Source organism: Asterias rubens, chromosome 4 (genome assembly GCF_902459465.1).
Source record: "Asterias rubens chromosome 4, eAstRub1.3, whole genome shotgun sequence".
Taxonomy (NCBI): Eukaryota; Metazoa; Echinodermata; class Asteroidea; order Forcipulatida; family Asteriidae; genus Asterias; species Asterias rubens.
Genome location: NC_047065.1, coordinates 2,529,571 through 2,594,222, shown reverse-complemented (window position 1 = coordinate 2,594,222; position 64,652 = coordinate 2,529,571). Strand labels below are relative to the sequence as shown.

Below are 64,652 nucleotides of genomic sequence, written 5' to 3'. Positions count from 1 at the left end.
CCTTAGCCTTAGCTGTAGTAGCCAAATCGGATTCTGTCTTAGTTGTTTGTTTTGTGTGTGTGGGGGGGGGGGGGGGGGGGTAAGGGGTTAGGGGCCATCTATCTAAATGCAATGTATATTAAGGCACTTCGTTACTTGACACTTTTTTTATGAGTAACCATGTATGACTTTAGTAAAAATGAGATTTATATATTTACTTTAAATTCACGATGACTTAAGTTTAAAAAAAAAGAAAAGAAACTAACAGTATTTCAAATATTTTAACTCTATTTTGGCATAATGGAATCTTCTGTTGCAGGAAAGAAAGATCCGTTTAAAATAAGTTTATGAAAAGTGTAATTATTATAGTATTGTGATAAGTTAAAGTGGAAACAAGTGGGCCAGGCAATCCTCGAGATAAATTGTTCACCTCTAATTACAGTTTCTTTTTTTTTCCTGGTGTTTCCCAAACAAGACCAGTGAGACACCTGTCTTATAGGGAAGGTACATGTTTGGTAATTGTCAAAGACCAGTCTTCTCACTTGGTGTATCTCATCATAAGCATAAAACAACAAACCTGTGAAAATATGAGCCCAATTGGTCATCGGAGTTGCGAGAAAATGATGAAAGAAAAAACACCCTTGTTGGACGAATTTGTGTGCTTTCGGATAGGAATAAAAGACTTCTAGCTAGAAGTCTTTTATTATTTTAGTGAGAAATTACCTCTCTCAAAAACTACGTTTCATCAGAGGGAGTCGTTCCCCGCAATGTTTTATACTACCAACAGCTCCACAATGCTCGTTACCAAGTCAGTCTTTAAGTTAATACTTGTTTTGAGTAATTATCAAACGTGTACCTTCCCTTTAAAGGTTTTTAGTAGTTGTTGTCATCATTTAACTGGTACACTTAAAAAAATATAATACATTACTGCATTGCGTGGAAATTAGCATAAAAAATGTTGCTCTCAATACATTTCAGAGACTCTATTTAATTTTTCAGAGCTAAAACAATATTGCATTACCCCATACACTATCTGTATTCTTAACAATGGAAGGGATTGCTTACCGATGTCAAAGGTTAAAATTATCTTTAATTTCCTTTGGAGTATTTTGACATGGATTTGAAGAGTAGATTGACCCCTTATTTACATAATTAAGTTTAAGGTGCCACTCGTGATGTAATATTAGATTTAAGTTGATTTAGGAACCTATAATCGTGTTTTTTTTTAAGGAGCATTAATGTGTTCTTACCATACATGGCCACCTGTTTGATTCATTTTTAAGTGCTGCATTTTCATGAAGCAAATAAGAAAGAAAGAATGATGGTGTAACGTGAATGAGCAGGATACCAGCCACTAATGTACATTGCACAGCATTCTGGCAGGTCACCAGTGTAGGCCTACAAGCTTTTACACAAAAGCATCAATATCTACCATAGAGTAGAAAACCCAACGATTTTGACGAAAGTATGGTGTTCCTTCAAAAATAATGACATCTGAAAGAAATATCGTTTTGGTAATGTTGAATTCCCACTGCTTATTAGTGATGTATGGGTAAAATGTTTTATTATCATAATTATAATGTGATTATGCAGATTTTGTTGTTTTTTCTGACTGTGAATAAACGATTGTAAATGTTTTAAACATTCTGTGTCCATATTGAGTTATCATTTGTAAATCTGTTTTAAATATTACATTTTCTGACCTTTAAGACCGAATTACACAAACGATTAATTATGTCATGATTGTATGGGCTTTTAATGTGGGCAGACCCACCGTCCATGGGCCCTGAAGTTCACACTGGCCTTTTCAAATTGCATATTATTTTACACTTTATTTAAAGAAAATAAATATACAAAAAATAAACTCTTCAGCTAAAGTGAAATGGAGGGTAATGGGAAGTTATTTAACACCAGTGTTTATGTTTGGTTCAAAGGGTTGGACTGTCTTGAGTTGGTGAATCCTATGCTTGCGGTGTGTGTCATCACCCTTGCGAAGCTTATGTGTAATTGTGTGGTTTAAAACTTAATATTTGTAAATAAAGGTAAAACAATGGATGAATAATGAATTACGTGTTGTATGATTAATTTTTTTGTAAATATTGCTTTAAATAAAAAAAACTACTGTTGGCGCCCCATAGAGTCGCGACCCCAAAACTATGGTTACGACGTCACTTGGAAAAGTTTGTGCGTATAAGCCACTCATGAATGTCAGCTGCGCATGTCTGTTACTGCTGACAATGGGGTTCGTCTATCTCCCATAACCTTTTGACAATACCCGCTGGGAGAATGACAAAATCCATTGTTAGCAGTAACAGACATGCGCAGCTGACATTCCGAAGTGCTCTGCATTCATTCCAAAACCTGTTCTCGTTAGCACATTTTGACGGCGAGCGCGCACTGTACTGTGTATGCTACGTGTTGTTTTAGTGGGTGCGTTCGTTTAGCTTCCCTGGGTCGGCCCCGGTCTGCCCCGGTACGTTCGAATAGCTTTGAGGGGGCTCACCTGGGTCAGCCCCCAGTGCCCTGCTTGTGGAGTGGGTCACTTGGGGGTGACCTGAGATGCATGCCGTCACCACGAGAGAGCGAGTGTGATCGTTCGATTAGCTCTTGTCCGGGGCTCACCCGAGTGCGCACTGCGGGGGTCGACCCAGGGAAGCTATTAACGAACGCACCCATAGTAAGTTTGAGCATATGCTTCGGGACCTCTCACACGAGAATGGGACTTGAATCAAGTCTACAGTGCAACTCAGGCAACTTTTATTCAGGCGACTTGTTGAACTCGTCGACTGCTGTGCAAAAGGTCGAGAGGTCATAACTTTAGCTGCTCGGGCAAACATTAGGCTGGTAAGATAAAACGGTAGCGTGTAACTCCCTAATGCATCTTTGACGGTTCCTGAAAAAAAGTCAGATGTCACAATTACATAAAATAATGATCGTAGTAATCTCTGGTGACTTTATGTCAAGTGAAAGTTTGGGTTTCGGTCAATGAACTATCATGCGGATTTTTATCTTTGAAAAAAGGATAATAACCCATTGCGGGATTTTCTTTTAAAGGGAAGGTACACGTTTGGTAATTCGGTAATTGCAAATTAACTTCAAAACTGATTTGGTAACGAGCATTTGGAGAGCTGTTAATGGTATAAAACATTCTGAAGTATCATCGATTTTGAGAAAGAGGTGATTTCTCACTAAAATAATAAAAGTCTTGTATTCCTATCTGAAAGCACACAATGACAAGTGTGTTTTTTCTGTCATAGTTTTCTCGCAACTCCGATGACCAATTGAGCTCAAATTTTCACAGGTTTGTTATTTTATGCTTATGGTGGGATACAGCAAGTAAGAAAACTGGTCTTTGACAAGTACCAAAGGTGTACCTTCCCTTTAAAGGGTTTGGGTACATTTCGTACGTCACAAAGCTCAAAAGTCGTCCTCGACACCTTTATTCAGCCGAGACTCAGGACCCAACCCATAGCCAAGCGCTATACTACATTGTCCATAGTGAAAGCTGCAAAAACCATCAATCTCTTGTTAAGCCATCTTTCCATGTTATGTTCAGACTGAGTTGTACTTCCTTGTTCGTTGTCAACACGTCATTATAACAACTTTGGGTCTGGTCCAAGTCCAAAACCAATCCTCGAGTCTGGTTGAAAATTGTTCACACGACACTCTCTGATCTCTGACCTACCTACATAGTTCCCGAGTCAGTCTCTCTTAAAGGCAGTGGACACTATTGGTAATTACTAAAAATAATTAATAGCACAAAACCTTACTTGGTAACAAGTAATGGAGAGCTGTTGATAGTATAAAACATGGTGAGTAAAGGCTCCCTCTGAAGTAACGTAGTTTCCGAGAAAAAAAGTCAATTTTCACGAGTTTGATTTCGAGACCTCAGAATTAGATTTTGAGGCCCTCGAAATCAAGCAACTGAAAGCACACAACTTCGTGTGACAAGTGTATTTTTTCTTCCATATTATCTCGTAACTTCGACGACCAGTAATGAACTCAAATTTTCACAGGTTTGTTATTTTATGCATATGTTGAGATGTGAGAAGACTGGTCTTTGACAATAACCAACAGTGTCCAGTGTCTTTAACGTTCAGCGGTTATTTACCCTAAGAATCCAGGTCGCTCTAACAGCGTATCAGGAAGAAAAACAAACTTTAATGCGGGTACCATCTGTTCAATATAAAATGATCTACAGATAGGCTGTTGCTCACTCATCTATACATTTCTACTCTATTCAGCAACGAAAGGAGTCGTGTTTTGTAGTTGCAGTTATAATTGAGCAAAATGGGGTTGTTAATCCGTTCGCTCTTGGTCGTTCTGATTGTGAAGTCTCAAGTTGAACTACAAGTTGAAGCTTCCAGCAACCAGAGAACGGTTTCATGTGATGTAGATACAAGTAGTAAGGTAGCCGAGTTAAGGCTTATTGTAGAAAACTACCTAGTCATTCTTGAAGATGAACTCAGAAACACACAAGACCAGGTGAAAGAGCTCAAAGTACTAATGACTGAAACTGTTTCATCGGAGCTGGAGGACACAAGACGTACGATGGCTGCAATATCAACCATACAAGAAACAGCCACCTCTGAGCACGAGGAAACACGACGAATGGTTAGTGAGTTACAGGTCGCAGTATCGACCAACCAAGAAACAGCCACCTCTGAGCAAGAGGAAACACGTCGAATGGTTAGTGAGTTGCAGGTTGCAGTATCGACCAACCAAGAAACAGCCACCTCTGAGCAAGAGGAAACACGTCGAATGGTTAGTGAGTTGCAGGCTGCAGTATCGACCAACCAAGAAACAGCCACCTCTGAGCAAGAGGAAACACGTCGAATGGTTAGTGAGTTGCAGGTTGCAGTATCGACCAACCAAGAAACAGCCACGCGACGTATGGTTAGTGAGTTGCAGACTGCGGCAAGACGTACAATGGCTGCAATATCAACCAACCAAGAAACAGCCACCTCTGAGCAAGAGGAAACACGTCGAATGGTTAGTGAGTTGCAGACTGCAGTTTCGACCAACCAACAAAAGGTAACTGTCGCACTAAGAAACACAACACTTCAGTTAAAAGACACAAGACGTGAAATGGGAGTCATTGGGCGTCAGGTGGAAGAGCTCCAGGAGTCAGTATCTAGGTTGACGAAGATCCATGGTAGGTTTTGTTTGCTCACAATCGTGGTTAAACCATGGAGGTAGAAATAGACACAAGCAGACAACACTACCTCTAAAATATCCAAGACTTTGTTGAGGGGAGACTGTTGTACACAAAAGACCCCTAGCATTGGCGGCCACCTCTAATGTCAATCTATCAACGCGCGGTGACGCGCTGCGCATTGCTCTCCGCCAAAGATGGCCCTTTATGGACCTCAGTGGCGACATTTATGCAAGGGGTCTATTTAATCACCATTCGAAACGTACTCGACCCCCCCCCCCACACCTGATCGTAAGCATTACACCTTAAACTGTCCATTATAAACATGCGTTCAAATTTACTCGTACACAAAAGTGCGACGACAAGGGTGTTTTCACTCCGAGTGGTATCACTTTCGCTCTTTTGAGAGTGAAAGTTAATCTGTGTTACTCTTTTTGAGTGAAATTGGAACAAACTTCACTCTAAATTTAGTTGAAAGTACCCGTCTTTCACTCTAAAAAGAGTTTTTCGTCATATGGCTCTTTGCAAGAGTGGTATGGCGGACAAAAGGAGTGTTTTTTTCACTCTTTTACATTAAGAGAGTTCGTATGTTTAAAGGCACTGGACGCCTTCAGTAATTGTCAAAGACCAGTGTTTTCACTTGGTATAACTCGACAGTAAAAAAATAATGCATAAAATAACAAACCTGTGAAATTAGGGAGTCAAATAGTCGTAGAAGTTGCAAGAGAATAAAGAAAGAAAAACGCCCTTGTCGCACAAGTTGTGTGCTTTCAGACGCTTGATTTCGAGACCTCAGCTGAAGTCTCAAATTCAATTCAAGTATTAGCCTTGCTCAAGAAAGTCGAATTATTCACTCCGAAAAAAGACCGCCGCTATATAAAAACCCACCCGTATTCACTGTGCGTATCGCACGACACGATGCCCCCGTACACTATCCGCATGTGGAGGCCGCCTCCGCATGCGGTTAGTGGTACGAGTGCGGATGACTTGTGTGCACAGTAGTCGTACGATGTGACAGTGTGTATACGGGTGGGTCATGCGGTGTGATCGCACGCACCACGCACAGGGTATACGGATGGGTTTACAGCGGCGTCTTTTGGAGCGAATAATGCGACTGCCTTGAGCAAGGCTATTCAAGTATTTAAGTTGGAAAATACTTCTTTCTCGAAAACTACGTTACTTCAGAGGGAGCCGTTTCAATTCTTACACTGTTTTATACCATCAACAGCTCTCCATTGCTCATTACCAAGTAAGTTTTATGCTAACGATTATTTTGAGTAGTTACCAATAGTATTCAGTGACTTTAAAGAGAGGGATATAGTAGATGATTCTCATTTCAATCTTGTCCTGGTATTCTGTTTTCCATCTATACTAAAAATCATTATCTTGTTTTTTATATAAGGAGTCAGAGATTGTTCCGACGTGCTCGCACGAGGTGAGGCACGCAGTGGCGTTTATGCCGCGAAGCCGGACTCCGGTAGGCCATTCAAGGTGTACTGTGATATGGAGACAGACGGCGGAGGCTGGACGGTAAGACAATGGAGGACTTTCCATCCAAAATACACATTTTTTAGAAGTGTAAAGTCTAAAATGTTATGTGAACACAAAGCCATTCAAAATGATGTGCGTTAATTTGTCTTCGATAGGTTTTCCAGCGGCGTCAGGACGGCAGTGTAGATTTCTATTTGGACTTTGCCAACTACAGCCGGGGCTTTGGGAATCTAGAGGGAGAGTTTTGGCTCGGTAACGACAACTTGCACCGTCTGACTGCTCAGGGCGAGTACGAACTCCGCGTAGATCTCACAAGCTTCGACGACGATACCGGCTTTGCCTTGTATGAATCGTTCGGCATCGCCGATGTGAGCGATAACTACCGGCTGACTGTAGGAAGTTACAATGGAACCGCAGGTAAGATGCTATAAGTGGATACTTCGTAGTTATACAGAAATATTGCAGGGTAGTCTGTGTTTATCGCTGTGACCGATTGTTTTTGGTAGGTCTCAATGAAAGACAGAAAAGCAACATCGTGATTCAAATAGTTGAATAAGAAATCACCTCTTTCTCAAAAAACTACGCTCCTTCAGAGGGAGCCGTTTCTCACGATGTTCACATCTCTCCAATGCTATTTCAAGTAGGTTTCTAATAATCATTTTGAGTAATAACCGATAGTGTCTGGAGTGCCTTTAAAATTGGAGGGGGAATTGTCTATGTTTTGTTCCTCAATTCCAGACGGAAAAAGGAGGGGTAAAATTTTGCATTCCTCGCTGCTCAAACCAAGCCGAAATTGGAGGGGTGTATCCTTTGCTGCCCAACACCAAGTAAAAAAGAGGAAGATGATGTTAATCCCTTGAAACTAAAAAATGACAAAATGTACGACAAATAACTTGAATTCAGCCATTTTAAACTCGCTAGAAACATTTTAACAGAATCGTAAAACCACAATTTGGAGGAGAACAAATATAACGTATAAACGTTGCTTTTAAATCCCATTTCGATAGCAATTTTCTAACTATCTTATTAAACTGTCATCGGTAAACAGTATTGTCCAAAGGGCACTTCGTGTATCACAACGTATAATAATATAAAACAACAAACCTGTGAAAAGTTAGGCTCAATCGGTCATCGGAGTCAGGAGAAAATAACGGGAAAACCCACTCTTGTTTCCGCACGTTTCGCCATGTCATGACATGTGTTTATAATAAATCCGTTATTGTTGATATCGAAAATTGATAGGTGTTTTAATGTTTTCTCAAAAAGTAAAGCGTTTCATGGAATAATATTTCAAGGGAAGTCTTTCACCAGTACCTTCTGTAAACTTTGTAAGTTATTTGTAAATCTGTGAACTTTTAACTTTTGGTTCTGTTCAGAATGTGTCCAATGGCTTTAAAAAGAAAACAAAATGCAGCTTCTCCCAATATCCCAGTTCCATTAATTGATAAATTTGTTTCTAATCCCACCTTATCGGCCTAGGTTATGTTCGAAACAAATTAATGTTTAAAGTTACCTCCTGTCAACAGTCGCCTTTATTTACACGTGACTATAATGGCTACGTGTGTTATCTTTCAGGAGACTGGTTAGCATACCACAATAACCAGGCCTTTACGACCAAAGACCGAGACAACGATTTATGGAGTAGTGGTAACTGTGCCCAGGACCGCCACGGAGCCTGGTGGTACTATTCCTGCGCCGCCTCCAATTTGAACGGGAGATACTTCAATTGGGCCACTACGAACAACGAAGGAATTAGGTGGAATGGCTTTTCGGCTTCCCGCTCACTCAAAACAACTGAGATGAAGATTAGAAGGAAAGTTTAGTCCTTAATTAAGATGGATACCATTATAAAAAGGTACACAGTAATAAACATCTCCTCATAAATCACCTATTCGCTTCACCTTATTAAGTTTCTCGTAAATTTTTAAACAAAAATAATTAAACCTGTACTTTGAAACCTAAAAATGGAAAACATGGAAAACAATTTAATGTGAATTAACTTTTAATGCAATGGATTAAATGAGACATGTATAAAAATCGTGACATCGGGTAGCTAAAATAGTTGCAGAAAGTAACTAATAAGGAATGTCACTTTAAACCCAATACGACCAGTATAGTATGTAAGACTTCCAAGTACAAACGCATTGCTTATAAAACTCTCAAGATACCCTTCTAATATAACCCGTTCTAAATCCGACTCGTATAATGAGAGTGGATGCTAGTGTTTTTATAAACAATGCGGTGGCTTGTTGAATCGAATACAATATTTTATTTTGTAAGTTTTGTCATGAAAGTTGTTCCTATAGAATTTAGATATATACGAACATTAAAAAGGGCTTAATACGGTTCCATACTAGATCGACGCCTTTTTAAAGGCAGTGGACACTATTGGTAATTGCTCCAAATAGTTATTAGCATAAAATCTTGGTAACGAGTAATGGGGAGAGGTTGATAGTATACAACATTGTGAGTAACGGCTCTCTCTGAAGTGACGCGCTTTCGAGAAAGAAGTAAGTGTCCACGAACTTGATTATGAGACATCAGAACTGGATTTTGAGGTCTCGCAAAGCATCTGAAAGCACACAACTTCGTGTGACAAGGTTGTTTTTTCTTTCATAGCTACTGGCAACTTCGACGACCAATTGAGCTCAAATTTTCACAGGTTTGTTATTTTATGCATATTATATACTCCAAGTAAGAAGACTGGTCCTTGACAATTACCAATAGTGTCCAGTGTCTTAAACCACAACTGTCTCCTTTCCCAATAATTGTTCTGTTTGGGTCCCCCCCCCCTGCAAATGCTTTGAAACAAGCAAATGGCGGTATGGTGGAAAATCGATTATTCTCTTAGTAGGCCTAATAAGACTAATATTAACTGCAATGGATATGTCCTGGTTAATTAATGCTCAGATATAATCTATGACAGAAGTATAATCTATGAATGGAATCTAAAATAAACAACTGTGTAACAGGTAATGATCCAACTTGGGTAGGTTTCTAATTTCCTGTACTCAACATCTTTCAGATTGGATTCACTGGCTATCCCAATGTGATGAAACTTTCACAGATTGGTTATTTTGCTAAATGGATTTTGAACTTGAGGTTGTGATTGATTGTATCTTTAAATAACAATCAGATAGCAGCCTGGCAGCGCAAGGAGCACTTCTGTTTTATCTCTCTGCTTAAGTTTTAATTTCTACATAATTTTGCCTGCTTCAAGTGTATTTCCTGCTAATAATTATGGAATCAGTTTCAAAAGCCATTTTGATTTTAATTTGATTTTTGTTTAGTTTTTTTGTTAGCTTTGGTCAAGGTTTCTTATAGTTTATTTTGGTTTAGGTTTAACTTGGTTTTCTTTGTTTGAAGTTCCGAACAGAATCATTTTTAAGGTTTGCATTGTTTTATACTGCTTTTGTTAAATTGTCTTATAATCAATAAAGTCATTTTTTATTTTTGTTTGAGAAACCTATACTTTGTGTCATCTGTTCCTATTTTTTTTGTGCATTTCCTCGCGTCTTTTCCCCACCCGATCTTGAGTGTGTTTTATTAGTTATATTCAATATAGTTTTCATAGTGTACCCTTTTTCCAGGTAACATTTCATCACACGGCGATTGTTATAATTTATGCAACTTCTTCAATTAAACGAGAAGTACCCTCCTTCGGCCACAACTGATTTTGAGGTAAAACATCGATTTTGTTAAGCATGATAAGTTAGTCAGTTCCAAGTGTAGTTTAAAAAAAATAATAATAATAACAACAAAATAAAATCAGCCCAGACAGTGCAATGAATTTTGCTACCTACCGCTGTATACAAAGTGTAGTGCAGTGTACATGTATATGTACTTCATACTTTCTGGAATATTAACCCGTGTAGGTTAATGGATAGATCGAAAAACAACGTTGTTGGTGTACGTTTTGGTCCAATGATTGACAAAAAATACCCAATATTTTTGTGCGCAAAGCAAATAAGCCAGTGTTTTCACTGTGGACCAAACATTTTTGTTAGTGCATAAATAAGTCGTCTCGTCTAAACTGAATTTCCCATCTGGGACAATAAAGTGAATTGAATTGAAATGAATGTTGCAATTAGAATTAAAGGCACTGCAGCCGATTTCACGAAATGCTAGGATAAATCCTATCTCGAGTTAGGACGAGTAACTCAGGGTGTCGTGGCCAAGCGGATAGATGCTCTGGTGCTTCTGTTCAGCAGAGTGTGGGTTCGAATCCCGGTCGTGACACTTGTGTCCCTGAGCAAGACACTTCACTATAATTGCTTCTCTCCACCCAGGGGTAAATGGGTACCTGTGAGGGCAGAGATGGTTCTTGTGATTGATTTAGCCGAGTAGCGCAAATTAATGTTGCACAGGCTGCATACTCCCTACCAGGGAGCTGAGATGGTTTCAGGAGTGATTTAAGGCCCAGTGACCAGGGGTAATAACGATGAAGCGCTTTGGGATGCCTTTCTGGTGTAAAGCGCTATATAAAAACGGGTTATTATTATTATTAACTCGTCCTATAGGAGATGGGTTCAATGCGTCGTAACATCATAGGCCCATGGTTACGGAACTGAACTCGTCCTAAGCCCTAAAATTGATTCTAAAGTTAGGCAGAGTTTGGTGAAAATGACGGCTGGACACGTTTAGTATTAAGTGACGTAGTTTTCGAGAAAGAAGTAATTTTCCACGATCTTGATTTCGAGACCTCAGAGAATTTGAGGTCTAGAAATCAAGCATCAGAAAGCACACAACTTCGTCACCGTGTGACAAGGGTGTTTTTTTCTTTCATTATTATCTTGCAACTTGTTTGTGTATTATAACATTATGCACATCTGTGCTCGGGAGTTTATTTACTAGTGGTGCTATGCACCCACAGACCTTTTCGCAAATACCATTGCGCAGGCGCAAACTGCCGAATGAGGTGCATGCTGGTCTAGCTAGTACCCAAATTTGATAGCTATAGCTAGACCACCATGCATCTCATTCCACGTCTATTGTGCACGTACAGAGTATTTGCGATAAGGTTAAAAATTACGACCTTGCCACCAATTTCTGGCGTTTTTTATTGTTTTGCTACAGCAATCTTTTCTTGCCTCAGTCTTTGTTTGACTCATTAAATATACACAAAAACAAAACAACTCAACAGCTTTCTTCTGAATACAACATTCTGGACCTTTTAAGTTTGGTTTAATAATTTCAAACACCTCAATTGGCATACATACATGTACATGTATACATCATTCAATAAATGAAAACACATCGTTTTAGAAGACAAAGTTTCCTGGGGGAAAATAACTACTTTCAATGTGGAAACTCACAGATTTAAATGGTTCACTAGTACCAATCCTCCAGAGAAGTACTTCCATCTAACACACCATCAAAGCTTGAGTAAAATAGATTTTATAACCTTGCAAACAAAACTGCTGATTATTTCAATTGTTGCAATCAAAATGAGCCTAAAATAATACAAACTCCTTATAGCAATAAGAAAGCCCTTTTGTTTGTGGTCACTGAATTTGATGAATATTTCACGTATGTTGATTTGGTGTGACAATGGGAGACTTTCTGGGACGATAGAGGGCAGCAGACTTACCGGGTAAATCCATTGTTCTCAGAATTATGCGCATGTTCAGAACTACGTAAACAATGGAAATTTACCCGGTATGTCTGCTGCCACCTAGCGTTTGAAAGTCTCCTATTGAAAGCTAAAAGATGAACTTAATCTAATCTTCTGCACAATGGCCACAATGTACACCTTTAAAACATATAAAGATGTACAACTAGATAAAATGTCATCCAATGAAACACTGTAAACAAATAAATATCACCTCAGCAAAGATTTGTCCTATTAATACAGTTCTAACAATAATATCTAAATTTCACAAGATTGAATATCCTCATGATTAGTTTTTTTTTTTTAAATTATCCAGTTCATATGGGCTCAATTTCATGGCTTTGCTTACTGCTGAAGTCTGCACTTACGATCCCCATTATTCGCTTACTGTGAAAGCCAAGCACAGGTTTTCTGTGCTAGCTGTGTAAGCAAAGAATGCCTAGTATATTGGAGTATGCAGCAGCAAAAGTTCCCAGCTAACCATGAAATACGCTTAACATCAGCATGGAACTCCCTGATTCCGCAAGCGCTGATTCTTTGCTTACGGTAAGCAGAGCCATGAAATAAGGCCCCTGTCTGTCACAGATGTCTATGATGGTTCAGGAATTAAAAGGACATATACAAAGATTTGTCTAAAATATTTGTTCATTTAGTTCATAACAATGATTGAATTTGACAGTGTGTGATCGGAATCCGTAAAAAAACATTGATTATGTTAATTATTTTTGATATTTCGTTTCAGAAAAATGACTCCTATCCTAAGATAAGAAGTGCATTGATTGTGTAAAAAGAACAGATGTCAATACTACGACCAGGTCAGTATTAATCCAGGTCGATATTAGTCCAGGTCAATACTGCACCCAACTAGATAGATACTTTCCAATTAGGAAGTTGGGCAATCTCTAAGCCAAGAAATTACAAAGACATCTATTCTAATGTTTCACTTGTTCCTTTGTAAAACCTTTTTGTTTTTCATTGGAGAGTGGACAAGTTATGGCCACAGGTTTGCCCTTTACTATTTTAGTGACTGGCCAGCAGGACCTGGGCCAAAATTTTATGGCTCTGCTTACTGTAAGCAAATAATCTGCGCTCGCGGAAGCACGGAATTCTGCACTTATGTCAAGCTTATTTCACTGGTTAGCAGGGAATTTTGGCTTGTGCAAAGCGTATTCCATGTTACTTAGGAATTCTACGCTTACAGAGCTGGCGCAGAAATTCGGCACTTGCTTGTAAGCGGAGAATGGTGATCGAAGTGCAGTAGCAGTAGAGTTGAAATAGTTGGCTGTTGTTGCTGTTTCAAAGTGACCGTCTCTCCCCGATGTGACACTGACCACCTCCTGGTCAGGGGTCACCATGATCGTTATCATCCGTGAGCTTCCGGCCATCAGATCCCCATCTTGTTGATGCTGTGCGGATTCCTGGTTGGCTTTCTGTCTCTCCATCTCCTGTCGTTGCTGCTCCTCCAAGCCACTCCTGATAGCCTCTAAGTCTCTCTCAATATCCTCCGTCGATCAATTCTGAATTTTTCTCTTCTGAGTGACACGTCTTGGCCTGCCTCTTGCTCCGCCACGCCATCGTCTACTCCTCGGAGCCTCCCTCGTGACCGTGTCGTCAAGCATATGAACCTTCTATAGAGAAACCAGAGTGCCTGAGTCTGACTTGCCTTGTCTTAGTTAAGAGAACTGGATGTACTTCTTCGGGTTTCTCATTATGTTTGGAGATATTGTGAGATGGAGACTTGGCATCGACGATTGATTCAGTTTGTTTCAAAGCTTCGTTTGACAAATCACCAAGGACAGATTCATTCATGTCACATTCTATATTGGATTTCAGTGCTTCCCTTGTTTGTGCCCATCTCGGACAATTATGAGCATTCTTATATTTCTCACGGGCGAATCCTTTATTACATACTTTACAGCGAATGGTATAGTCATCGGTATGAATTCGCATATGCTCCGCCAAATTGGGGCGTCGGCTGAAACACTTGAAACACTGCGGACACTTAAAGGGCTTGATGCCGCTATGTGATATGATATGTGCTTTGAGTTTATCAGGACGGTTTGAACATCTTCTCGCATCCAGTCAAGGAGCGGAACGGACATTTGAGTTTCTGGACAGGATCGTGAGTGATATTTATGTCTCTTTAGCTTATCTGGGCGGTTGAACGTCTTCTCACAAGCATCACACTTGTACGGTTTATCCCCACTGTGTATCAGCAAATGAGACTTAAGATATAGTGATCAGTCTTGAAGGATTTCTGACAGACGTGGCATGTGAACTGCCCATGAGCGCTGTGGGTTGGGAGATGGCGGCGGAGGTACCGTTCACATGGGAAGACCTTCTTACAGTGTGGGCAGCCGTAGTGATGGGTCGTTGTTGCTAAGTGGTGTTCTAAGGCCTCCGGGGTTGAATAACGGTTCATGCATTTATTACATCGATACTCCCATGAGAATAAAGGTAAAACTCATTAGTATACGGTTACCAAACCCTACTAAAGGCAATGGACACTATTGGTAATCACTCAACATTTTGTTTTTGCACAAAACCTTATTTTGTAACGAGTAATGAAGAGAGGTTAATAATATAAAACATTATGAGAAACGGCTCCCTCTGAAGTGGCAAAGTTTTCGAGGAAGTAATTTTCCGCGAGTTTGATTTCGAGACCTCAGATTTAGAATTTGAGGTCGCGAAATCAACCATCTAAAAGCGCAAAAACTTCGTGTGACAAGGGTGTTTTTTCTTTCGTTATTATCTCGCAACTTCGACGACCGATTGAGCTCAAATTTTCACAGGTTGTTATTTTATGCATATTATGTTGAGATACACCAACTGTGAAGACTAGTCTTGACAATTACCAATAGTGTCCAGTGTCTTTAAATATCCTTTGAACATTTCCTACTTGGGGTTTTGTTTTCCCAACTGTAACCAATAACTGTTGCAGTCTTGGCCAATAATTGACTTAAGGACAATTCAACTGAAACAGGTTTTGGTTATAACCATAATATAAAGCTTTGAAATGTTGACTTGTATGGCATATCGCACGTTTCGCCATGTCATGACATTGTTTTAAATAAATCCGTTATTCTCGATAACGAGAATGATATACTGTTTTAATGTTTTCCTCAAAAAGTAAAGCATTTCATTGAATACTATTTCAAGGGAAGTCTTTCACCATATTACCTTCTGTAACCCTGTAAGTTATTTGTAAATCTGTGAACTTTTAATTTTTGTTTTAATCAGAAAGTGTCCAATGGCTTTAAGAGCACTGGAGAGCTGTTGATGTTATCAAATGTTGTTAGAAATGACACCCTTTTGATTAATGCAGTTTTAGAGAAGAGGTTACTTTTCACACACAAAATTGAACCTGAGAAAGGCTTTAGCATGAAGCCTGTCTCAGGCATCTGAAAACACACAATTCTGTGCAACTATTTTCTTGCATTTATGTTTTTCTTGCAGCTTTAAAGACCAACAGTATGTGTTGGGGCACATCGGGGGATACTTGTCACTAGGCAATTGCTATAATTTATGCAGCTTCTCCAATTAAACATGACGTATCCTCCTTCGGCCACAACTGTTTTTGAGGTAAAACGTAGATTTTTGTTTAAGCTTGTTCCAAGGCTAGTTTAAAAAAAGAAGACAAGTACCAAATAAAATCATTCCAGATGGGTACCGGACACTTCGGCACCTTGCAAACTCGGCACCAGCAAACTCGGCACTTCGCAAACTCGGCACCTCGCAAACTCGGCACCTCGCAAACTCGGCACCCACTCGGCACCAATAAACTCGGCACCAAACAAACTCGGCACCGGCCTATTTTGGTCCACCAAACCAAACTCGGCACCAAACAAACTCCCAGACAGTGCACAGATTAATTTTGCGCTACCTACCACTGTATACAAGTGTAATGCAGTGTACATGTATGTACTTCCTCATACTTGGTGGAATAGTGCTCCAAAGTCAATGGATACATCGAAACACAACCTTTGTTGGTGTAGGTTTTGGTCCAATGGTTGACAAAGAAACAATATTTCTGTGCGCAAAGCAAATAAACCAATGTTTTCACTGTTGACCAAACATTTTTGTTAGTGCGTCACAGCAAAAGTTCAACCATAATAAGTCGTCTTGTCTGAACTGAAAGTACGAAACTGCCTGCAAAATTACATTTATTGTTAATCAGTTTGCCTTAAAAATGGAACCAGCTTGTATGAAAATGACCCTGTTGGTCTTCCTAGCCGTGTTTGCTATGAGAGCAAGATCCCAAACTCAGCATAGCATTGGGCCCTACACAACGAGCGAGACTGAGCGATGTGTGTGCCAGCCACACATCACAGTCAACCCGCCAGTTTGCGGGCGATCCGTTCCCGTGAACTCCGGTACCGGCGGCTACAACTGTACGACCGTCCAGGAAATACTTCGTACAGTATCAATAAATCAAGAAGATACAACACGTAAAGTAGATACTGTTTCCTCCGAGCTGACCGATACTAAACGTATAGTCGAGGAATTGCAGGACACAGTCTCAGCGGTCTCCTCGGAGGTCCAGGGTTTAAGACGACAGCTTGAAGATCTTCAAGTGTCTGTTTCTAACTTGGTTGAATTCCTTCATGTTAGACGTAAGTTTGCAAAAAAATTGAACAATATTGTTCACGAAGCCGAAGATAACTTTGTTGGTAAGGTCAAGCAGTGCCGTGGAAATATAAAGATTGTATTAGACACCGTCTTGACCTTGATAAGTATGTTAAATGTGTGTGTCCAAAAACACGTTGAGAACTTGGTTATCAATCTCTTTAAGCATACACGTATAATTTGTATAGAATTGGGGCAAATAAATTATAACAATTAGGTACTTACAGTTACTAAAATAAAAACTGAAATATTTTTATTGTTGACTACAGTTAACCCTCGAAAGGATTGTTCCGAGATTCTTGCAAGGGGTGAATTGATCAGTGGCGTGTACCCGGTTCAACCTCTAGACTCCGGTGAAGCTTTCCAGGTATACTGTGATATGGAAACAGACGGTGGTGGATGGACGGTAAGTTTACGGATTATAGTGAATTAGATAGAACTCATCTCTACGAATATATTTGTAAATAAGAATAAGTTTGATCAAGTCAAAGAAGACCAGGGTTATTTTAAAAACCTCCACGTTCCCTTGATAGGTTTTCCAGCGGCGTCAGGACGGCAGTGTAGATTTCTATTTGGACTTTGCCAACTACAGCCGGGGCTTTGGGAATCTAGAGGGAGAGTTTTGGCTGGGTAACGACAACTTGCACCGTCTGACTGCTCAGGGCGAGTACGAACTCCGCGTAGATCTCACAGGCCTCGACGACGATACCGGCTTTGCTATTTATGGCTCGTTCAGTGTCGCCGATGTGAGCGACAACTACCGGCTTACAGTGGGAAGTTACTCTGGAACCGCAGGTAAGATGCTTTAAAGCACTGGACACTATTGGTAATTGTCAAAGACTAGTCTTCACAGTTGGTGTATCTCAACATCATGCATAAAATAACAAACCTGTGAAAATTTGAGCTCAATCGGTCGTCGAAGTTGCGAGATAATAATGAAAGAAAAAACACCATTGTCACACGAAGATGTGTATTTCAGATGCTTGATTTCGAGACCTCAAATTCTAAATCTGAGGTCTCGAAATCAAATTCGTGGAAAATTACTTCTTTCTCAAAACCTTAATTACTTCAGAGGGAGCCTGTTCTGCATTATTTTGAGTAATTACCAATGGTGTCCGCTGCCTTTAAGTGGATACTTCGTAGTAATACAGACATATTGCAGAGTAGTCTGTGTCCATCGCTGTGACCGATTGCTTTTGGTAGGTCTCAATGAAAGACAGAAAAGCAACATTGTGATTCAAATAGTTGAATGAGAAATCACCTCTTTCTCAAAAACTACGTTCCTTCAGAGGGAGCCGTTTCTCACAATGTTCACATCTCTCCAATGCTAGTTCAAGTAGGTTTCTAATAATCATTTTGAGTAGTAACCAATAGTGTCTGGAGTGCCTTTAAAAGTGGAGGGGGAATTGTCTATGTTTTGTTCCTCAGCTCCAGACGGAAGAGAAGGGGTGGAATTTTGCATCCCTTGTAGCCAAAACTAAGCGAAACATATGAAATTCAAGCTTGTTATAAACATTTTTATTGAATCGTAAAACCACACTTAAGAGGGGACAATTTTAACAAATAAAAATGCTTAAATTCGATAGCAATTTTCGAACTATATTATTAAACTGTGACTTAAATAAATAAAGCAAGAATGCAGTTAAACAAAGTGAACCTGATTGTGAAAACATTAACTTCACTTTTCCCAATATCCCAGTTCCATTAATTGATAAATTTGTTTCTAATCACACCTTATCGGGCCTAAGTTATTTTCGAAACAAATTAATGTTTAAAGTTACCTCCTGTCAACATCGCCTTTGTTTACACGTGACTATAATGGCTACGTGTGTTATCTTTCAGGAGACTAGGTTAGCATACACAATAGCCAGGGCCCTTCTCGACCAAAGACCGAGACAACGATGACCTTGGATTAGTGGAACTGTGCTGAGGCTATACCACCGGAGCATGGTGGTACTAATTACTGCTACTACTCCAAGTTGGAACGGGAGATACTTCATGAGGCCATCTACGAACAAGCGAAGGAATTAGTGTGGGCTGGCTTTTCGGGGTTGTACCAGGCTCACATCAAACAACTGAGATGAAGATTAGAAGGAAAGTTTAGTCCTTAATTAAGATGGATACCATTTTAAAAAGGTATGCAGTAATAAACAGCTCCTCATAAATCACCTTATCGCTTCACCTTATTAAGTTTCTCGTAAATTTTAAACAAAAATAATTAAACCTGTACTTTGAAACCTAAAAATGGAAAACATGGAAAACAATTTAATGTGAATTAACTTTTAATGCAATGGATTAAAGGAGACATGTATAAAAATCGGGACATCGGGTAGCTAAAATAGTTGCAGAAAGTAACTAATAAGGAATGTCACTTTAAACCCAATACGACCGTTAGTATGTAAGACTTCCAAGTACAAACGCATTGCTTATAAAACTCTCAAGATACCCTTCTAATATAACCCGTTCTAAATCCGACTCGTATAATGAGAGTGGATGCTAGTGTTTTTATAAACATGCGGTGGCTTGTTGAATCGAATACAATATTTTATTTTGTAAGTTTTGTCATGAAAGTTGTTCCTATAGAATTTAGATATATACGAACATTAAAAAGGGCTTTAATACGGTTCCATACTAGATCGACGCCTTTTTAAGGCAGTGGACACTATTGGTAATTGCTCCAAATAGTTATTAGCATAAAATCTTGGTAACGAGTAATGGGGAGAGGTTGATAGTATACAACATTGTGAGTAACGGCTCTCTCTGAAGTGACGCGCTTTCGAGAAAGAAGTAAGTGTCCACGAACTTGATTATGAGACATCAGAACTGGATTTTGAGGTCTCGCAAAGCATCTGAAAGCACACAACTTCGTGTGACAAGGTTGTTTTTCTTTCATAGCTACTGGCAACTTCGACGACCAATTGAGCTCAAATTTTCACAGGTTTGTTATTTTATGCATATTATATACTCCAAGTAAGAAGACTGGTCCTTGACAATTACCAATAGTGTCCAGTGTCTTAAACCACAACTGTCTCCTTTCCCAATAATTGTTCTGTTTGGGTCCCCCCCCCCTGCAAATGCTTTGAAACAAGCAAATGGCGGTTATGGTGGAAAATCGATTATTCTCTTAGTAGGCCTAATAAGACTAATATTAACTGCAATGGATATGTCCTGGTTAATTAATGCTCAGATATAATCTATGACAGAAGTATAATCTATGAATGGAATCTAAAATAAACAACTGTGTAACAGGTAATGATCCAACTTGGGTAGGTTTCTAATTTCCTGTACTCAACATCTTTCAGATTGGATTCACTGGCTATCCCAATGTGATGAAACTTTCACAGATTGGTTATTTTGCTAAATGGATTTTGAACTTGAGGTTGTGATTGATTGTATCTTTAAATAACAATCAGATAGCAGCCTGCAGCGCAAGGAGCACTTCTGTTTTATCTCTCTGCTTAAGTTTTAATTTCTACATAATTTTGCCTGCTTCAAGTGTATTTCCTGCTAATAATTATGGAATCAGTTTCAAAAGCCATTTTGATTTTAATTTGATTTTTGTTTAGTTTTTTTGTTAGCTTTGGTCAAGGTTTCTTATAGTTTATTTTGGTTTAGGTTTAACTTGGTTTTCTTTGTTTGAAGTTCCGAACAGAATCATTTTTAAGGTTTGCATTGTTTTATACTGCTTTTGTTAAATTGTCTTATAATCAATAAAGTCATTTTTATTTTTGTTTGAGAAACCTATACTTTGTGTCATCTGTTCCTATTTTTTTTGTGCATTTCCTCGCGTCTTTTCCCCACCCGATCTTGAGTGTGTTTTATTAGTATATTCAATATAGTTTTCATAGTGTACCCTTTTTCCAGGTAACATTTCATCACACGGCGATTGTTATAATTTATGCAACTTCTTCAATTAAACGAGAAGTACCCTCCTTCGGCCACAACTGATTTTGAGGTAAAACATCGATTTTGTTAAGCATGATAAGTTAGTCAGTTCCAAGTGTAGTTTAAAAAAAATAATAATAATAACAACAAAATAAAATCAGCCCAGACAGTGCAATGAATTTTGCTACCTACCGCTGTATACAAAGTGTAGTGCAGTGTACATGTATATGTACTTCATACTTTCTGGAATATTAACCCGTGTAGGTTAATGGATAGATCGAAAAACAACGTTGTTGGTGTACGTTTTGGTCCAATGATTGACAAAAAATACCCAATATTTTTGTGCGCAAAGCAAATAAGCCAGTGTTTTCACTGTGGACCAAACATTTTTGTTAGTGCATAAATAAGTCGTCTCGTCTAAACTGAATTTCCCATCTGGGACAATAAAGTGAATTGAATTGAAATGAATGTTGCAATTAGAATTAAAGGCACTGCAGCCGATTTCACGAAATGCTAGGATAAATCCTATCTCGAGTTAGGACGAGTAACTCAGGGTGTCGTGGCCAAGCGGATAGATGCTCTGGTGCTTCTGTTCAGCAGAGTGTGGGTTCGAATCCCGGTCGTGACACTTGTGTCCCTGAGCAAGACACTTCACTATAATTGCTTCTCTCCACCCAGGGGTAAATGGGTACCTGTGAGGGCAGAGATGGTTCTTGTGATTGATTTAGCCGAGTAGCGCAAATTAATGTTGCACAGGCTGCATACTCCCTACCAGGGAGCTGAGATGGTTTCAGGAGTGATTTAAGGCCCAGTGACCAGGGGTAATAACGATGAAGCGCTTTGGGATGCCTTTCTGGTGTAAAGCGCTATATAAAAACGGGTTATTATTATTATTAACTCGTCCTATAGGAGATGGGTTCAATGCGTCGTAACATCATAGGCCCATGGTTACGGAACTGAACTCGTCCTAAGCCCTAAAATTGATTCTAAAGTTAGGCAGAGTTTGGTGAAAATGACGGCTGGACACGTTAGTATTAAGTGACGTAGTTTTCGAGAAAGAAGTAATTTTCCACGATCTTGATTTCGAGACCTCAGAGAATTTGAGGTCTAGAAATCAAGCATCAGAAAGCACACAACTTCGTCACCGTGTGACAAGGGTGTTTTTTTCTTTCATTATTATCTTGCAACTTGTTTGTGTATTATAACATTATGCACATCTGTGCTCGGGAGTTTATTTACTAGTGGTGCTATGCACCCACAGACCTTTTCGCAAATACCATTGCGCAGGCGCAAACTGCCGAATGAGGTGCATGCTGGTCTAGCTAGTACCCAAATTTGATAGCTATAGCTAGACCACCATGCATCTCATTCCACGTCTATTGTGCACGTACAGAGTATTTGCGATAAGGTTAAAAATTACGACCTTGCCACCAATTTCTGGCGTTTTTTATTGTTTTGCTACAGCAATCTTTTCTGCCTCAGTCTTTGTTTGACTCATTAAATATACACAAAAACAAAACAACTCAACAGCTTTCTTCTGAATACAACATTCTGGACCTTTTAAGTTTGGTTTAATAATTTCAAACACCTCAATTGGCATACATACATGTACATGTATACATCATTCAATAAATGAAAACACATCGTTTTAGAAGACAAAGTTTCCTGGGGGAAAATAACTACTTTCAATGTGGAAACTCACAGATTTAAATGGTTCACTAGTACCAATCCTCCAGAGAAGTACTTCCATCTAACACACCATCAAAGCTTGAGTAAAATAGATTTTATAACCTTGCAAACAAAACTGCTGATTATTTCAATTGTTGCAATCAAAATGAGCCTAAAATAATACAAACTCCTTATAGCAATAAGAAAGCCCTTTTGTTTGTGGTCACTGAATTTGATGAATATTTCACGTATGTTGATTTGGTGTGACAATGGGAGACTTTCTGGGACGATAGAGGGCAGCAGACTTACCGGGTAAATCCATTGTTCTCAGAATTATGCGCATGTTCAGAACTACGTAAACAATGGAAATTTACCCGGTATGTCTGCTGCCACCTAGCGTTTGAAAGTCTCCTATTGAAAGCTAAAAGATGAACTTAATCTAATCTTCTGCACAATGGCCACAATGTACACCTTTAAAACATATAAAGATGTACAACTAGATAAAATGTCATCCAATGAAACACTGTAAACAAATAAATATCACCTCAGCAAAGATTTGTCCTATTAATACAGTTCTAACAATAATATCTAAATTTCACAAGATTGAATATCCTCATGATTAGTTTTTTTTTTTTAAATTATCCAGTTCATATGGGCTCAATTTCATGGCTTTGCTTACTGCTGAAGTCTGCACTTACGATCCCCATTATTCGCTTACTGTGAAAGCCAAGCACAGGTTTTCTGTGCTAGCTGTGTAAGCAAAGAATGCCTAGTATATTGGAGTATGCAGCAGCAAAAGTTCCCAGCTAACCATGAAATACGCTTAACATCAGCATGGAACTCCCTGATTCCGCAAGCGCTGATTCTTTGCTTACGGTAAGCAGAGCCATGAAATAAGGCCCCTGTCTGTCACAGATGTCTATGATGGTTCAGGAATTAAAAGGACATATACAAAGATTTGTCTAAAATATTTGTTCATTTAGTTCATAACAATGATTGAATTTGACAGTGTGTGATCGGAATCCGTAAAAAACATTGATTATGTTAATTATTTTTGATATTTCGTTTCAGAAAAATGACTCCTATCCTAAGATAAGAAGTGCATTGATTGTGTAAAAAGAACAGATGTCAATACTACGACCAGGTCAGTATTAATCCAGGTCGATATTAGTCCAGGTCAATACTGCACCCAACTAGATAGATACTTTCCAATTAGGAAGTTGGGCAATCTCTAAGCCAAGAAATTACAAAGACATCTATTCTAATGTTTCACTTGTTCCTTTGTAAAACCTTTTTGTTTTTCATTGGAGAGTGGACAAGTTATGGCCACAGGTTTGCCCTTTACTATTTTAGTGACTGGCCAGCAGGACCTGGGCCAAAATTTTATGGCTCTGCTTACTGTAAGCAAATAATCTGCGCTCGCGGAAGCACGGAATTCTGCACTTATGTCAAGCTTATTTCACTGGTTAGCAGGGAATTTTGGCTTGTGCAAAGCGTATTCCATGTTACTTAGGAATTCTACGCTTACAGAGCTGGCGCAGAAATTCGGCACTTGCTTGTAAGCGGAGAATGGTGATCGAAGTGCAGTAGCAGTAGAGTTGAAATAGTTGGCTGTTGTTGCTGTTTCAAAGTGACCGTCTCTCCCGATGTGACACTGACCACCTCCTGGTCAGGGGTCACCATGATCGTTATCATCCGTGAGCTTCCGGCCATCAGATCCCCATCTTGTTGATGCTGTGCGGATTCCTGGTTGGCTTTCTGTCTCTCCATCTCCTGTCGTTGCTGCTCCTCCAAGCCACTCCTGATAGCCTCTAAGTCTCTCTCAATATCCTCCGTCGATCAATTCTGAATTTTTCTCTTCTGAGTGACACGTCTTGGCCTGCCTCTTGCTCCGCCACGCCATCGTCTACTCCTCGGAGCCTCCCTCGTGACCGTGTCGTCAAGCATATGAACCTTCTATAGAGAAACCAGAGTGCCTGAGTCTGACTTGCCTTGTCTTAGTTAAGAGAACTGGATGTACTTCTTCGGGTTTCTCATTATGTTTGGAGATATTGTGAGATGGAGACTTGGCATCGACGATTGATTCAGTTTGTTTCAAAGCTTCGTTTGACAAATCACCAAGGACAGATTCATTCATGTCACATTCTATATTGGATTTCAGTGCTTCCCTTGTTTGTGCCCATCTCGGACAATTATGAGCATTCTTATATTTCTCACGGGCGAATCCTTTATTACATACTTTACAGCGAATGGTATAGTCATCGGTATGAATTCGCATATGCTCCGCCAAATTGGGGCGTCGGCTGAAACACTTGAAACACTGCGGACACTTAAAGGGCTTGATGCCGCTATGTGATATGATATGTGCTTTGAGTTTATCAGGACGGTTGAACATCTTCTCGCATCCAGTCAAGGAGCGGAACGGACATTTGAGTTTCTGGACAGGATCGTGAGTGATATTTATGTCTCTTTAGCTTATCTGGGCGGTTGAACGTCTTCTCACAAGCATCACACTTGTACGGTTTATCCCCACTGTGTATCAGCAAATGAGACTTAAGATATAGTGATCAGTCTTGAAGGATTTCTGACAGACGTGGCATGTGAACTGCCCATGAGCGCTGTGGGTTGGGAGATGGCGGCGGAGGTACCGTTCACATGGGAAGACCTTCTTACAGTGTGGGCAGCCGTAGTGATGGGTCGTTGTTGCTAAGTGGTGTTCTAAGGCCTCCGGGGTTGAATAACGGTTCATGCATTTATTACATCGATACTCCCATGAGAATAAAAGGTAAAACTCATTAGTATACGGTTACCAAACCCTACTAAAGGCAATGGACACTATTGGTAATCACTCAACATTTTGTTTTTGCACAAAACCTTATTTTGTAACGAGTAATGAAGAGAGGTTAATAATATAAAACATTATGAGAAACGGCTCCCTCTGAAGTGGCAAAGTTTTCGAGGAAGTAATTTTCCGCGAGTTTGATTTCGAGACCTCAGATTTAGAATTTGAGGTCGCGAAATCAACCATCTAAAAGCGCAAAACTTCGTGTGACAAGGGTGTTTTTTCTTTCGTTATTATCTCGCAACTTCGACGACCGATTGAGCTCAAATTTTCACAGGTTTGTTATTTTATGCATATTATGTTGAGATACACCAACTGTGAAGACTAGTCTTTGACAATTACCAATAGTGTCCAGTGTCTTTAAATATCCTTTGAACATTTCCTACTTGGGGGTTTGTTTTCCCAACTGTAACCAATAACTGTTGCAGTCATTGGCCAATAATTGACTTAAGGACAATTCAACTGAAACAGGTTTTGGTTATAACCATAATATAAAGCTTTGAAATGTTGACTTGTATGGCATATCGCACGTTTCGCCATGTCATGACATGTGTTTTAAATAAATCCGTTATTCTCGATAACGAGAATTGATAACTGTTTTAATGTTTTCTCAAAAAGTAAAGCATTTCATTGAATACTATTTCAAGGGAAGTCTTTCACCATATTACCTTCTGTAAACCCTGTAAGTTATTTGTAAATCTGTGAACTTTTAATTTTTGTTTTAATCAGAAAGTGTCCAATGGCTTTAAGAGCACTGGAGAGCTGTTGATGTTATCAAATGTTGTTAGAAATGACACCCTTTTGATTAATGCAGTTTTAGAGAAAGAGGTTACTTTTCACACACAAAAATTGAACCTGAGAAAGGCTTTAGCATGAAGCCTGTCTCAGGCATCTGAAAACACACAATTCTGTGCAACTATTTTCTTGCAATTTATTTTCTTGCAGCTTTAAAGACCAACAGTATGTGTTGGGGCACATCGGGGATACTTGTCACTAGGCAATTGCTATAATTTATGCAGCTTCTCCAATTAAACATGACGTATCCTCCTTCGGCCACAACTGTTTTTGAGGTAAAACGTAGATTTTGTTAAGCTTGTTCCAAGGCTAGTTTAAAAAAAGAAGACAAGTACCAAATAAAATCATTCCAGATGGGTACCGGACACTTCGGCACCTTGCAAACTCGGCACCAGCAAACTCGGCACCTCGCAAACTCGGCACCTCGCAAACTCGGCACCCACTCGGCACCAAGAATGTTGGCACCAAACAAACTCGGCACCGGCCTATTTTGGTCCAACAAACTCGGCACCAAACAAACTCCCAGACAGTGCACAGATTAATTTTGCGCTACCTACCACTGTATACAAGTGTAATGCAGTGTACATGTATGTACTTCCTCATACTTGGTGGAATAGTGCTCCAAAGTCAATGGATACATCGAAACACAACCTTTGTTGGTGTAGGTTTTGGTCCAATGGTTGACAAAGAAACAATATTTCTGTGCGCAAAGCAAATAAACCAATGTTTTCACTGTTGACCAAACATTTTTGTTAGTGCGTCACAGCAAAAGTTCAACCATAATAAGTCGTCTTGTCTGAACTGAAAGTACGAAACTGCCTGCAAAATTACATTTATTGTTAATCAGTTTGCCTTAAAAATGGAACCAGCTTGTATGAAAATGACCCTGTTGGTCTTCCTAGCCGTGTTTGCTATGAGAGCAAGATCCCAAACTCAGCATAGCATTGGGCCCTACACAACGAGCGAGACTGAGCGATGTGTGTGCCAGCCACACATCACAGTCAACCCGCCAGTTTGCGGGCGATCCGTTCCCGTGAACTCCGGTACCGGCGGCTACAACTGTACGACCGTCCAGGAAATACTTCGTACAGTATCAATAAATCAAGAAGATACAACACGTAAAGTAGATACTGTTTCCTCCGAGCTGACCGATACTAAACGTATAGTCGAGGAATTGCAGGACACCGTCTCAACGGTCTCCTCGGAGGTCCAGGGTTTAAGACGACAGCTTGAAGATCTTCAAGTGTCTGTTTCTAACTTGGTTGAATTCCTTCATGTTAGACGTAAGTTTGCCAAAAAATTGAACAATATTGTTCACGAAGCCGAAGATAACTTTGTTGGTAAGGTCAAGCAGTGCCGTGGAAATATAAAGATTGTATTAGACACCGTCTTGACCTTGATAAGTATGTTAAATGTGTGTGTCCGAAAACACGTTGAGAACTTGGTTATCAATCTCTTTAAGCATACACGTATAATTTGCATAGAATTGGGGCAAATAAATTATAACAATTAGGTACTTACAGTTACTAAAAAAAAAACTGAAATGTTTTTATTGTTGACTACAGTTAACCCTCGAAAGGATTGTTCCGAGATTCTTGCAAGTGGTGGATTGATCAGTGGCGTGTACCCGGTTCAACCTCTAGACTCCGGTGAAGCTTTCCAGGTATACTGTGATATGGAAACAGACGGTGGTGGATGGACGGTAAGTTTACGGATTATAGTGATTTAGATAGTACTCATCTCTACGAATATATTTGTAAATAAGAATAAGTTTGATCAAGTCAAAGAAGACCAGGGTTATTTTAAAAACCTCCACGTTCCCTTGATAGGTTTTCCAGCGGCGTCAGGACGGCAGTGTAGATTTCTATTTGGACTTTGCCAACTACAGCCGGGGCTTTGGGAATCTAGAGGGAGAGTTTTGGCTGGGTAACGACAACTTGCACCGTCTGACTGCTCAGGGCGAGTACGAACTCCACGTAGATCTCACAGGCCCCGACGACGATACCGGCTTTGCTTTGTATGGCTCGTTCAGTGTCGCCGATGTGAGCGACAACTACCGGCTTACAGTGGGAAGTTACTCTGGAACCGCAGGTAAGATGCTTTAAAGCACTGGACACTATTGGTAATTGTCAAAGACTAGTCTTCACAGTTGGTGTATCTCAACATCATGCATAAAATAACAAACCTGTGAAAATTTGAGCTCAATCGGTCGTCGAAGTTGCGAGATAATAATGAAAGAAAAAACACCATTGTCACACGAAGATGTGTATTTCAGATGCTTGATTTCGAGACCTCAAATTCTAAATCTGAGGTCTCGAAATCAAATTCGTGGAAAATTACTTCTTTCTCAAAACCTTAATTACTTCAGAGGGAGCCTGTTCTGCATTATTTTGAGTAATTACCAATGGTGTCCGCTGCCTTTAAGTGGATACTTCGTAGTAATACAGACATATTGCAGAGTAGTCTGTGTCCATCGCTGTGACCGATTGCTTTTGGTAGGTCTCAATGAAAGACAGAAAAGCAACATTGTGATTCAAATAGTTGAATGAGAAATCACCTCTTTCTCAAAAAACTACGTTCCTTCAGAGGGAGCCGTTTCTCACAATGTTCACATCTCTCCAATGCTAGTTCAAGTAGGTTTCTAATAATCATTTTGAGTAGTAACCAATAGTGTCTGGAGTGCCTTTAAAAGTGGAGGGGGAATTGTCTATGTTTTGTTCCTCAGCTCCAGACGGAAGAGAAGGGGTGGAATTTTGCATCCCTTGTAGCCAAAACTAAGCGAAACATATGAAATTCAAGCTTGTTATAAACATTTTTATTGAATCGTAAAACCACACTTAAGAGGGGACAATTTTAACAAATAAAAATGCTTAAATTCGATAGCAATTTTCGAACTATATTATTAAACTGTGACTTAAATAAAGAAAGCAAAATGCAGTTAAACAAATGAACCTGATTGTGAAACATTAACTTCACTTTTCCCAATATCCCAGTTCCATTAATTGATAAATTTGTTTCTAATCACACCTTATCGGCCTAAGTTATTTTCGAAACAAATTAATGTTTAAAGTTACCTCCTGTCAACAGTCGCCTTTATTTACACGTGACTATAATGGCTACGTGTGTTATCTTTCAGGAGACTCGTTAGCACACCACAATAACCAGGCCTTTACGACCAAAGACCGAGACAACGATGACCGGAGTAGTTATAACTGTGCTGAGCTATACCACGGAGCATGGTGGTACTATAACTGCTACTACTCCAATTTGAACGGGAGATACTTCAATGAGGCCACTACGAACAATGAAGGAATTGTGTGGGCTGGCTTTTCGGGTTGGCGCTCACTCAAAACAACTGAGATGAAGATTAGAAGGAAAGTTTAGTCCTTAATTAAGATGGATACCATTTTAAAAAGGTATGCAGTAATAAACATCTCCTCATAAATCACCTTATCGCTTCACCTTATTAAGTTTCTCGTAAATTTTTAAACAAAAATAATTAAACCTGTACTTTGAAACCTAAAAATGGAAAACATGGAAAACAATTTAATGTGAATTAACTTTTAATGCAATGGATTAAAGGAGACATGTATAAAAATCGGGACATCGGGTAGCTAAAATAGTTGCAGAAAGTAACTAATAAGGAATGTCACTTTAAACCCAATACGACCAGTATAGTATGTAAGACTTCCAAGTACAAACGCATTGCTTATAAAACTCTCAAGATACCCTTCTAATATAACCCGTTCTAAATCCGACTCGTATAATGAGAGTGGATGCTAGTGTTTTTATAAACAATGCGGTGGCTTGTTGAATCGAATACAATATTTTATTTTGTAAGTTTTGTCATGAAAGTTGTTCCTATAGAATTTAGATATATACGAACATTAAAAAGGGCTTAATACGGTTCCATACTAGATCGACGCCTTTTTAAAGGCAGTGGACACTATTGGTAATTGCTCCAAATAGTTATTAGCATAAAACCTTGGTAACGAGTAATGGGGAGAGGTTGATAGTATACAACATTGTGAGTAACGGCTCTCTCTGAAGTGACGCGCTTTCGAGAAAGAAGTAAGTGTCCACGAACTTGATTATGAGACATCAGAACTGGATTTTGAGGTCTCGCAAAGCATCTGAAAGCACACAACTTCGTGTGACAAGGTTGTTTTTTCTTTCATAGCTACTGGCAACTTCGACGACCAATTGAGCTCAAATTTTCACAGGTTTGTTATTTTATGCATATTATATACTCCAAGTAAGAAGACTGGTCCTTGACAATTACCAATAGTGTCCAGTGTCTTAAACCACAACTGTCTCCTTTCCCAATAATTGTTCTGTTTGGGTCCCCCCCCCCCCCTGCAAATGCTTTGAAACAAGCAAATGGCGGTATGGTGGAAAATCGATTATTCTCTTAGTAGGCCTAATAAGACTAATATTAACTGCAATGGATATGTCCTGGTTAATTAATGCTCAGATATAATCTATGACAGAAGTATAATCTATGAATGGAATCTAAAATAAACAACTGTGTAACAGGTAATGATCCAACTTGGGTAGGTTTCTAATTTCCTGTACTCAACATCTTTCAGATTGGATTCACTGGCTATCCCAATGTGATGAAACTTTCACAGATTGGTTATTTTGCTAAATGGATTTTGAACTTGAGGTTGTGATTGATTGTATCTTTAAATAACAATCAGATAGCAGCCTGGCAGCGCAAGGAGCACTTCTGTTTTATCTCTCTGCTTAAGTTTTAATTTCTACATAATTTTGCCTGCTTCAAGTGTATTTCCTGCTAATAATTATGGAATCAGTTTCAAAAGCCATTTTGATTTTAATTTGATTTTTGTTTAGTTTTTTTGTTAGCTTTGGTCAAGGTTTCTTATAGTTTATTTTGGTTTAGGTTTAACTTGGTTTTCTTTGTTTGAAGTTCCGAACAGAATCATTTTTAAGGTTTGCATTGTTTTATACTGCTTTTGTTAAATTGTCTTATAATCAATAAAGTCATTTTTTATTTTTGTTTGAGAAACCTATACTTTGTGTCATCTGTTCCTATTTTTTTTGTGCATTTCCTCGCGTCTTTTCCCCACCCGATCTTGAGTGTGTTTTATTAGTTATATTCAATATAGTTTTCATAGTGTACCCTTTTTCCAGGTAACATTTCATCACACGGCGATTGTTATAATTTATGCAACTTCTTCAATTAAACGAGAAGTACCCTCCTTCGGCCACAACTGATTTTGAGGTAAAACATCGATTTTGTTAAGCATGATAAGTTAGTCAGTTCCAAGTGTAGTTTAAAAAAAATAATAATAATAACAACAAAATAAAATCAGCCCAGACAGTGCAATGAATTTTGCTACCTACCGCTGTATACAAAGTGTAGTGCAGTGTACATGTATATGTACTTCATACTTTCTGGAATATTAACCCGTGTAGGTTAATGGATAGATCGAAAAACAACGTTGTTGGTGTACGTTTTGGTCCAATGATTGACAAAAAATACCCAATATTTTTGTGCGCAAAGCAAATAAGCCAGTGTTTTCACTGTGGACCAAACATTTTTGTTAGTGCATAAATAAGTCGTCTCGTCTAAACTGAATTTCCCATCTGGGACAATAAAGTGAATTGAATTGAAATGAATGTTGCAATTAGAATTAAAGGCACTGCAGCCGATTTCACGAAATGCTAGGATAAATCCTATCTCGAGTTAGGACGAGTAACTCAGGGTGTCGTGGCCAAGCGGATAGATGCTCTGGTGCTTCTGTTCAGCAGAGTGTGGGTTCGAATCCCGGTCGTGACACTTGTGTCCCTGAGCAAGACACTTCACTATAATTGCTTCTCTCCACCCAGGGGTAAATGGGTACCTGTGAGGGCAGAGATGGTTCTTGTGATTGATTTAGCCGAGTAGCGCAAATTAATGTTGCACAGGCTGCATACTCCCTACCAGGGAGCTGAGATGGTTTCAGGAGTGATTTAAGGCCCAGTGACCAGGGGTAATAACGATGAAGCGCTTTGGGATGCCTTTCTGGTGTAAAGCGCTATATAAAAACGGGTTATTATTATTATTAACTCGTCCTATAGGAGATGGGTTCAATGCGTCGTAACATCATAGGCCCATGGTTACGGAACTGAACTCGTCCTAAGCCCTAAAATTGATTCTAAAGTTAGGCAGAGTTTGGTGAAAATGACGGCTGGACACGTTTAGTATTAAGTGACGTAGTTTTCGAGAAAGAAGTAATTTTCCACGATCTTGATTTCGAGACCTCAGAGAATTTGAGGTCTAGAAATCAAGCATCAGAAAGCACACAACTTCGTCACCGTGTGACAAGGGTGTTTTTTTCTTTCATTATTATCTTGCAACTTGTTTGTGTATTATAACATTATGCACATCTGTGCTCGGGAGTTTATTTACTAGTGGTGCTATGCACCCACAGACCTTTTCGCAAATACCATTGCGCAGGCGCAAACTGCCGAATGAGGTGCATGCTGGTCTAGCTAGTACCCAAATTTGATAGCTATAGCTAGACCACCATGCATCTCATTCCACGTCTATTGTGCACGTACAGAGTATTTGCGATAAGGTTAAAAATTACGACCTTGCCACCAATTTCTGGCGTTTTTTATTGTTTTGCTACAGCAATCTTTTCTTGCCTCAGTCTTTGTTTGACTCATTAAATATACACAAAAACAAAACAACTCAACAGCTTTCTTCTGAATACAACATTCTGGACCTTTTAAGTTTGGTTTAATAATTTCAAACACCTCAATTGGCATACATACATGTACATGTATACATCATTCAATAAATGAAAACACATCGTTTTAGAAGACAAAGTTTCCTGGGGGAAAATAACTACTTTCAATGTGGAAACTCACAGATTTAAATGGTTCACTAGTACCAATCCTCCAGAGAAGTACTTCCATCTAACACACCATCAAAGCTTGAGTAAAATAGATTTTATAACCTTGCAAACAAAACTGCTGATTATTTCAATTGTTGCAATCAAAATGAGCCTAAAATAATACAAACTCCTTATAGCAATAAGAAAGCCCTTTTGTTTGTGGTCACTGAATTTGATGAATATTTCACGTATGTTGATTTGGTGTGACAATGGGAGACTTTCTGGGACGATAGAGGGCAGCAGACTTACCGGGTAAATCCATTGTTCTCAGAATTATGCGCATGTTCAGAACTACGTAAACAAGGGAAATTTACCCGGTATGTCTGCTGCCACCTAGCGTTTGAAAGTCTCCTATTGAAAGCTAAAAGATGAACTTAATCTAATCTTCTGCACAATGGCCACAATGTACACCTTTAAAACATATAAAGATGTACAACTAGATAAAATGTCATCCAATGAAACACTGTAAACAAATAAATATCACCTCAGCAAAGATTTGTCCTATTAATACAGTTCTAACAATAATATCTAAATTTCACAAGATTGAATATCCTCATGATTAGTTTTTTTTTTTTAAATTATCCAGTTCATATGGGCTCAATTTCATGGCTTTGCTTACTGCTGAAGTCTGCACTTACGATCCCCATTATTCGCTTACTGTGAAAGCCAAGCACAGGTTTTCTGTGCTAGCTGTGTAAGCAAAGAATGCCTAGTATATTGGAGTATGCAGCAGCAAAAGTTCCCAGCTAACCATGAAATACGCTTAACATCAGCATGGAACTCCCTGATCCGCAAGCGCTGATTCTTTGCTTACGGTAAGCAGAGCCATGAAATAAGGCCCCTGTCTGTCACAGATGTCTATGATGGTTCAGGAATTAAATGCACATATACAAAGATTTGTCTAAAAGTTCATTTAGTTAATAACAATGATTGAATTTGACAGTGTGTGATTGGAATCAGTAAAAAAAAACATTGATTGTGTTCATTATTTTTGATATTTCATTTCAGAAAAATGACTCCTATCCTAAAGATAAGAAATGCATTGATTGTGTAAAAAGAACAGATGACAATACTTATGTCAAGCTTATTTCACTGGTTAGCAGGGAATTTTGGCTTGTGCCAAGCGTATTCCATGTTACTTAGGAATTCTACGCTTACAGAGCTGGCGCAGAAATTCGGCACTTGCTTGTAAGCGGAGAATGGTGATCGAAGTGCAATAGCAGTAGAGTTGAAATAGTTGGCTGTTGTTGCTGTTTCAAAGTGACCGTCTCTCCCGATGTGACACTGACCACCTCCTGGTCAGGGGTCACCATGATCGTTATCATCTGTGAGCTTCCTGCCATCAGATCCCCATCTTGTTGATGCTCTGCGGATTCCTGGTTGGCTTTCTGTCTCTCCATCTCCTGTCGTTGCTGCTCCTCCAAGCCACTCCTGATAGCCTCTAAGTCTCTCTCAATATCCTCCGTCGATCAATTCTGAATTTTTCTCTTCTGAGTGACACGTCTTGGCCTGCCTCTTGCTCCGCCACGCCATCGTCTACTCCTCGGAGCCTCACTCGTGACCGTGTCGTCAAGCATATGAACCTTCTATAGAGAAACCAGAGTGCCTGAGTCTGACTTGCCTTGTCTTAGTTAAGAGAACTGGATGTACTTCTTCGGGTTTCTCATTATGTTTGGAGATGTTGTGAGATGGAGACTTGGCATCGACGATGGATTCAGTTTGTTTCAAAGCTTCGTTTGACAAATCACCAAGGACAGATTCATTCATGTCACATTCTATATTGGATTTCAGTGCTTCCCTTGTTTGTGCCCATCTCGGACAATTATGAGCATTCTTATATTTCTCACGGGCGAATCCTTTATTACATACTTTACAACGAATGGTATAGTCATCGGTATGAATTCGCATATGCTCCGCCAAATTGGGGCGTCGGCTGAAACACTTGAAACACTGCGGACACTTAAAGGGCTTGATGCCGCTTTGTGATATGATATGTGCTTTGAGTTTATCAGGACGGTTGAACATCTTCTCGCATCCAGTCAAGGAGCGGAACGGACATTTGAGTTTCTTGACAGGATCGTGAGTGAGGTTATGTCTCTTTAGCTTATCCGGGCGGTTGAACGTCTTCTCACAAGCATCACACTTGTACGGTTTATCCCCGCTGTGTATCAACAAATGAGACAAAATAATGAGGTTTGTTATTTTATGCATATTATGTTGAGATACACCAACTGTGAAGACTAGTCTTTGACAATTACTAATAGTGTCCAGTGTCTTTAAATATCCTTTGAACATTTCCTACTTGGGGTTTGTTTTCCCAACTGTAACCAATAACTGTTGCAGTCATTGGCCAATAATTGACTTAAGGACAATTCAACTGAAACAGGTTTGGTTATAACCATAATATAAAGCTTTGAAATGTTGACTTGTTGGCATATCGCAACTGGTGTGGCTAAAACAGATTTGTTGCTTTTTGGGGAAACAGTGCAGTAAGAACTGAACGTATCAACTTGCATCTTCTTCTGTGTGAGTAAATTTATTTCTGTATTGACAGCAGACTTGAATCCTCGATTCTGATTGTTCGACCCTTAGCAACAAGAGGTGTGACTTCTATTGCATGGCCCATAAACACACCCTGCATATTGTGCTGTTCCAACACCGCATATTGCATTAAGCTGTGCATCATGTTTGCCTGAAAGCTTGTGTATGGAAAAATATAGTGCGTCTGGGTCCCTTATCCATTATCCAACAAGGCCGAAGGGAAACAGAAGTGCTATAATTTGTCATTATAACACTCGCACTTGAGATTGGCTTACGGTCTCATGGTTTCACGCGCCCAGCCGCAGTGCGGTAATCTTCAATTATTGAAGCAGCACTTGAAAGGAAGAAGAAGATTTTAATTCATTCAGTCGATGCGGAGCATCGGATGGTGGCCCTCCAAACACGTTGGTCCTCCATTGCTGTACGCAGCTCTTCCCGACGCAGTCCAGAGGGGAACAGTGACCTTGAGTAGGGACCCAAAGCACAAGCTTGCTCACTGCCAGCTCAGCATGTCTGACGGTCTGACACAGTGACCTGCTAGTCTCAGCCTTCTTGCCCTAATCTTGGTGCTAACTCTCGGTAGTCCACCGTAAAGTTCCAGGTTTGTGACATGCCTGTCCCAATGAATCTGTTTAACACAGCGAAGCATTCTCGTATAGCAGCCGTCCAGTCTCTTCTCTAGACGACTGGCTAGTGTCCAGGGGTCGATTTCACACAGAGTTAGGACTACTCCTAACTTAGGACAAGTCCAAGGAGATATACAAATTGCATGGATAGTCCTAAGTTAGGACGAGTATCTGGTCCTAACTGATCCTTGTAGGTTGTATTGCAGAATTTTAGAACGCACTTGTACACCTGTAACAATGATAATCACACTTGGGGTCAAATTGGGTTTCAAAGCCCCTATGTACATCAGACCTCTTTAGTTTGCATTCATAAAAGGCTACTTCAATTCTCTGGGGTACTGTATGTAAAAAGGCCTTTAGATCAGGAAAAAGTATGTCTCTCCTCCCATTCCATGTCAACATGGTCCAGTGGTTAGACTGCAGGACTTGCAATAGACCGATCCATTAAGTCCCGCCCCATTACGTTTTGACCAATCACAACCCATTGCGCAACCAAAAGTCCGACAAATTAAGGTCCGACATGCGTGTGCGTAGGCTTGGCGCGCCCGGCAGAGTTGTGCAGAATGACATCGGAGAGGCGCACATGTTCTTGCTCACACGTGCGCCGTGGGCGGAGCCTAACTAATGGATCGGTCTATTGCAAGGTTGTGGGCTCCAAGCAAATCGCGGATTTTACAATGACTAGAATAAGTATTGTTTCTTGATTTGTATAATTCCTAATCGTAGACATTAAACCAATGTTTTTATAAGAGAGATTGGCTGTTGCCAGCTTGGTGTGTATATCCCCTTGCGCGAGTTTGCCGAGTTCCTTAAAGGGTAGATCATCTAGAAAAATGGACAAACGAACACCTGTTCTTACCTGCTCATTCTTATGGATGGTCATGTGCGTCTTGAGTTGGTAATATGTCTTCAATTTCTTCCCACAGTACTGACACACATAGGAGCTATCAATCAGCAACTCCTGCCCATCTTCTGTGGTCGCAATGCGAGTATTACCTCCCTCTGAATGGAACAAAAGTTAATTAAAACACTTTAAAGGCGGGGTATAAAGTAGAATGGTAATTACTCCAAAAAACAAACGACCATGAAAACTTACTTTGTTAAAGCAATCGCACAACATCGGTAAACAGTATTGTCCAAAGGCCCACACATCTTGTATCACAAATAATATATAAAATAACAAACCTGTGAAAATTTAGGCTCAATCGTTCATCGGAGTCGGGAGAAAATAACGGGAGACCCCACCCTTGTTTCCGCACGTTTCGCCATGTCATGACATGTGTTTTAAATAAATCCGTTATTCTCGATAACGAGAATTGATAATTGTTTTAATGTTTTCTCAAGAAGTAAAGCATTTCATTGAATAATATTTCAAGGAAAGTCTTTCACCATTACCTTCTGTAAACCCTGTAAGTTATTTGTAAATCTGTGAACTTTAAATTTTTGTTCTATTCAGAAAGGGTCCAATGGCTTTAAGAGCACTGGAGAGCTGTTGATGTTATCAAATGTTGTTAGAAATGACACCCTTTTGATTAATGTAGTTTTAGAGAAAGAGGTTACTTTTCACACACAAAAATTGAACCTGAGAAAGGCTTTAGCATGAAGCCTGTCTCAGGCATCTGAAAACACACAATTCTGTGCAACTATTTTCTTGCAATTTATTTTCTTGCAGCTTTAAAGACCAACTGTATGTGTTGGGCACATCGCGGATACTCTTGTCACACGGCGATTGTTATAATTTATGCAGCTTCTCCAATTAAACATGACGTATCCTTCTTCGGCCACAACTGATTTTGAGGTAAAACGTCGATTTTGTTAAGCTTGTTCCAAATCTAGTTTGAAAAAAGAAGACAAGTACAAAATAAAATCATCCCAGACAGTGCACAGATTAACTTTGCGCTACCTACCACTGTATACAAGTGTAATGCAGTGTACATGTATGTACTTCCTCATACTTGTTGGAATAGTGTCCCAAAGTCAATGGATACATCGAAAAGCAACCTTTGTTGGTGTAGGTTTTGGTCCAATGGTTGACAAAGAAACAATATTTTTGTGCGCAAAGCAAATAAACCAATGTTTTCACTGTTGACCAAACATTTTTGTTAGTGCGTCACAGCAAAAGTTAAACCATAATAAGTCGTCTTGTCTGAACTGAAAGTACGAAACTGCCTGCAAAATTACATTTATTGTTTATCAGTTTGCCTTATAAATGGAACCAGCTTGTATGAAAATGACCCTGTTGGTCTTCCTAGCCGTGTTTGCTATGAGAGCAAGATCCCAAACTCAGCATAGCATTGGGCCCTACACAACGAGCGAGACTGAACGATGTGTGTGCCAGCCACACATCACAGTCAACCCGCCAGTTTGCGGGCGATCCGTTCCCGTGAACTCCGGTACCGGCGGCTACAACTGTACGACCGTCCAGGAAATACTTCATACAGTATCAATACGTCAAGATGAGTTGCAGTTCACAGTCGCAGCAAATCAGGAGACTGTTTCCTCCGAGCTTACTGATACTAAACGTACAGTCGAGGAATTGCAGAACACAGTCTCAGCGGTCTCCTCGGAGGTACAGGGTTTAAGACGACAGCTTGATGATCTTCAAGTGTCTGTTTCTAACTTGGTTGAATTCCTTCATGTTAGACGTAAGTTTATTGCTTTTACATACATTATAATAAAGGCTATAGAAAGATTGTTCACGAAGCCGAAGATAACTTTGTTGGTAACGTCAAGCCGTGCTGTAGAAATAGAAATACTTTACTGGACCTTGGAAAAGCAGCTTAAAGTCACCTGGAAATAGATGATTTTGTTTTCAAACATTAGAGTATATGTTTCTTAACAATAAAATAATGTTTTGAGTAATTGTTTTTAACGATTTATATGTTTAAACAATTAATTAAAGTTGTGTGGGGGTGACTCCGCCTACCCCTTTTGTGACGTCAATCGAGGCAGACTTTGCCTCGATCAAACATCGAACACACGTACGAGCAAGTACATTCAAGTCCTAGTCGTGAGTTTGTACGTTTCGAAAAAGTTTTTTTCTTGCATTTTTTTCGGCAATGTCGACCAGGGCCCAATTTCATAGCGCTGCTTACGGTAAGCAAATTTGCGTGCTTACTGTAGCAGAACAATTTGCTTAAGCCTTAGCGTATTTCACAGGTTAGCAGAAAAATTGGGCGGCCATATTGCGTGTTTACCATGGATTTGCATTGTGACGTCATTTATTTTCGTGTGGTAAGCATCGGAAGGTTAGCATGCATTTTCGTGTGCTTACGGTTAGCAGGGCTATGAAATGGAAATCGCACAATAAGCACAAAATCGGCCGCTAAGCAGCGCTATGAAATTGGGCCCAGGTGTATTGCTGATGGCTGGATGCAGCTAATCAACTAAAGATGGGGTCAGTTTGCAAATCTTTTCCAGCGCTGTGCAGCAAACACTCCGAGCCGTCGTGCTTCGAGAATCCGGAATACACTACACATTTTGACATGAAGAGAAAAGTTCCTTTCTAAAACATGACGCCATACCAACAATTTTTCCAGCTAGTTGGGAAGTCGAAGAAGGTACCTGAAAGACGTAACTAACCTAAAGGAGCATTTGCGTAACGTGAAAAAAATCAGGTATTGTTTCAACTTTGAGGGCATGTTTTTAGCTTACGCCAAGCGTCATTATCTTGTGTTGGCACTGCATGCGATTCATCGCGCCTCGATTGACGTGAGGAACAGCGCCCTCTTGGGTCGGGCTTATTTTCAAATTTGTAAATTACATGGAAACTAATTTTTTTAAACCTTAGTTAATTGTGTATTCATATTCCACTCATCAAAACACATATTTTAGTGACAAAAGCTTTATTTTGACAAAATACCACTGCAAGGTGACTTTAATTTTTTTTCAAAAACACGTTGAGACTTTATTATCACTCTCTTAAAGACAGTGGACACACTATTGGTAATTGTCAAAGACCAGTCTTCTCACTTGGTGTATCTCAACATATACATAAAATAACAAACCTGTGCAAATTTAAGCTCAATCGGTCGTCGAAGTTGCGAGTTAATAATGAAAGAAAAACACCCTTGTCACACGAAGTTGTGTGCTTTTAGATGGTTGATTTCGAGACCTCAAATTCTAAACTTGAGGTCTCGAACTCAAATTCGTGGAAAAATACTTCTTTCTCGAAAACTACGTCACTTCAGATGCAGACGTTTCTCACAATGTTTTATACCATCAACCTCTCCCCATTACTCATTACCAAGTAAAGTTTTATGCTAATAATTATTTTGAGTAATTACCAATAGTGTCCACTGCCTTTAAATTATAACATCTATGTCCTTACAGTTGGTGAAATAAAAACTTTTTTTTTTAATGTTTACATAAAATATTATTGTACAGTTGCCCCTCCAAATGATTGTTCCGAGACTCTTGCGAGGGGTGAATTGATCAGTGGCGTGTACTCGGTACAACCTCTAGACTCCGGTGAAGCTTTCCAGGTATACTGTGATATGGAAACAGACGGTGGTGGATGGACGGTAAGTTCACGGATTATAGTGAATTAGATAGTACTCATCTCTACGAATATTTGTAAATAAGAATAAGTTTGATCAAGTCAAAGAAGACCAGGGTTATTTTAAAAACCTCCACGTTCCCTTGATAGGTTTTCCAGCGGCGTCAGGACGGCAGTGTAGATTTCTATTTGGACTTTGCCAACTACAGCCGGGGCTTTGGGAATCTAGAGGGAGAGTTTTGGCTGGGTAACGACAACTTGCACCGTCTGACTGCTCAGGGCGAGTACGAACTCCGCGTAGATCTCACAGGCCTCGACGACGATACCGGCTTTGCTATTTATGGCTCGTTCAGCATCGCCGATGTGAGCGATAACTACCGGCTGATGGTAGGAAGTTACTCTGGAACCGCAGGTAAGATGCTATAAGTGGAAACTTCGTAGTTATACAAAAATATGGCAGGGTAGTCTGTGTTTATCGCTGTGACCGATTGCTTTTGGTTGGTGTCAATGAAAGAGAGAAAAGAAACATCGTGATTCAAATAGTTGAATGAGAAATCACCTCTTTCTCAAAAACTACGTTCCTTCAGAGGGAGCCGTTTCTCACAATGTTCACATCTCTCCAATGCTAGTTCAAGTAGGTTTCTAATAATCATTTTGAGTAATAACCGATAGTGTCTGGAGTGCCTTAAAAAGTGGAGGGGGAATTGTTTTTGTTTTGTTCCTCAACTCCAGACGGAAAAAGGAGGAGTAGAATTTTGCATCACTTGCTGCTCAAACCAAGCCGAAATTGGAGGGGTGTATCCTTTGCTGCCCAACACCAAGTAAAAAAGAGGAAGATGATGTTAATCCCTTGAAACTAAAAAATGACAAAATGTACGACAAATAACTTGAATTCAGCCATTTTAAACTCGCTAGAAACATTTAACAGAATCGTAAAACCACAATTTGGAGGAGAACAAATATAACGTATAAACGTTGCTTTTAAATCCCATTTCGATAGCAATTTTCTAACTATCTTATTAAACTGTCATCGGTAAACAGTATTGTCCAAAGGCCACTTCGTGTATCACAACGTATAATAATATAAAACAACAAACCTGTGAAAAGTTAGGCTCAATCGGTCATCGGAGGCAGGAGAAAATAACGGGAAAACCCACTCTTGTTTCCGCACGTTTCGCCATGTCATGACATGTGTTTATAATAAATCTGTTATTGTTGATATCGAAAATTTATAGGTGTTTTAATGTTTTCTCAAAAAGTAAAGCGTTTCATGGAATAATATTTCAAGGGAAGTCTTTCACCAGTACCTTCTGTAAACTTTGTAAGTTATTTGTAAATCTGTGAACTTTTAACTTTTGGTTCTGTTCAGAATGTGTCCAATGGCTTTAAAAAGAAAACAAAATGCAGTTAAAATTGGACCTGATTGTGAAACATTTACTTCACTTCTCCCAATATCCCAGTTCCATTAATTGATAAATTTGTTTCTAATCGCACCTTATCGGCCTAAGTTATGTTCGAAACAAATTAATGTTTAAAGTTACCTCCTGTCAACATCGCCTTTATTTACACGTATGACTATAATGGCTACGTGTGTTATCTTTCAGGAGACAAGTTATCACCCCACAATAACCAGGCCTTTACGACCAAAGACCGAGACAACGATGCCAAGAGTATTTATAACTGTGCTGAGCGATGGCACGGAGCCTGGTGGTACAGTGCCTGCTACTACTCCAATTTGAACGGGAGATACTTCAATGAGGCCACTACGAACCAAGAAGGAATTGTGTGGGCTGGCTTTTCGGGTTGGCGCTCACTCAAAACAACTGAGATGAAGATTAGAAGGAAAGTTTAGTCCTTAATTAAGATGGATACCATTTTAAAAAGGTATGCAGTAATAAACATCTCCTCATAAATCACCTTATCGCTTCACCTTATTAAGTTTCTCGTAAATTTTTAAACAAAAATAATTAAACCTGTACTTTGAAACCTAAAAATGGAAAACATGGAAAACAATTTAATGTGAATTAACTTTTAATGCAATGGATTAAATGAGACATGTATAAAAATCGTGACATCGGGTAGCTAAAATAGTTGCAGAAAGTAACTAATAAGGAATGTCACTTTAAACCCAATACGACCAGTATAGTATGTAAGACTTCCAAGTACAAACGCGATACTTATAAAACTCTCAAGATACCCTTCTAATATAACCCGTTCTAAATCCGACTCGTATAATGAGAGTGGATGCTAGTGTTTTTATAAACAATGCGGTGGCTTGTTGAATCAAATACAATATTTTATTTTGTAAATTTTGTCATGAAAGATCTGCTATTGTAAGTTGTTCACATAGAATTTAGATATATACGAACATTAAAAAGGGCTTAATACGGTTCCATACTAAATCGACGCCTTTTTAAAGGCAGTGGACACTATTGGTAATTACTCCAAATAGTTATTAGCATAAAACCTTGGTAACGAGTAATGGGGAGAGGTTGATAGTATACAACATTGTGAGTAACGGCTCTCTCTGAAGTGACGCGGTTTCGAGAAAGAAGTAAGTGTCCACGAACTTGATTATGAGACATCAGAACTGGATTTTGAGGTCTCGCAAAGCATCTGAAAGCACACAACTTCGTGTGACAAGGTTGTTTTTTCTTTCATAGCTACTGGCAACTTCGACGACCAATTGAGCTCAAATTTTCACAGGTTTGTTATTTTATGCATATTATATACTCCAAGTAAGAAGACTGGTCCTTGACAATTACCAATAGTGTCCAGTGTCTTAAACCACAACTGTCTCCTTTCCTAATAATTGTTCTGTTTGGGTTTTACCCACTGCAAATGCTTTGAAACAAGCAAATGGCGGTATGGTGGAAAGTCGATTATTCTCTTAGTAGGCCTAATAAGACTAATATTAACTGCAATGGATATGTCCTGGTTAATTAATGCTCAGATATAATCTATGACAGAAGTATAATCTATGAATGAAATCTAAAATAAACAACTGTGTAACAGGTAATGATCCAACTTGGGTAGGTTTCTAATTTCCTGTACTCAACATCTTTCAGATTGGATTCACTGGCTATCCCAATGTGATGAAACTTTCATAGATATTATTTTGCTAAATTGATTTTGAACTTGAGGTTGTGATTGATTGTATCTTTAAATAACAATCAGATAGCAGCCTGGCAGCGCAAGGAGCACTTCTGTTTTATCTCTCTGCTTAAGTTTTAATTTCTACATAATTTTGCCTGCTTCAAGTGTATTTCCTGCTAATAATTATGAAATCAGTTTCAAAAGCCATTTTGATTTTAATTTGATTTTTGTTTTGTTTTTTTGTTAGCTTTGGTCAAGGTTTCTTGTAGTTTATTTTGGTTTAGGTTTAACTTGGTTTTCTTTGTTTGAAGTTCCGAACAGAGTAATTTTTAAGGTTTAGATCACAAGTTCATCCATTTTTGGTTTGCATTGTTTTATACTGCTTTTGTTAAATTGTCTTATAATCAATAAAGTCATTTTTTATTTTTGTTTGAGAAACCTATACTTTGTGTCATCTGTTCCTATTTTTGTTGTGCATTTCCTCGCGTCTTTTCCCCACCCGATCTTGAGTGTGTTTTATTAGTTATATTCAATATAGTTTTCATAGTGTACCCTTTTTCCAGGTTACATTTTTATCACACGGCGATTGTTATAATTTATGCAACTTCTTCAATTAAACGAGAAGTACCCTCCTTCGGCCACAACTGATTTTGAGGTAAAACATCGATTTTGTTAAGCATGATAAGTTAGTCAGTTCCAAGTGTAGTTTAAAAAAATAAAAAATAATAACATCAAAATAAAATCAGCCCAGACAGTGCAATGATTTTTGCTACCTACCGCTGTATACAAAGTGTAGTGCAGTGTACATGTATATGTACTTCATACTTTCTGGAATATTAACCCGTGTAGGTTAATGGATAGATCGAAAAACAACGTTGTTGGTGTACGTTTTAGTCCAATGATTGACAAAAAATACCCAATATTTTTGTGCGCAAAGCAAATAAGCCAGTGTTTTCACTGTGGACCAAACATTTTTGTTAGTGCATAAATAAGTCGTCTCGTCTAAACTGAATTTCCCATCTGGGACAATAAAGTGAATTGAATTGAAATGAATGTTGCAATTAGAATTAAAGGCACTGCAGCCGATTTCACGAAATGCTAGGATAAATCCTATATCGAGTTAGGACGAGTAACTCAGGGTGTCGTGGCCAAGCGGATAGGTGCTCTGGTGCTTCTGTTCAGCAGAGTGTGGGTTCGAATCCCGGTCGTGACACTTGTGTCCCTGAGCAAGACACTTCACTATAATTGCTTCTCTCCACCCAGGGGTAAATGGGTACCTGTGAGGGCAGAGATGGTTCTTGTGATTGATTTAGCCGAGTAGCGCAAATTAATATTGCACAGGCTGCATACTCCCCACCAGGGAGCTGAGATGGTTTCAGGAGTGATTTAAGGCCCAGTGACCAGGGGTAATAACGGTGAAGCGCTTTGGGATGCCCTTCTGGTGTAAAGCTCTATATAAAAACGGGTTATTATTATTATTAACTCGTCCTATAGGAGATGGGTTCAATGCGTCGTAACATCATAGGCCCATGGTTACGGAACTGAACTCGTCCTAAGTTCTAAAATTGATTCTAAAGTTAGGCAGAGTTTGGTGAAAATGACGGCTGGACACGTTTAGTATTAAGTGACGTAGTTTTCGAGAAAGAAGTAATTTTCAACGATCTTGATTTCGAGACCTCAGAGAATTTGAGGTCTAGAAATCAAGCATCAGAAAGCACACAACTTCGTCACCGTGTGACAAGAGTGTTTTTTCTTTCATTATTATCTTGCAACTTGTTTGTGTATTATAACATTATGCACATCTGTGCTCGGGAGTTTATTTACTAGTGGTGCTATGCACCCACAGACCTTTTCGCAAATACCATTGCGCAGGCGCAAACTGCCGAATGAGGTGTATGCTGGTCTAGCTAGTACCCAAATTTGATAGCTATAGCTAGACCACCATGCATCTCATTCCACGTCTATTGTGCACGTACAGAGTATTTGCGATAAGGTTAAAAATTACGACCTTGCCACCAATTTCTGGCGTTTTTTATTGTTTTGCTACAGCAATCTTTTCTTGCCTCAGTCTTTGTTTGACTCATTAAATATACACAAAAACAAAACAACTCAACAGCTTTCTTCTGAATACAACATTCTGGACCTTTTAAGTTTGGTTTAATAATTTCAAACACCTCAATTGGCATACATACATGCATGTACATGTACATGTATACATCATTCAATAAATGAAAACACATCGTTTTAGAAGACAAAGTTTCCTGGGGAAAAATAACTACTTTCAATGTGAAAACTCACAGATTTAAATGGTTCACTAGTACCAATCCTCCAGAGAAGTACTTCCATCTAACACACCATCAAAGCTTGAGTAAAATAGATTTTATAACCTTGCAAACAAAACTGCTGATTATTTCAATTGTTGCAATCAAAATGAGCCTAAAATAATACAAACTCCTTATAGCAATAAGAAAGCCCTTTTGTTTGTGGTCACTGAATTTGATGAATATTTCACGTATGTTGATTTGGTGTGACAATGGGAGACTTTCTGGGACGATAGAGGGCAGCAGACTTACCGGGTAAATCCATTGTTCTCAGAATTATGCGCATGTTCAGAACTACGTAAACAAGGGAAATTTACCCGGTATGTCTGCTGCCACCTAGCGTTTGAAAGTCTCCTATTGAAAGCTAAAAGATGAACTTAATCTAATCTTCTGCACAATGGCCACAATGTACACCTTTAAAACATATAAAGATGTACAACTAGATAAAATGTCATCCAATGAAACACTGTAAACAAATAAATATCACCTCAGCAAAGATTTGTCCTATTAATACAGTTCTAACAATAATATCTAAATTTCACAAGATTGAATATCCTCATGATTAGTTTTTTTTTTTTAAATTATCCAGTTCATATGGGCTCAATTTCATGGCTTTGCTTACTGCTGAAGTCTGCACTTACGATCCCCATTATTCGCTTACTGTGAAAGCCAAGCACAGGTTTTCTGTGCTAGCTGTGTAAGCAAAGAATGCCTAGTATATTGGAGTATGCACCAGCAAAAGTTCCCAGCTAACCATGAAATACGCTTAACATCAGCATGGAACTCCCTGATTCCGCAAGCGCTGATTCTTTGCTTACGGTAAGCAGAGCCATGAAATAAGGCCCCTGTCTGTCACAGATGTCTATGATGGTTCAGGAATTAAAAGGACATATACAAAGATTTGTCTAAAATATTTGTTCATTTAGTTCATAACAATGATTGAATTTGACAGTGTGTGATCGGAATCCGTAAAAAAACATTGATTATGTTAATTATTTTTGATATTTCGTTTCAGAAAAATGACTCCTATCCTAAGATAAGAAGTGCATTGATTGTGTAAAAAGAACAGATGTCAATACTACGACCAGGTCAGTATTAATCCAGGTCGATATTAGTCCAGGTCAATACTGCACCCAACTAGATAGATACTTTCCAATTAGGAAGTTGGGCAATCTCTAAGCCAAGAAATTACAAAGACATCTATTCTAATGTTTCACTTTTTCCTTTGTAAAACCTTTTTGTTTTTCATTGGAGAGTGGACAAGTTATGGCCACAGGTTTGCCCTTTACTATTTTAGTGACTGGCCAGCAGGACCTGGGCCAAAATTTTATGGCTCTGCTTACTGTAAGCAAATAATCTGCGCTCGCGGAAGCACGGAATTCTGCACTTATGTCAAGCTTATTTCACTGGTTAGCAGGGAATTTTGGCTTGTGCAAAGCGTATTCCATGTTACTTAGGAATTCTACGCTTACAGAGCTGGCGCAGAAATTCGGCACTTGCTTGTAAGCGGAGAATGGTGATCGAAGTGCAGTAGCAGTAGAGTTGAAATAGTTGGCTGTTGTTGCTGTTTCAAAGTAACCGTCTCTCCCGATGTGACACTGACCACCTCCTGGTCAGGGGTCACCATGATCGTTATCATCCGTGAGCTTCCTGCCATCAGATCCCCATCTTGTTGATGCTCTGCGGATTCCTGGTTGGCTTTCTGTCTCTCCATCTCCTGTCGTTGCTGCTCCTCCAAGCCACTCCTGATAGCCTCTAAGTCTCTCTCAATATCCTCCGTCGATCAATTCTGAATTTTTCTCTTCTGAGTGACACGTCTTGGCCTGCCTCTTGCTCCGCCACGCCATCGTCTACTCCTCGGAGCCTCACTCGTGACCGTGTCGTCAAGCATATGAACCTTCTATAGAGAAACCAGAGTGCCTGAGTCTGACTTGCCTTGTCTTAGTTAAGAGAACTGGATGTACTTCTTCGGGTTTCTCATTATGTTTGGAGATGTTGTGAGATGGAGACTTGGCATCGACGATTGATTCAGTTTGTTTCAAAGCTTCGTTTGACAAATCACCAAGGACAGATTCATTCATGTCACATTCTATATTGGATTTCAGTGCTTCCCTTGTTTGTGCCCATCTCGGACAATTATGAGCATTCTTATATTTCTCACGGGCGAATCCTTTATTACATACTTTACAACGAATGGTATAGTCATCGGTATGAATTCGCATATGCTCCGCCAAATTGGGGCGTCGGCTGAAACACTTGAAACACTGCGGACACTTAAAGGGCTTGATGCCGCTTTGTGATATGATATGTGCTTTGAGTTTATCAGGACGGTTGAACATCTTCTCGCATCCAGTCAAGGAGCGGAACGGACATTTGAGTTTCTTGACAGGATCGTGAGTGAGGTTATGTCTCTTTAGCTTATCCGGGCGGTTGAACGTCTTCTCACAAGCATCACACTTGTACGGTTTATCCCCGCTGTGTATCAACAAATGAGACAAAATAATGAGGTTTGTTATTTTATGCATATTATGTTGAGATACACCAACTGTGAAGACTAGTCTTTGACAATTACTAATAGTGTCCAGTGTCTTTAAATATCCTTTGAACATTTCCTACTTGGGGTTTGTTTTCCCAACTGTAACCAATAACTGTTGCAGTCATTGGCCAATAATTGACTTAAGGACAATTCAACTGAAACAGGTTTGGTTATAACCATAATATAAAGCTTTGAAATGTTGACTTGTTGGCATATCGCAACTGGTGTGGCTAAAACAGATTTGTTGCTTTTTGGGGAAACAGTGCAGTAAGAACTGAACGTATCAACTTGCATCTTCTTCTGTGTGAGTAAATTTATTTCTGTATTGACAGCAGACTTGAATCCTCGATTCTGATTGTTCGACCCTTAGCAACAAGAGGTGTGACTTCTATTGCATGGCCCATAACACACCCTGCATATTGTGCTGTTCCAATACCGCATATTGCATTAAGCTGCGCATCATGTTTGCCTGAAAGCTTGTGTATGGAAAAATATAGTGCGTCTGGGTCCCTTATCCATTATCCAACAAGGCCGAAGGGAAACAGAAGTGCTATAATTTGTCATTATAACACTCGCACTTGAGATTGGCTTACGGTCTCATGGTTTCACGCGCCCAGCCGCAGTGCGGTAATCTTCAATTATTGAAGCAGCACTTGAAAGGAAGAAGAAGATTTTAATTCATTCAGTCGATGCGGAGCATCGGATGGTGGCCCTCCAAACACGTTGGTCCTCCATTGCTGTACGCAGCTCTTCCCGACGCAGTCCAGAGGGGAACAGTGACCTTGAGTAGGGACCCAAAGCACAAGCTTGCTCACTGCCAGCTCAGCATGTCTGACGGTCTGACACAGTGACCTGCTAGTCTCAGCCTTCTTGCCCTAATCTTGGTGCTAACTCTCGGTAGTCCACCGTAAAGTTCCAGGTTTGTGACATGCCTGTCCCAATGAATCTGTTTAACACAGCGAAGCATTCTCGTATAGCAGCCGTCCAGTCTCTTCTCTAGACGACTGGCTAGTGTCCAGGGGTCGATTTCACACAGAGTTAGGACTACTCCTAACTTAGGACAAGTCCTAGGAGATATACAAATTGCATGGATAGTCCTAAGTTAGGACGAGTATCTGGTCCTAACTGATCCTTGTAGGTTGTATTGCAGAATTTTAGAACGCACTTGTACACCTGTAACAATGATAATCACACTTGGGGTCAAATTGGGTTTCAAAGCCCCTATGTACATCAGACCTCTTTAGTTTGCATTCATAAAAGGCTACTTCAATTCTCTGGGGTACTGTATGTAAAAAGGCCTTTAGATCAGGAAAAAGTATGTCTCTCCTCCCATTCCATGTCAACATGGTCCAGTGGTTAGACTGCAGGACTTGCAATAGACCGATCCATTAAGTCCCGCCCCATTACGTTTTGACCAATCACAACCCATTGCGCAACCAAAAGTCCGACAAATTAAGGTCCGACATGCGTGTGCGTAGGCTTGGCGCGCCCGGCAGAGTTGTGCAGAATGACATCGGAGAGGCGCACATGTTCTTGCTCACACGTGCGCCGTGGGCGGAGCCTAACTAATGGATCGGTCTATTGCAAGGTTGTGGGCTCCAAGCAAATCGCGGATTTTACAATGACTATAATAAGTATTGTTTCTTGATTTGTATAATTCCTAATCGTAGACATTAAACCAATGTTTTATAAGAGAGATTGGCTGTTGCCAGCTTGGTGTGTATATCCCCTTGTGGGAGTTTGCCGAGTTCCTTAAAGGGTAGATCATCTAGAAAAATGGACAAACGAACACCTGTTCTTACCTGCTCATTATTATGGATTGTCATGTGCGTCTTGAGGTCGTAATTTGTCTTCATTCTTCCCACAGTACTGACACACATAGGAGCTATCAATCAATAATTCCTGCCCATCTTCTGTGGTCGCAATAAAAGTATTACCTCCCTCTGAATGGAACAAAAGTTAATTAAAACACTTTAAAGGCGGGGTATAAAGTAGAATGGTAATTACTCCAAAAAACAAACGACCATGAAAACTTACTTTGTTAAAGCAATCGCACAACATCGGTAAACAGTATTGTCCAAAGGCCCACACATCTTGTATCACAAATAATATATAAAATAACAAACCTGTGAAAATTTAGGCTCAATCGTTCATCGGAGTCGGGAGAAAATAACGGGAGACCCCACCCTTGTTTCCGCACGTTTCGCCATGTCATGACATGTGTTTTAAATAAATCCGTTATTCTCGATAACGAGAATTGATAATTGTTTTAATGTTTTCTCAAGAAGTAAAGCATTTCATTGAATAATATTTCAAGGAAAGTCTTTCACCATTACCTTCTGTAAACCCTGTAAGTTATTTGTAAATCTGTGAACTTTAAATTTTTGTTCTATTCAGAAAGGGTCCAATGGCTTTAAGAGCACTGGAGAGCTGTTGATGTTATCAAATGTTGTTAGAAATGACACCCTTTTGATTAATGCAGTTTTAGAGAAAGAGGTTACTTTTCACACACAAAAATTGAACCTGAGAAAGGCTTTAGCATGAAGCCTGTCTCAGGCATCTGAAAACACACAATTCTGTGCAACTATTTTCTTGCAATTTATTTTCTTGCAGCTTTAAAGACCAACTGTATGTGTTGGGCACATCGCGGATACTCTTGTCACACGGCGATTGTTATAATTTATGCAGCTTCTCCAATTAAACATGACGTATCCTTCTTCGGCCACAACTGATTTTGAGGTAAAACGTCGATTTTGTTAAGCTTGTTCCAAATCTAGTTTAAAAAAAGAAGACAAGTACAAAATAAAATCATCCCAGACAGTGCACAGATTAACTTTGCGCTACCTACCACTGTATACAAGTGTAATGCAGTGTACATGTATGTACTTCCTCATACTTGTTGGAATAGTGTCCCAAAGTCAATGGATACATCGAAAAACAACCTTTGTTGGTGTAGGTTTTGGTCCAATGGTTGACAAAGAAACAATATTTTTGTGCGCAAAGCAAATAAACCAATGTTTTCACTGTTGACCAAACATTTTTGTTAGTGCGTCACAGCAAAAGTTAAACCATAATAAGTCGTCTTGTCTGAACTGAAAGTACGAAACTGCCTGCAAAATTACATTTATTGTTTATCAGTTTGCCTTATAAATGGAACCAGCTTGTATGAAAATGACCCTGTTGGTCTTCCTAGCCGTGTTTGCTATGAGAGCAAGATCCCAAACTCAGCATAGCATTGGGCCCTACACAACGAGCGAGACTGAACGATGTGTGTGCCAGCCACACATCACAGTCGACCCGCCAGTTTGCGGGCGATCCGTTCCCGTGAACTCCGGTACCGGCGGCTACAACTGTACGACCGTCCAGGAAATACTTCATACAGTATCAATACGTCAAGATGAGTTGCAGTTCACAGTCGCAGCAAATCAGGAGACTGTTTCCTCCGAGCTTACTGATACTAAACGTACAGTCGAGGAATTGCAGAACACAGTCTCAGCGGTCTCCTCGGAGGTACAGGGTTTAAGACGACAGCTTGATGATCTTCAAGTGTCTGTTTCTAACTTGGTTGAATTCCTTCATGTTAGACGTAAGTTTATTGCTTTTACATACATTATAATAAAGGCTATAGAAAGATTGTTCACGAAGCCGAATATAACTTTGTTGGTAACGTCAAGCCGTGCTGTAGAAATAGAAATACTTTACTGGACCTTGGAAAAGCAGCTTAAAGTCACCTGGAAATAGATGATTTTGTTTTCAAACATTAGAGTATATGTTTCTTAACAATAAAATAATGTTTTGAGTAATTGTTTTTAACGATTTATATGTTTAAACAATTAATTAAAGTTGTGTGGGGGTGACTCCGCCTACCCCTTTTGTGACGTCAATCGAGGCAGACTTTGCCTCGATCAAACATCGAACACACGTACGAGCAAGTACATTCAAGTCCTAGTCGTGAGTTTGTACGTTTCGAAAAAGTTTTTTTCTTGCATTTTTTTCGGCAATGTCGACCAGGGCCCAATTTCATAGCGCTGCTTACGGTAAGCAAATTTGCGTGCTTACTGTAGCAGAACAATTTGCTTAAGCCTTAGCGTATTTCACAGGTTAGCAGAAAAATTGGGCGGCCATATTGCGTGTTTACCATGGATTTGCATTGTGACGTCATTTATTTTCGTGTGGTAAGCATCGGAAGGTTAGCATGCATTTTCGTGTGCTTACGGTTAGCAGGGCTATGAAATGGAAATCGCACAATAAGCACAAAATCGGCCGCTAAGCAGCGCTATGAAATTGGGCCCAGGTGTATTGCTGATGGCTGGATGCAGCTAATCAACTAAAGATGGGGTCAGTTTGCAAATCTTTTCCAGCGCTGTGCAGCAAACACTCCGAGCCGTCGTGCTTCGAGAATCCGGAATACACTACACATTTTGACATGAAGAGAAAAGTTCCTTTCTAAAACATGACGCCATACCAACAATTTTTCCAGCTAGTTGGGAAGTCGAAGAAGGTACCTGAAAGACGTAACTAACCTAAAGGAGCATTTGCGTAACGTGAAAAAAATCAGGTATTGTTTCAACTTTGAGGGCATGTTTTTAGCTTACGCCAAGCGTCATTATCTTGTGTTGGCACTGCATGCGATTCATCGCGCCTCGATTGACGTCAGGAACAGCGCCCTCTTGGGTCGGGCTTATTTTCAAATTTGTAAATTACATGGAAACTAATTTTTTTAAACCTTAGTTAATTGTGTATTCATATTCCACTCATCAAAACACATATTTTAGTGACAAAAGCTTTATTTTGACAAAATACCACTGCAAGGTGACTTTAATTTTTTTTCAAAAACACGTTGAGACTTTATTATCACTCTCTTAAAGACAGTGGACACACTATTGGTAATTGTCAAAGACCAGTCTTCTCACTTGGTGTATCTCAACATATACATAAAATAACAAACCTGTGCAAATTTAAGCTCAATCGGTCGTCGAAGTTGCGAGTTAATAATGAAAGAAAAACACCCTTGTCACACGAAGTTGTGTGCTTTTAGATGGTTGATTTCGAGACCTCAAATTCTAAACTTGAGGTCTCGAACTCAAATTCGTGGAAAAATACTTCTTTCTCGAAAACTACGTCACTTCAGAGGCAGACGTTTCTCACAATGTTTTATACCATCAACCTCTCCCCATTACTCATTACCAAGTAAAGTTTTATGCTAATAATTATTTTGAGTAATTACCAATAGTGTCCACTGCCTTTAAATTATAACATCTATGTCCTTACAGTTGGTGAAATAAAAACTTTTTTTTTTAATGTTTACATAAAATATTATTGTACAGTTGCCCCTCCAAATGATTGTTCCGAGACTCTTGCGAGGGGTGAATTGATCAGTGGCGTGTACTCGGTACAACCTCTAGACTCCGGTGAAGCTTTCCAGGTATACTGTGATATGGAAACAGACGGTGGTGGATGGACGGTAAGTTCACGGATTATAGTGAATTAGATAGTACTCATCTCTACGAATATATTTGTAAATAAGAATAAGTTTGATCAAGTCAAAGAAGACCAGGGTTATTTTAAAAACCTCCACGTTCCCTTGATAGGTTTTCCAGCGGCGTCAGGACGGCAGTGTAGATTTCTATTTGGACTTTGCCAACTACAGCCGGGGCTTTGGGAATCTAGAGGGAGAGTTTTGGCTGGGTAACGACAACTTGCACCGTCTGACTGCTCAGGGCGAGTACGAACTCCGCGTAGATCTCACAGGCTTCGACGACGATACCGGCTTTGCTATTTATGGCTCGTTCAGCATCGCCGATGTGAGCGATAACTACCGGCTGATGGTAGGAAGTTACTCTGGAACCGCAGGTAAGATGCTATAAGTGGAAACTTCGTAGTTATACAGAAATATTGCAGGGTAGTCTGTGTTTATCGCTGTGACCGATTGTTTTTGGTAGGTGTCAATGAAAGACAGAAAAGCAACATTGTGATTCAAATAGTTGAATGAGAAATCACCTCTTTCTCAAAAACTACGTTCCTTCAGAGGGAGCCGTTTCTCACAATGTTCACATCTCTCCAATGCTAGTTCAAGTAGGTTTCTAATAATCATTTTGAGTAATAACCGATAGTGTCTGGAGTGCCTTAAAAAGTGGAGGGGGAATTGTTTTTGTTTTGTTCCTCAACTCCAGACGGAAAAAGGAGGAGTAGAATTTTGCATCACTTGCTGCTCAAACCAAGCCGAAATTGGAGGGGTGTATCCTTTGCTGCCCAACACCAAGTAAAAAAGAGGAAGATGATGTTAATCCCTTGAAACTAAAAAATGACAAAATGTACGACAAATAACTTGAATTCAGCCATTTTAAACTCGCTAGAAACATTTAACAGAATCGTAAAACCACAATTTGGAGGAGAACAAATATAACGTATAAACGTTGCTTTTAAATCCCATTTCGATAGCAATTTTCTAACTATCTTATTAAACTGTCATCGGTAAACAGTATTGTCCAAAGGCCACTTCGTGTATCACAACGTATAATAATATAAAACAACAAACCTGTGAAAAGTTAGGCTCAATCGGTCATCGGAGTCAGGAGAAAATAACGGGAAAACCCACTCTTGTTTCCGCACGTTTCGCCATGTCATGACATGTGTTTATAATAAATCTGTTATTGTTGATATCGAAAATTTATAGGTGTTTTAATGTTTTCTCAAAAAGTAAAGCGTTTCATGGAATAATATTTCAAGGGAAGTCTTTCACCAGTACCTTCTGTAAACTTTGTAAGTTATTTGTAAATCTGTGAACTTTTAACTTTTGGTTCTGTTCAGAATGTGTCCAATGGCTTTAAAAAGAAAACAAAATGCAGTTAAAATTGGACCTGATTGTGAAACATTTACTTCACTTTTCCCAATATCCCAGTTCCATTAATTTATAAATTTGTTTCTAATCCCACCTTATCGGCCTAAGTTATGTTCGAAACAAATTAATGTTTAAAGTTACCTCCTGTCAACATCGCCTTTACTTACATGTGACTATAATGGCTACGTGTGTTATCTTTCAGGAGACGCGTTATCACCCCACAATAACCGGCCCTTTACGACCAAAGACCGAGACAACGATGCCCATAGTAATTCTAACTGTGCTGAGCGTTTTCACGGAGCATGGTGGTACACGTACTGCTACGCCTCCAATTTGAACGGGAGATACTTCAATGAGGCCACTACGAACACAGAAGGAATTAATTGGTATGGCTTTTCGGGTTACCGCTCACTCAAAACAACTGAGATGAAGATTAGAAGGAAAGTTTAGTCCTTAATTAAGATGGATACCATTTTAAAAAGGTATGCAGTAATAAACATCTCCTCATAAATCACCTTATCGCTTCACCTTATTAAGTTTCTCGTAAATTTTTAAACAAAAATAATTAAACCTGTACTTTGAAACCTAAAAATGGAAAACATGGAAAACAATTTAATGTGAATTAACTTTTAATGCAATGGATTAAATGAGACATGTATAAAAATCGTGACATCGGGTAGCTAAAATAGTTGCAGAAAGTAACTAATAAGGAATGTCACTTTAAACCCAATACGACCAGTATAGTATGTAAGACTTCCAAGTACAAACGCATTGCTTATAAAACTCTCAAGATACCCTTCTAATATAACCCGTTCTAAATCCGACTCGTATAATGAGAGTGGATGCTAGTGTTTTTATAAACAATGCGGTGGCTTGTTGAATCAAATACAATATTTTATTTTGTAAATTTTGTCATGAAAGATCTGCTATTGTAAGTTGTTCACATAGAATTTAGATATATACGAACATTAAAAAGGGCTTAATACGGTTCCATACTAAATCGACGCCTTTTTAAAGGCAGTGGACACTATTGGTAATTACTCCAAATAGTTATTAGCATAAAACCTTGGTAACGAGTAATGAGGAGAGGTTGATAGTATACAACATTGTGAGTAACGGCTCTCTCTGAAGTGACGCGGTTTCGAGAAAGAAGTAAGTGTCCACGAATTTGATTTTGAGACCTGGGAACTAGATTTAGAGGTCTCGCAAAGCATATGAAAGCACACAACTTCGTGTGACAGGGTCGTTTTTTCTTTCATAGTTATCTCGCAACTTCGACGACCAATTGAGCTCAAATTTTCACAGGTTTGTTATTTTATGCATATTAGATACTCCAAGTGACAAGACTGGTCCTTGACAATTACCAATAGTGCTCATTTCCCAATAATTGTTCTGTTTGGGTCCCCCCCCCCCTGCAAATGCTTTGAAACAAGCAAATGGCGGTATGGTGGAAAATCGATTATTCTCTTAGTAGGCCTAATAAGACTAATATTAACTGCAATGGATATGTCCTGGTTAATTAATGCTCAGATATAATCTATGACAGAAGTATAATCTATGAATGGAATCTAAAATAAACAACTGTGTAACAGGTAATGATCCAACTTGGGTAGGTTTCTAATTTCCTGTACTCAAAATCTTTCAGATTGGATTCACTGACTATCCCAATGTGATGAAACTTTCACAGATATTATTTTGCTAAATGGATTTTGAACTTGAGGTTGTGATTGATTGTATCTTTAAATAACAATCAGATAGCAGCCTGGCAGCGCAAGGAGCACTTCTGTTCTATCTCTCTGCTTAAGTTTTAATTTCTACATAGTTTTGCCTGCTTCAAGTGTATTTCCTGCTAATAATTATGGAATCAGTTTCAAATGCCATTATGATTTTAATTTGATTTTTTTTAATTTTTTTTTTTAGCTTTGGTCAAGGTTTCTTATAGTTTATTTTGGTTTAGGTTTAACTTGGTTTTCTTTGTTTGAAGTTCCGAACAGAGTCATTTTTAAGGTTTAGATCACAAGTTCATCCATTTTTGGTTTGCATTGTTTTATGCTGCTTTTGTTAAATTGTCTTATAATCAATAAAGTCATTTTTTATTTTTGTTTGAGAAACCTATACTTTGTGTCATCTGTTCCTATTTTTGTTGTGCATTTCCTCGCGTCTTTTCCCCACCCGATCTTGAGTGTGTTTTATTAGTTATAATCAATATAGTTTTCATAGTGTACCCTTTTTCCAGGTTACATTTCATCACACGGCGATTGTTATAATTTATGCAACTTCTTCAATTAAACGAGAAGTACCCTCCTTCGGCCACAACTGATTTTGAGGTAAAACATCGATTTTGTTAAGCATGATAAGTTAGTCAGTTCCAAGTGTAGTTTAAAAATAATAATAATAATAACAACAAAATAAAATCAGCCCAGACAGTGCAATGAATTTTGCTACCTACCGCTGTATACAAAGTGTAGTGCAGTGTACATGTATATGTACTTCATACTTTCTGGAATATTAACCCGTGTAGGTGGATAGATCGAAAAACAACGTTGTTGGTGTAGGTTTTGGTCCAATGATTGACAAAAAATACCCAATATTTTTGAGCGCAAAGCAAATAAGCCAGTGTTTTCACTGTGGACCAAACATTTCTGTTAGTGCATAAATAAGTCGTCTCGTCTAAACTGAATTTCCCATCTGGGATAATAAAGTGAATTGAATTGAATTGAATGTTGCAATTAGAATTAAAGGCACTGCAGCCGATTTCACGAAATGCTACGATAAATCCTATCTCGAGTTAGGACGAGTAACTCAGGGTGTCGTGGCCGAGCGGATAGGTGCTCTGGTGCTTCTGTTCAGCAGAGTGTGGGTTCGAATCCCGGTCGTGACACTTGTGTCCCTGAGCAAGACACTTCACTATAATTGCTTCTCTCCACCCAGGGGTAAATGGGTACCTGTGAGGGCAGAGATGGTTCTTGCGATTGATTTAGCCGAGTAGCGCAAATTAATGTTGCACAGGCTGCATACTCCCCACCAGGGAGCTGATATGGTGTAAGGAGTGATTTAAGGCCCAGTGACCAGGGGTAATAACGGTGAAGCGCTTTGGGATGCCCTTCTGGTGTAAAGCGCTATATAAAAACGGGTTATTATTATTATTAACTCGTCCTATAGGAGATGGGTTCAATGCGTCGTAACATCTAGGCCCATGGTTACGGAACTGAACTCGTCCTAAGCCCTAAAATTGATTCTAAAGTTAGGCAGAGTTTGGTGAAAATGACGGCTGGACACGTTTGGTATTAACTGTCAACGACCATTCTCACTGTGTGTATCCCAACACTATGCAGAAATAAACAATCTGTGGAAAAGTGGACTCAACTGGTCGAAGTTGCAAGAGAATAACGAAAGAAAGAAAAAACGCCCCAGATAAGCTAGCCATCGTGCCCCAACTCGCAGTCGTAGGGCAAACGACTGATGTTAAATCTAACAAGGGGCGTTGGCAATCGGCTAGACTAACCATCGCAGACCCCAGCAGTGCACCCACAACATGCAGACGACCAAATCTGTGTTTTGATGATTGGTCCAATGTGATGTTTGTCAGCTGTACCCACATCACCTCTGACCAATTGAAATACAGATGTGGAAAGCTAACGTCACTTCACGTTTATCCAATGAAATCATTGTATCCAATGAAATCACTGATGGTGCAAAAGCAAGTATAGGGCCGCTACCCAAAAAGGGTTTCAGGGTGTAGGCCTACACATTTTCCTTATTGTGACTTGAGGTTGTTGACTTCCATCTTGATGTATGATTTGGATGAGTCCCTAAAAAAGTGGCATTATTGACTTGGAGGCCAGCAGGGAGACTAACTCGACAGGCCTACGGACTACTCATATTAAATTGAGCAGAGTATTTAAAGGCAGTGGACACTATTGGTAACTACCCAAAACAATTACTAGCATAAACCCGTACTTGGTTACGAGTAATGGGGAGAGGTTGATAGTATAAAACATTGTGAGAAACGGCTAAAGTGACGTAGTTTTTGAGAAAGAAGTAATTTTCCACGAATTTGATTTCGAGACCTCAGAGAATTTGAGGTCTCGAATTCAAGCATCAGAAAGCACACAACTTCGTGTGACCATGGAGGAAGAAGTGTTTTTACTTTCATTATTATCTTCAACTTGTTTGTGTATTATAACATTCTGCACAGCTGTGCTCGGGAGTTTATTTACAAGTGGTGGTATGCACCCACACCCACGAAGATATCAAAAAACAAGTAAATAGCGACCTCTGCCGTTTGAACGGAACTATCACATGACACAGTCACATGACATTGTTATTTCCCTACGTCTAATTTTCACGTGATGATTACAAACTTTTAAAAACTAAAATCATCAGCTGTTTCTTTCACTTTGTTCCAGTTTTCCAACATGTATACCAGGGTGTCCTTGTTCGTCTTGCAGGTTCTGTTTGTAGGGTGCATTTACGCGGCACTTGATGCTCCATGCTCCAGGCCAGACATAGATAAGTTGTTCAAAGAAAAAAGGTGAGTGTTCCTTTGTTGTTTACTTTTTTTTTATTAGCCAGCCAGCGGATCGGCATTAATTGTATGTAGGAGGTCCTGTTTTCAAGGTGTCCCTAAAACACGTAGCAAATCTTTTAACTCTCTGTGCGCGATGTAAACAGTCCCTGGATCAATTGTTTGTGGTTTGACTTGCCAAGCAAAGAGTCTCCTCTCCCTTGACCAAACTTAGAAACACGTAAGGCTCCACTGCTGGTTAGTTGCATACGTGCAAAAAGTTTGGTATTTTAGGCAATTCTAAAAAATGTGCCCACCGAAAAAGTTTCATGAAACACTATTTCAATTCACTATTCATGATGATCAAATCATGTGACTAAACATTCTGTCGAGCCTTCTGTTCTGGGGAAAAAATACAGAGGTTTAAAGGAGCCATGTGCCTTATATAATTTTCTAATATATTTTGAGAATTTGTTTTAACCCAGTCATGTCAATAATATTATTATTAATATTAAAATTTAAACATTGTCTTGGTGATTCACTTGTCACTGTTTATTTATACGCTTTTTATTATAAATGTTAAGAAGAAAAAAAGAAGGAAAAAAACTTTTCCAAAATCAGATTTGAAAGCCAATAATTATTCACACTGATTTCACAGAACAGAACAGAACACTTGTAGTCACTGGTCTATGTTTATTTCACATATGGCTTCCCAGCGGGTAACCATACTTTCTCGTTTGCCTTGAAAACAGGAAAAACTCAAAACAAATGGGACCAGTTGAAGTCATCGAAGATCGTTGTGTGGTGTAAAATTTTCAATATCCATCAAGTTTTAATATTATATTTGCACAAGATTCTTATAAACAAATGAAGGTAACTAGGGCAAAAGTTGATATTATATGGCATCATTATTTTATTTTTTTCCAATTCAAAGACAAAAAGCCATAATACCGTGAAAACAGGACAGTGGAGGATACTGGATGTGTCACTGACTGGTTGCTGAGCGCCGAGTGTCGCGTTTATGTTGGTTTACTCAGCAGGATCCACAAGTTTGCACGTAAAGCTAAGGGTGGTGTCAGTCACGAGTCAGACAAGAGACAATCACACCATCTTCAAGTCTTGTGCATGCTGCACAATTAGTCCCATAAATCAGTCCTCCAATCCACTCCGTATCCTTCCAAGGATCGGACGGATTTATTGGTCTTGTGTGCACGGTATGTGGATGGGAGGGCATACTTTACATAAGATGTCCTTAAAAAAAATTGTCTCGTGATTTGCTGGAGATCTCTGGGCAAGTCTAAAATCCACATTTTTGTTTGTTAACCATTATTTTTCAGCTTTAAATTATCTATATTTGGTTTTTAATTTTTTTTAATTGATTTGTAAACAAAATAGGGTTCAAGACTTTTCTGTGATGGGATCTCTGTATCCTGCCAAATACGACTTTTTCAAATGTTAAATAAAGTATCATGTTGACCTTTGACCTTTCAAAACATACCCTCGACCTCACTGGGATGTGAACCCTAAGGATCTACCGACACAGTGGGATTGGCGTTATATGAAAGGAATGAATTACGCAAGTACAACACGCAACCAACATATCCCACAATATTGTGGAAGTTGCTGGGCTATGGGTGCAACCAGTGCTATGGCAGGTCAGTTTTTTCCTTCCGGTATCTTCAAGTTTTTTTTTTTATATTCTTAAAGGCAGTGGACACTATTGGTAATAAGGCCTACTCAAAATAATTATTATCATAAAACCTTTCTCTGAAGTGACGTAGTTTTCGAGAAAGAAGTAATTTTCCACGAATTTGATTTCGAGACCTCAAGATTAGAATTTTAATCAACTCGCAACTTCGACGACCGATTGAGCTCAAATTTTCACAGGTTTGTTACTTTATGCATATGTTGAGATACACTAAGTGAGAAGACTGGTCTTTGACACTTACCAATAGTGTCCAGTGGCTTTAATTGAGCTAATGAGGAAAGAATTCAAGACACTGGGGGCCTTTCTTAAACCTCGGCTTGGACTACGTCTCCGGCTTAGGCTTCGAGCACTGTGTACGCCATGGAAATGCAACTCGGCCTTCAGGCCTTCACATTTTTGGAGCAGTGTGTGTTTTGCATGCGGAGGTGGTTCGAACATCAGACAGTGCCTGGAGCCCAAGCAGAGGTTTTAGAAAGGCCCCGTGGCCCAATTTCATGGCTCAGTGTACCATAAGCAAAGAATCGGCACTAGCGGAAGCAGGGAATTCTGTGCTTACGGCAAGCGTGTTTCACAGGTGAGCAAGGAATTTTCACTTGTGTTCGAGCAAACTCCATGTTAGACATTCTTCGCTTATAGACGATGTGACCTCTGACGTCACACGAAAACCACAACATGATTTTCGCGCATACCGCCGGGCAAAACCTTTGTGTTTTGGCAGCCAGCTAGAAAGTGTACGCAATCTTACTATGACTACGCAACTCTTTGCCCGGAGAAACATGACGTATATAGTGTTTTGTCAACAGAGGGCGGTTTAAATGTAAACATAGGTCACATCGTCTATACAGCTTGCGCAGAAATTTGGCACTTACACTGTTAGCAGAGAATGGTGATTTCAAACGCAGAATTTGGCGGTAAGCAGAGCCAAGAAAATGGGCCCAGAAGTGATAACTTGTTATTGTACACTTAGTTTCTAAACCTTGAATCTTTTATTTGTAAATTGGCCTAACTCTGAAAGTTCCTGGGCCCGAATTCATAGAGCCAAAAAAAGCCGCTTAGCACATGATTACCAGATTAAGGTTACCAGCCAAATTACCATGTCATATGTAAAATTTATGACTGGTATCCTCCTCATGTCCGCTAAGCAGAACAATAAGTATTTTCTTCTTGAGCAGCTCTTTGAATCTTGTCCCTGCTCCCCACACTGTAATTGCTTTAATTCAAAGTCAATCATTGTCACCATTTTTCGTTTTTTAGCAAACACCTATACTCATCTCTTGAACTTTTGCCAATTGACCCCTTGCACGTGTGTCACACGCGGCGACTGATGCCACACTTCCCATGCATATCGCACAGCATACTTTATGCATAGAGGTATATATGAAAACGCACAGTGAAATTGCCCACCAGTATGGCGCATTCAAGATTTTTCTGATAATGACGTCAGGTGAAATGGGTCAATAGTGACTCCGGTTCAAACACAACTGAAACTACAGACAAGAAATAATCAAACTGGCTGAAAATAAAGCTACTATTGAATACAACAAAATTACATTTATTTGAAATTAGTAACTTTATGAAAACTATGTTTAACTCTGTCGGTTCGGCTCGTGAATTCTTTCACATTCGTTGTCTTTTATAACACCCAAATTGTAAAAACACTTCTTGGTGAAACAACTGTAATTAACTCATCACGGAGGAGTTCAACTCCAGAACAAACTTTTCTTATTGATTCAAACAATTTTCAACTTCAGTTCAACTTATGGATTATTCCAACAAGTTGTTTTTCACTTTGTGTTTTTTTTTTTAATCAGATCGTATCAACATCAAGAGGCAAGGTGCTTTCCCCTCCACTTACCTTTCCCCTCAGAATGTGATTGATTGTGGAGACGCCGGAGACTGTGACGGAGGATCGGCGATGGGGGTTTATAGCTACGCAAACACCCACGGAATACCCGATGAAACGTGTAATAACTACCAAGCCAAAAACCAAAGTAAGATTTTTTTGAATAAACTTTAAATAACAGTAAACTTGCAGGTACAACCACGTAACAATTCTCTATTGAGGGAGTGTTGGCTCTGAAAAGAGCTGGTTTGGATTCGGCGTTTCGAACAGTATACTGCTCTTCTTCAGGAGAAAGCCTTCAAGAGAAAAGAGAATTAGGCCGTTTCCGAATTGGCGGCTACGGCTACAGCTACGGACGGATCACTGCGTCGTCTTGCGTTGAAGTATTGGACGCCCTTAGCAACACCCCTGGCAACGGTGGTAGCCGCAGCCGTAGCCACCAATTCGGACACGGCCAGGCTGTGTACATGGTTGTACCCACAAGTTTACTACTATTCATAGCTTATTCTTAACCTTCACACCATGCAAAGCTTCTAATATACACATAATGAATGTTTATGAGTGCAATGGTGCGAATATGTTCATGAGTTGAAAGATGGAATGTTCTATTCAACGAGGCGGAGCCGAGTTGAATGGAACATTCCAGCTTTCAACGAATGAACATTTTCGCACCATTGCACGAATGAAAAACATTCATTATTTGTTTTATATAACATCCAAGTAGATCTTTGTCATTTTGATTGAAAGATACAACTTTCAAAACAAACGAAGCGTAGGCCTACAATTTTTAATTGTAGAAGCCGAATGCTAGTAATTTTACTAATATGCCTTGCAGTAACACTGCTGCGTTACGACACGCGCACGCAGTGATGTTTTTACTCAGCTTTTTCGTTCCATCCGAAAAGTACCATTGCACGCTGGCAGCGTGCAATGGTACTTTTCGGATGGAACGAAAAAGCACGGTGAGTGACTCAGCGTGTATTGGTACTTTTATTTGCTATCACGTGACGGACAATCCTCCAATCAAATGGCAAGGATCTGCTTGGGTGTTATATAACATCACTTAAGATTTTAGAAGTTTAACTGCATCAAGTTTTGTGTTTTTGAATTCAAACTGCCTCTGGCCAATGGGCTAGCTTGGTGGTCCAGTGGTATAGACATCTGCTCTAGCAATGCAA

The 64,652-nt window shown here is 39.4% G+C and overlaps 8 protein-coding genes and 1 pseudogene across 8 annotated transcripts in view; 6 read left to right on the top strand and 3 right to left on the bottom strand.

Annotated features, from left to right (window-relative positions):
* The first annotated feature begins 4,221 nt into the window (after window positions 1–4,221).
* LOC117289076 (fibrinogen-like protein 1) lies at window positions 4,222–9,040 on the top strand. Its single transcript, XM_033770021.1, has 5 exons — window positions 4,222–4,833; window positions 4,891–5,134; window positions 6,537–6,664; window positions 6,781–7,042; window positions 8,201–9,040. The coding sequence occupies exons 1-5, from the start codon at window positions 4,270–4,272 to the stop codon at window positions 8,446–8,448; spliced, it is 1,446 nt and encodes a 481-aa protein (XP_033625912.1). The 5' UTR covers window positions 4,222–4,269; the 3' UTR covers window positions 8,449–9,040.
* Window positions 9,041–12,815: 3,775 nt separating this feature from the next.
* On the bottom strand, window positions 12,816–16,206 carry LOC117288837 (annotated as a pseudogene).
* A 94-nt stretch (window positions 16,207–16,300) lies between these two features.
* On the top strand, window positions 16,301–27,705 carry LOC117288835 (fibrinogen C domain-containing protein 1-like). The gene is made up of 5 exons (XM_033769686.1): window positions 16,301–16,849; window positions 17,132–17,268; window positions 17,396–17,657; window positions 26,955–27,335; window positions 27,632–27,705. The coding sequence occupies exons 1-5, from the start codon at window positions 16,426–16,428 to the stop codon at window positions 27,703–27,705; spliced, it is 1,278 nt and encodes a 425-aa protein (XP_033625577.1). The 5' UTR covers window positions 16,301–16,425.
* Window positions 27,252–30,054, top strand: LOC117288786 (ficolin-2-like). Its single transcript, XM_033769622.1, has 4 exons — window positions 27,252–27,335; window positions 27,618–27,754; window positions 27,882–28,143; window positions 29,189–30,054. Exons 2-4 carry the CDS (start codon window positions 27,728–27,730, stop codon window positions 29,434–29,436), a joined length of 537 nt encoding a protein of 178 aa, XP_033625513.1. The 5' UTR covers window positions 27,252–27,335; window positions 27,618–27,727; the 3' UTR covers window positions 29,437–30,054.
* A 4,472-nt stretch (window positions 30,055–34,526) lies between these two features.
* On the bottom strand, window positions 34,527–35,875 carry LOC117288833 (zinc finger protein 341-like). The gene is made up of 2 exons (XM_033769685.1): window positions 35,774–35,875; window positions 34,527–35,118 (listed from the first exon to the last, which is right to left on the bottom strand). The coding sequence occupies exons 1-2, from the start codon at window positions 35,779–35,781 to the stop codon at window positions 34,527–34,529; spliced, it is 600 nt and encodes a 199-aa protein (XP_033625576.1). The 5' UTR covers window positions 35,782–35,875.
* A 2,266-nt stretch (window positions 35,876–38,141) lies between these two features.
* On the top strand, window positions 38,142–42,474 carry LOC117288832 (ficolin-2-like). The gene is made up of 4 exons (XM_033769684.1): window positions 38,142–38,769; window positions 40,511–40,647; window positions 40,773–41,034; window positions 42,227–42,474. The coding sequence occupies exons 1-4, from the start codon at window positions 38,334–38,336 to the stop codon at window positions 42,472–42,474; spliced, it is 1,083 nt and encodes a 360-aa protein (XP_033625575.1). The 5' UTR covers window positions 38,142–38,333.
* Window positions 42,475–47,922: 5,448 nt separating this feature from the next.
* On the bottom strand, window positions 47,923–49,273 carry LOC117288831 (zinc finger protein 341-like). Its single transcript, XM_033769683.1, has 2 exons — window positions 49,169–49,273; window positions 47,923–48,514 (listed from the first exon to the last, which is right to left on the bottom strand). The coding sequence occupies exons 1-2, from the start codon at window positions 49,174–49,176 to the stop codon at window positions 47,923–47,925; spliced, it is 600 nt and encodes a 199-aa protein (XP_033625574.1). The 5' UTR covers window positions 49,177–49,273.
* A 2,604-nt stretch (window positions 49,274–51,877) lies between these two features.
* Window positions 51,878–56,499, top strand: LOC117289556 (ficolin-1-like). Its single transcript, XM_033770714.1, has 4 exons — window positions 51,878–52,161; window positions 53,903–54,039; window positions 54,167–54,428; window positions 55,619–56,499. Exons 2-4 carry the CDS (start codon window positions 54,013–54,015, stop codon window positions 55,864–55,866), a joined length of 537 nt encoding a protein of 178 aa, XP_033626605.1. The 5' UTR covers window positions 51,878–52,161; window positions 53,903–54,012; the 3' UTR covers window positions 55,867–56,499.
* Window positions 56,500–59,740: 3,241 nt separating this feature from the next.
* Window positions 59,741–64,652, top strand: part of LOC117289640 (cathepsin Z-like) — a 10,491-nt gene continuing 5,579 nt past the window's right edge. The window contains exons 1-3 of the mRNA XM_033770852.1: window positions 59,741–59,950; window positions 61,415–61,578; window positions 63,443–63,622. Of these exons, the coding sequence (XP_033626743.1) occupies window positions 59,835–59,950; window positions 61,415–61,578; window positions 63,443–63,622 (460 nt within the window). The 5' untranslated portion in view covers window positions 59,741–59,834. The remainder of the gene's footprint in view (window positions 59,951–61,414; window positions 61,579–63,442; window positions 63,623–64,652) is intronic.

What these genes read in the sequence shown, in the direction of transcription:
- LOC117289076 (XM_033770021.1), top strand. Translation starts at nt 4,270, where the DNA reads ATGGGGTTGTTAATCCGTTCGCTCTTGGTCGTTCTGATTGTGAAGTCT. An exon ending in CAGACGGCGGAGGCTGGACG is followed by an intron (nt 6,665 to 6,780) that starts GTAAGACAATGG and finishes TGTCTTCGATAG; the next exon opens with GTTTTCCAGCGGCGTCAGGA. An exon ending in AAGTTACAATGGAACCGCAG is followed by an intron (nt 7,043 to 8,200) that starts GTAAGATGCTAT and finishes GTTATCTTTCAG; the next exon opens with GAGACTGGTTAGCATACCAC.
- LOC117288835 (XM_033769686.1), top strand. Translation starts at nt 16,426, where the DNA reads ATGGAACCAGCTTGTATGAAAATGACCCTGTTGGTCTTCCTAGCCGTG. An exon ending in CAGACGGTGGTGGATGGACG is followed by an intron (nt 17,269 to 17,395) that starts GTAAGTTTACGG and finishes TTCCCTTGATAG; the next exon opens with GTTTTCCAGCGGCGTCAGGA. An exon ending in TGAATTCCTTCATGTTAGAC is followed by an intron (nt 27,336 to 27,631) that starts GTAAGTTTGCCA and finishes AACCCTCGAAAG; the next exon opens with GATTGTTCCGAGATTCTTGC.
- LOC117288786 (XM_033769622.1), top strand. Translation starts at nt 27,728, where the DNA reads ATGGAAACAGACGGTGGTGGATGGACG. An exon ending in CAGACGGTGGTGGATGGACG is followed by an intron (nt 27,755 to 27,881) that starts GTAAGTTTACGG and finishes TTCCCTTGATAG; the next exon opens with GTTTTCCAGCGGCGTCAGGA. An exon ending in AAGTTACTCTGGAACCGCAG is followed by an intron (nt 28,144 to 29,188) that starts GTAAGATGCTTT and finishes GTTATCTTTCAG; the next exon opens with GAGACTCGTTAGCACACCAC.
- LOC117288832 (XM_033769684.1), top strand. Translation starts at nt 38,334, where the DNA reads ATGGAACCAGCTTGTATGAAAATGACCCTGTTGGTCTTCCTAGCCGTG. An exon ending in TGAATTCCTTCATGTTAGAC is followed by an intron (nt 38,770 to 40,510) that starts GTAAGTTTATTG and finishes ATTATTGTACAG; the next exon opens with TTGCCCCTCCAAATGATTGT. An exon ending in CAGACGGTGGTGGATGGACG is followed by an intron (nt 40,648 to 40,772) that starts GTAAGTTCACGG and finishes TTCCCTTGATAG; the next exon opens with GTTTTCCAGCGGCGTCAGGA.
- LOC117289556 (XM_033770714.1), top strand. Translation starts at nt 54,013, where the DNA reads ATGGAAACAGACGGTGGTGGATGGACG. An exon ending in CAGACGGTGGTGGATGGACG is followed by an intron (nt 54,040 to 54,166) that starts GTAAGTTCACGG and finishes TTCCCTTGATAG; the next exon opens with GTTTTCCAGCGGCGTCAGGA. An exon ending in AAGTTACTCTGGAACCGCAG is followed by an intron (nt 54,429 to 55,618) that starts GTAAGATGCTAT and finishes GTTATCTTTCAG; the next exon opens with GAGACGCGTTATCACCCCAC.